This window comes from Anser cygnoides, chromosome 5 (assembly GCF_040182565.1).
Source record: "Anser cygnoides isolate HZ-2024a breed goose chromosome 5, Taihu_goose_T2T_genome, whole genome shotgun sequence".
Lineage (NCBI taxonomy): Eukaryota > Metazoa > Chordata > Aves > Anseriformes > Anatidae > Anser > Anser cygnoides.
This window is the reverse complement of record NC_089877.1, coordinates 16,666,703-16,733,557: the sequence shown is the minus strand read 5'-3', so window position 1 is coordinate 16,733,557 and position 66,855 is coordinate 16,666,703. Positions and strand designations below refer to the sequence as shown.

General features: G+C 39.0%; 1 protein-coding gene across 1 annotated transcript; it reads left to right on the top strand.

Annotated features, from left to right (window-relative positions):
* Positions 1–7,614: 7,614 nt before the first annotated feature.
* On the top strand, positions 7,615–35,551 carry IFTAP (intraflagellar transport associated protein). Its single transcript, XM_013194288.3, is given in 7 exon segments — positions 7,615–7,752; positions 18,521–18,675; positions 20,231–20,302; positions 21,242–21,287; positions 27,793–27,923; positions 33,918–34,061; positions 34,063–35,551. Coding segments are annotated over 7 exon segments (687 nt in total). The 5' UTR covers positions 7,615–7,649; the 3' UTR covers positions 34,099–35,551.
* The last annotated feature ends 31,304 nt before the right edge of the window (positions 35,552–66,855 follow it).

The window sequence follows — 66,855 nt, the reverse complement described above, 5'->3', positions numbered from 1 at the left end:
GTCCTCCGAAAGCTTTCTATGTTATTGGGATTCAAATGTGAGCACTTTGAGGAGTCTTCTCTGACAACACGGGGGGCTTGTGGCATGGAGGGGAATCTATCTGCTTAATTTGCAGATGTGCTCCTGAGAACTCAGTCTGCTGTGGCTAACTGGCTGTGACCGTTTTTTTTTTTTGCTTTCCTCTCTTGTCTTCAGATGGCACAACAAGAAACCTGTCAGCCTTCAGAAGTGTTAACTCTTTGCAGCTGAACCAGACCAGAGTGGCAGGAGATGTCTGTTGTTTAGATTGTAAAAGCTTGCAGGAAGACATAGTTTAATTCTTTACACTGCTAAACCTGTGAAGCTTGTGCTCTCTTTTTTAATTTTCCAGTGCCAATGTAATGGAAAATATAAACACAAGTAATTTTTGAGTTTAAAGGCAAACTCATTTCAATATCTAGTAAAAGAAAATAACCGTGGGCAGACTGGTGCACTAACTGCTTTCCCCAGGAATGCTCAGCTGCAAGTAGGTAGTGACATTGAAACAGAGCAAAGGAAATGGCAAATGCATGCAACCAAGTGAGCGAGGACTGACTAAAATTCCAATCCAAAGTCCACTGAAGTAATTAAAAATGCTTTTTTCCCCCTGCTTTAGTGGTCTTCTGATCAGATTTTAGAGACTAATAAAAGTTTGCACCCTTCTGTGGCAGTTTTCATCAGATTCACAGAGCTTTTCTCCTACAAAATGTAATTAGACTCTGCCAAGTCCTATGGGAGCGTATTCTTTCAGCAGCTAGCAGCACTGGGGCACAGAGGGTAAGCCACTTGCATAACATTGCACGGCAAATAAACAGATGAACCTGGAAAACAATTCACTCTTCATAGCTCCCTGCTTCTGCTTTCCTGGACCTACTTCACCCACTCCTGAGTTACAACATCTGCTCCACAGTATTTTAGAAATATCTCATCTCCCATTCGAAACTGCAGTGAGAATAGAAATAGGAAGAGCTTGAAATGGAATTTGGTTATTACAGGAAAGCAAACATACCCAATGTTTGTGAAAATCATCCTGAGACGTTGAATAACTGTAATGCATATAGGATGTGGTGGTGTTTCTCAGCTGAAATACAGCAGCTCTGAGGCACTGTGCCCTGTAACGTCCACACGGGCCTATTACTTCTCTAGTGAAACAAAGAGCAGAAGTAAACTGCACTGCAGTGTTCAAGGCTAAAGAACTTAGCTTCCCCAAAATATAAGGGTATTCAGAGCAGATCTATTTGTATTTTTGGCAGTGCTTAGATGATATTTGACAGCTGCTTATCTGAGTGCTTGACATAGTCTAACCCTTGTCTGGGTCTGCAAACAAAAGATCTACTGACAAAAGAGATAGAAATGAGAGAAAATCCAGCCCCCAGTTGTCTCATTTAATATTGTACGTTCATTTTATTCTCCTCCTGCCAGTTGACGTCTTATCTATAGAAATTCTTTTTCCAATTACTGTGGATGAGAAGACAGAGAAATTAAAGTTTGTTGGCAACAGCACGTCAGTTTTGGATGAGGATGTGGTCTGTCCAAGCTGGTCTTCTCTAACTGTCACTGGCAAACTGCTTTGGAGGAGCTGCAAGCAGCAAGTAGCTTTGGGATAATGTATGTACAAGGCAGAAAAATCATGTTTAGAGCTGTCCAGCTCATAGCAGGAACACCTAGGGTTTGCATCCTGAATTTCTTTGGCAGAGAACCAACATGAAAATGAAAAAAATAGACTTCTTCTTCACAATTTCTATTTTAATAACATTGACCAAGGTAGTATGTTTTCAGCAGCTTGCTCACTGTCACGGAAATGCTTAGTTTCACTTGATTTTCTTCTACAGTTAATTAGTTAAAATAATATGTAGTTTACGTCTTCATTCCAAATTGCATCGAGGCGTTTCCAGGCTTTTCAGCATATTTTCTGCGGGTGAAGTGCAGTCAGCTCAGAGGTTGGTCTCTGGGGGTGGCAGCAATACGCTCCAGCGAGGCCGAGGAAGGCAAGTCCGTCTGACTTGTGTAAGCCTCGCCAGCCAGCCTGCAAGTGCCCGCCTGGATGTTTAGCCGGGACCCAGGGGCTGAAACCTGTGGAGAAAAAAAATGGCACGGGGCATCCCGTGTCCTAGAGTCTCATCTAAAACCACCAGTAACCGGTATTTAACGTGTGAGAGACAGGGCTGTGTTTGGAGGCCTCATTTAGGGCAGCTGATCACACCCAGCTGTGCTTTGACTGCAACATCCCAGCGGCCACCGTGCTTCACAGGCGTTTGGCGCGCAGGAAGGGTTACCCTTGTCAGAGGCCTCCGGGTGGTCTTTAAAGTGCACGGCATTCTTGAAGCCATTGGAAACTCGTCAAAAAAACAAGAACAGCAACAAAAAACCCACCCTTCTGATCATGCCCGGGGCTGACACAGTAGCACCAAAATCCCCCAGGATCAGTGTGCCTGCTGGCAATTAGAGCCCTCAGATGCAGGCCTTAAAAGCCCGTACGAGCTGCGCGTGACAGGCGCGGGGCTCTGACCATCACGAAGGTCGGCTCTGGGGCTCGGTAATGAGCTTACATAAGCAGATGCAGCTCCTGTTCGAGCAAATTGCTGATGCATTAAGTGCGTGCCCTTAAGACCTTCTCCTGCTGAAGGCAGTGGCAAACGTCCAGTTGATTTAAGCGGGATTAGCTGTTGCAGATCGTGCTGAATTGAGAGGCGCTGCAAGAAACGTCCTTCGAAAGGTTTTGTGCTTCGTAATTGAAACTTTTTATTTAGCTTGTCCCCGCGGTTGGGTTGACCCGCAGCTGGCTGTGGCCAGGGCATCCTGTGGTCAGGCTGGTGCGGCCCTGCCGCCCTGCAGCTGGAGGGCTGCAGGGGGAGGAAGAGGAGGAGGATAAGAAGGAGAAGGATAAGAAGGAGAAGAAAGAGAAGTAGGGCAGGACTGCGGGCAGGGCGGGCTTGCTTCTGTGGCTGTAGCTCTGCAGGTGTCCAGGCAACAAGGGAACAGCTCACCGGAGTGTGGGTAACCTTTCTGTGCTGCCCCACTGAAAACGTGTGATGCCTTTCTCAGTAGTCAGGAACTCGCGGGATCGATCCCTTCCCTTAGCCCACTTTCCAGGTGCCATCCTGGGATGCTTCTTAGGGTGACTGCAGTCCGTATGCAACAAAAAAGCATTTATCTAAGGACATGCAGGAGTTCTACCTTCGCGTGCTTCCTTCCTGAACTAGCCAGGCCAAAAGAGTCCTGGAAATCCAGGTCGTCCTAGTGCAGACCAACATGTGAATGCTCTGTGGGTGAGAGCTGCTACAGAAATATTTGTTGCTTTGTTCTGTGTTGTGGGCTGTAAGACAGTGTGGTTGCTTTTATGAGAGGTTAGTTAAATCTAAAGTATTAAAGACTCCTTTGAAAAAGGTTGTGAGAGGTTTAGTTGCTGTGTTAGCTGTACAGGGAAAAAGATCAGGCAGTGTCCGGCGTAGAGGAAGTAATGATAATGTATTTGTGTTCAATCTGATTTGTACAGACATAGTCTTGAGAACAGGTGTATTTAGTGATGCTTCCCATGAGCCTGCAAGTGATCTATAAACAAATATTTCTTATTTTAATCAAGAATGATTTTTGGTAGGTCAAGTTCATATTGTAGCAACCTGACTTTAACCTATGCCAAAAGGACTAGAGAAGTGTTTTTTTATTTTTTCTTTTTCAGTATAATAAAATTATGTGAGGTTTTATTGACTTTGTAGAGAGGAGTAGCTCATTGCTCTTCCCATTTAAAAATTCAGAATCCTGATTTTTCATTCATTACCTATGCTCTGTATAAAAGAAACATAATAAAACATTCAAAATGCAGCATACACAAGGAAAACCATATTCCACCACACTCCTTTGTTGTTTAATAGAACTAACAACTGCATAATTGAAATCACGCTAATACTCACTTGACCTTCCTTTGTGATTCAATGCAGAGATTTCTGATTTGGCTTAAACTGCTGGAAAGAAGACTGCATTTTGAGAAATAAAATTGATTTTACACAATCTGCTGACGATCAGCAAGACTGAATGAATGATTGCCTCAAGAAACCTCATTATAGTAATTTGGATGAGTGAACAGCAGTGAAATGCAAAAAGAAAAAAGGATAGCTGCTGCTTGAATGCATCTCTTGCTGATATTTGACTCTAAATCTATCCAGAGCCAGCACAGGGAAAGGATCAGATATCTGTGCCTTACTTTCTTTGAAACCTTTGATGAAGGTTGATGCCCTTCGGGAGAAAGGTAAGTTTTTGGTTCCGGGGGTAGTTACTGTCTAGCAGAACAGCGCAGTCGTTTCATTCCTAGAGGTGTGATTGTATCCAGTTCATAAATTGCAGGTGATTCCAATCCATCATTATAAATTAAAATAACCTAGATTTATTATTTTATTTTTTTCTGGAGAGTCTTCTCGTCAGTTTGTTTGCAGTTCTTTACATCACAAAACTCTGCACCTCACACATTTTGGGGTTCATTTAAGAGAGACTTAGAAATAAAGGAGATGGGGAAACAGCAGAAAACCAAAGTGAAATGAAAATGAAAAATATAAAGACCATAACAGTTTGAGAGCTAAGTTTTTGAACACCTCATCATGGTATCATCCATCCTAACCATATGTTCAGTTTCAGGAATAGTACTCGTTCTCCAAATACTGACATCTGTGCTTTCATGTAGGGTGATGAAATAGCGCCCTGCCGTTCTTCAAAGTAATTGAAAATATGTTGGACAGGTAGGTCTAGCTGCCAGTCTTTCCTCTCTGTTGGTTGAGAGAAGGGATGTTCTTCTGATAGAACCTAAGCTTTTATTAGGACCTAGCTGGTTCTTCTGTCTGATATCCTGATTCTGTAGAATTAAATAACTGCTTTGTGGCTGTGCAAGGAAAGGTTAAGACTGTGTTGGACTGTTACTTCTGTATTCCATTTTGCATTTTATTTCTTGCTTTATATTTTTTAAACAAAACTGTGAATTTCTCATAAAAAACAATGGAGATAAAATAAGCAGACGAATGCCAAAACTACAAATAGGGTTTTCTCCCCTCTTTTCCAATTTAGGATTTATTAAAATATGAATAATTCATTGCACTCATGTTGCAGAATATATTCTTTGTGTTTTTTAATAAGGAAAAAATAAAGAAATGCCACCTATGAGTTGTAAGTTATTTCCTTAACCATGATGAATGGCTTTGACACAGCTGGTAGCAAACCTCATATACTAGTGTCAGCCAGCAACAACTATATTGGCTGTACGAGAAATACTCTGGATTTACTGCTTTGCCTTGGGTAAAAAATTGGTCCATATTTTGGTAGAAAAACCCTGTCACTCTTGAGAAAGAAATCTTTTCCCATGCTTGGACTATCCAGGGAATTTTCTCTGCTTTTTAATTTTTTTTATTTTTTTAAAGTAATACTATTTTGGTGAAGCTTCTCCCGGTGCATGCATATTGAAGTACATGCCAGATGAAAATGCATAGGCTCAGTGAAATGTATGTTTAAAACCCTTAGGGATAACTTCCTTTATAGGGTATATCAGGAGATTTCAGGTATTGAATATTAGATTATATTCTAGCAGCATCCATTGCTGGCTTTTTCATGAGGCTGATATTCAGGTTTTTACAATTGTAATATGGCTAAAACTTTGTCAAGCTGAGTTCAGCACTGCGTTCCCTAGCTAACCATACGGAGTCAAAACCTGGTGTTTATCCAGGGTGGTGTTGTACTATTGCTCATCCACAGCTTGTCCAGTACAGGATGTTAAAACCTGAAGGAAGTGTCCCAAGTTGTGCAGAAAGTAAAGGCTGCACAGGAGGGTGAGAATTGAGCTAGAGCATTTTGCTAGCACCTGGTCTGGATGCTTAATTCTAAGCTGATGGCTGGGTGGCTGTAGCCACTGAGAAAGCAGCCATTCACTTTGGTTAATTATACAACTGTTTCCCCAAATTACCAACTTTCTATCTTATTAGAGCATTTTAGAGTAAAGGAATCTAATCTGTATTGCCAGACATCCTCTGTTTTGTTAATAAGTCATTTAAACTCTCTGTGACTCAGTTTTTCTCATCTGTTATTGGGAATAATATTTTTTCTTCCTCATGGGACTATTGTGAAGTTTATTTCATTAGTGTTTATAAAGGACTTGGAGATCCTAGATGCCAGACGCCAAAGAAAAACTAAAAATTATTACCATTTTCTTGATTAAATATATGTATGTATATTTTTCCCTTTGACACTGGCCTTACAAATCACTGCAGTCCTTCACATAATGAAATTTACCTCAAATGATGACTCTAATAACTGAACAGTAATGAGGAATAGAAAGGCATGCTTCCCTCTGAAACTACTCTAATTTGCATAAACCACTCTGGACTCTGGTAAATGATATTCTGCGTGGTCTGTCCACAGAGAGATTAATGCTTGTTTGTTTTTTGCAAAACACGAGAAGACTTAAACTTCAGGTTATGTGGTTGTGCAGGTGCTTTTACATCTTCAGAACATCAACCGCATTTACGCGCTGGCAGTCCAACAAAATTAGAGCTTGACGTTAGAAATCACGCTTTATTTTCCTGCTGGGCTTGGAACAATTCTTGTTCGATCTTATTTAACTTTAAAATCAGGTTCTCAGCCCTTCCTTAGTGTAGTTGATTTGAGATTTTGCTGAAGAATTAAGGTTTCATTCCCCAAAGACACTTCCTAATGCTGTGGTATATCAGGGGAAGAAACATGGGAACATGTAAAAATCATTCCCTAGGTGAATATTGTATTCTTGTATCTTTAGCATATTAATGTATGCAAACTGGTCATTTAATTTTTTTAGTTAGGTTGCCATGTATGAGAGAGTTAGGTCTGCCCATGCCTTCACCTGTGTCTTTCTACTTCCAGTACTCTGGCTCCATATGCATAAAAAATTAGTAATATTAACTAACTAATATCACAGAGCTGTTAAAATGTGTTTATACAGGTTAAGAAAAGCATCCACAATGTTTCTTCAGCTCTCCGCATTTGTTTCCTTCTCAGGATGGGGTTTTGGCCCTCCTGCGTGGCCCCGCTCCATCATGCTCTTCTCGGCCGGTGTGCAGCCTCAGCATACACGCGCACATCACCATAATTTAACGTACCCTACAACATCTGGGTTTAGTGGCTTTGATGTCACAGTGAATAGTGCACCTGCAAAATGATGGATTCAGTCCAAGTTTTGAATGTACAGGTGTCCTGCTTGTAAAATCCAACGTGCTAGCGAGTGGTGTCACTATTTCTGCAAAGAAGACAGGGGTTTGGCAGGTTTAACACCAAGCAACTTACAAGGAGGGGAAGGAGCCCCACTGAGAGAGGCTGGCACTTCTGTGGCCCATGGAACCCGAGGACTTAAATTTCAGGCATACATCTTCAGAGTCTTCCTTTGCACTTAAAATTACTGTGTCTCCTCGAGTTCTGGGAAAATGTGGTGTAAAGTCCCACTGCAGAGATCAGTATTTCACAAGGAGTGAAATAAAAATTGACATTCTGGTGCTTATAAATATGGGTTAGGGACTCATCAGTTAACGTATTTTCTGCCTACAGATACACATGGCTCTTTTCTTTTTGTTGCAGCAGAAGACTACTAAAGCAGATATACGTGTCTGACTGTGAAGGTGTGGATCATGGAAGAACAATCGTTAAACAACGGCATCCTTGATCAATTTATTAATAGCCATGAGCAGTCATATGACGAGTTTCTAAACTCGTTCACTTATCTTTTGAAAGGTATGTACCACCCAAATTTCCCATTAGAAATTGCAGCCAGAAGGGAAGGTGAAAAGAGAAGGAGTAGTATTTAGTGTTGTTCTGTTACTCACTTGCTACATGACCTTAGGCAAATCCTTTTGATGCTTTTGTTTTTCCTATCAGCAGTGAAATCCCTCATGACAATTTTCCTTACCTTGATTCACAGACTGCTAAGGTAGGGCCCTACAGATGGTTAACCATGTTTTGCTCAGTTTAGGGAGGTTGTGGGGGGCAGTATGTGGAAGGATAGACTCTCCAAGTAAGTCCCATGTCATTTTGCTAGGGAAATACTGAGACAAGAAGAGCCTAAGGAAAGTACTTCATAGTACATGATGACCTAGGACCAGGGATGTGCAGTTTAACTCTGGCTTGCTGTGTAACGCTGTGGTATGCACCAAGCTGGCTGTACAAATAACGTGGATGAAGGGACATCCTATAGGGTAATTAGGCTGAAAAGACCTTATGCTTTGCAGATAAAATAAAAGGTGGGGCTTAACTTTGATCTGAGCACTTCTGATTACAGGAAGTTTCGATCTGTACCCAAATTATGTAGCTGAGGTTCATTTATTCTGTCTGTTTTAAGTCAGGTGCAATAAAGATAAAGGGGAGTTACATATTACTCAGTTATAATTGTCTTTACCACAGCTTTGCACTTGGAATGATATCCTCATCTTATTGCAGAAGCACTGTATTTTCCAATTACACTATGCAGCATGCTCCATTGATTGGCAGTCAGAAGTCTGTCCTGTCCTTGTCCTTCAGGCAGAACTAAGTGTCAGTCACAGGCACTGAGCAGAAAACCAGTGGGGGAGTTGAAGCTGCCATAGAAATAATTTTGTGGCAGCCTTCTGTCTCTCCTCCCAGTAAAAAATAGAAGAGAAAGGAGGCGCTGGGAGATGAGATAAGAGGATTGAAAATTAGGTTCTGGTCTTTTTTATGATCTTTGTATCTTTGTATGATTGATACACTGGGGATAGGCCCTATCTTAGAAGCTTGCTGCATATCATGATATTACTTGCAAAAAGCCTCAGCATGTATTTCAGTTGCTCTCATTGTCACTACAGCATCTGCCACTAAAACTTTGTTTATCAAAGGTAGGGTTTTAACTGAATCAAATGCTTAGAAATGTAGTTTCCTATGTTTGTATAAGCAAAATAGCTCAGGTTGTTTTTCTCCTGTCTTCATCTTCCTCTAAAAATACCCAAAGGTGCTGGTTTGCATTATAAACTAATGACCTGCAAAAATTCCACTTAAGTAAGGCACAAGGCATTTCAGTATCAGAACAGTGCAAAATACTCTGCAAAATATCACATTCTTAGTTTCTTAATTTTGCACTTGAAAAATAAGTCATTTGGCTTCTAAAAATATAATTTTAAAAAGCAACTATGATAGCTTAGTAAGACTGTCTGTTAATAGGCTCCAGAAATGCTGTCTTTCGTGTCATGAGTTCTGATATCCACTGTGGACATACATTTGTGGTTAGTGTCAAGTAAAATCTGGCTGTTTACAGATTACCTTTCTGAATTTGGCCTGATAATAGTGTAGATCCATACTCTGCCTCTTAGTATAATTATCATTTGAATTAGAGTTTGCCATCCTGCATAATTAGGTATGCAGATACCTGTTTGTACACACAAATGACCCAGCCTATTCAATTGTGTATGTAAATATAGAGAAGGTCTTAAAAAAAAATTGAAAATCATCACCGTGTAATAGATTTTTGACTGTTGTACCGTTGAAAACAGAGGAAACATAGAGAAATAATTGGATTCCACTGATTTCACAGAGTACTGTATTTATATAAGATGATTTCCGCTTGTACATGAATTTGTACTAGCTCCCAGATTGGATTGCAAGAATATTTTCACTAGGAGTTTCTTCATTATTCTTACAAGCATCTCATAAGAATCTGATTTGCTAACTAATATTTTATTTTTCTTGATCAATTAAATTTACACACAAGTTGAAGTTGAAAAGAATATACCTTGAGTACAAAACCCAAGCACCATTGACTGTTCTGGGCTATCTATAATAATTTATTTTAAAGCATTAATTTGTGTTGCGTTCAGAATCACTGAATATCCGTATGCTTTTGCCAAGTTAACGTATTCAGTTTTTGTTAGTTTGCTCTTTTAGCTTTGATTATAAAAAAGTCCAGTAATAGAACATCTAGCTGGCATTTGCTTTGAGGTTGTACAACTCTTCTGTGTTGTATAAGTCCAATGAAAAATTGTGAATGTCTTGACTATGCAGTTGAAGCCTCAAAAGAGTTGAATTTACAAAAGAATTCATGATACAGATTTCTGTAGATGTGGTCAGTGAGTGAACTCTTCAAAACTAAACACTAGAACATATTTGGACAAAATCTCATTGAAATAGACCCAATCTCCTCTTTTTAAAAAAATGCTGCACAGGGCTCTTTCAGATCTTAGAAAGAATGCTTGAAATCTGGTGGAAAGAATTAGGTGTCCAAAATTAGAAAACAGCATCTGCTTCTAAACTCAGAGGAAGATTGGCAAATTCACTGGAGCATAAAATATTTCCTTTGACCTTCTATAAACAAAACAAAACAAATAAAAAAAGCACAGAAAAATGAAGTCCAAACTTTATGTTTTTCATCTAGATTTTAAATTACTCCTCTCACTTCTTTTTTTTTTTTTTTTTAAAAAAAAAAAAAAAAGAAAAGAAAAAATTCCAGGGTCCTGAATCAGTCAGCTGCTAGAATAAAAAAGTTGCTGCTAGAATAAAATTCTTATCTAAACCCAAGTTTTGACTCACAGTTTTTCCATGCTCCTGGCCATTTGGCCACTGGGATTAAATTCAGTCTCTTCCTGCTATTAAGTTTGCTCCATTTGATCTACTTTATCCTGCCTGGCGCTGAGTTGAGGTCTGAGGGCTTTGATCAGACCCATCTCTAAGCAAACTGAACCTTGGCTATGTGCTTTATAGCCTCAGTGCTGCTCTTTTGATGCTTCTGTGCCCAGCAGGCTGTCAGGCAAAGGAAGTTGGAAGTGGCTGACCATTCCTCCGCTTCCAGGTGCCATACAAGAGCCATATTTTGTGTTGTGATCAAATTAGTTTAATTCCCCAGTGAAAGCTTAGTGATGTTTAGTTCACAGTCCATTTAAAGGTAGCTGTCTCCTTCCCTTTTTTTGTTAACCATGTTTAGAAAAAACAACTTTAAACTTCCTACATAAGTGTCAGCAAAGGCACTTTACAAATTTGAGTCTAACCACAAAAAGCATACCAGAAAACTATATAAGAAATGACAGTAAATTTACTTTAATTTTAAAAAATGGACCAGTAGGACAATGCTAACCCCAAGAGAAATTTGCAGCCTTCTTTGTATGAGTGGATTTGCCAATAAAAACAACTAGGCAGTTCAATAAAACTAATTAAATTAATCTGTCATCCCCAGGGAACTTAAACAGGGCATGAAATAGGGAAACAGCGTCAATTCAGAGCTTTTTATTGATGTGTTTTGCTGGATCATTGGAAAGATTTGGCTAGGAGAAAAAATCTGCAGTTTTCTATTGATCATAAATGTAGTAGCTATCTCTCTGTAACCTTCATTCAATGTGGTATGAAGTCAAATATCGTACAGAGCCCCTAAAGGTAGAAGAAAAGACATAGGAGTGCAAGCATAATAGATGACTTTTGAAATAGCGGGGATCTGTTTTATGATAATTTGTTGTCCTTAGATCTCAGTGGTATTTGCTATGTAAAGAACTTCATTTCCCTTGTACAGACAGAAAAAAGTAAGGCATGAAGAGGGGGAATTGCTGAACACAGCAACTCACTGGCAGCCCCGGGTAAGGACAAGGCACCCTGGCTCCCTGAAAGTTGGACAGCGTGTGAGCAGTGGTGCTTCCCTGATAGCATTTTTTTTTTTCTGTGATGCATATTTCACTTGAACAATTTCTAAAGTATGTTTCAGATGGAAAAAAAAGTATTTCTGTTCTGTTGCATAACTTAGATTCTGCCTAGAATAAAGGGAAGGGAAATAGTAGCTTTGCTGTTGTTATTTTAGTACAGATTTCATCCGATATTGGTATATTGACTATGGTTAAATTCTGTTATGCTATATAAAACAGTAACATGGAATGAACTCTTGCTCTACCTCATCACCTTGCCTTGAAAGGCATTGAACTGCTAAATGCATCTGTTGGCTAAGTTTCATGACACTCCAGTGAGGTGAGAAACTGTTAGCCCTCTTTTCTAGGTGTGGAAATTACACAAAGCAAATAATGTCAGAGGTCAGAGCTTGGCAGCTCTGAGTGGCTCGGCAGGACAATCAGAAACAGAAATCAAGTGACCTCACTTTTGTTCTTCTCTGTGTCCAGTATAAAATCACATTGAAATGCCTGATTTCAAGAAAGTGAGTATTTGTCATTTTTTAAAATCAGGCCTTTCTGAAGATACCTTAATTTCTCAATTATGATGTCGAAAATCAAGCATTTTTTGAAATCTTGGGATGTCAGACGTTAGTTAATTAGTTCCCACCTGCTGTAATCTTTTTACTGGTACTATTTGTTAAGAAAGGAATACTTTGTGTTGAGTTGTCAGATGCTTTTAGTTATATATCATTCCCCTGTTTCTTACAGTGCTTATCTACGTATCAGCTAGTCTTGAATTCTTCTAGTATGCAATTACACAGAAGGATTTCAAAACCAGTTCTGTCCTGATTTGTTAGTAAGCCACCTGTTCTTTTAAAGTGTTCCCATGATGTGTATTTAAAGTAGTTTCGTTGTGCTGAGGATGAATTTAAGCACATTTGTGGTTGCTTTGACTGTAATAAATAAATAAATAAATAAATAAATAAAAATTGTTGGAACTAGAGATCTCATCTAGTGCACCGGTACTAGTTGGCTGTGGTAGATGCCACGTGATCCCTGGTAGATATTAAGAGGCGTAGCTCCCTTACTAGGATTGAACTGGTTAATGTCAGTTGAGAATCTCCTTTAAGACTTCTGTTACGGTTTTCTGAACTTTTAAAAGATTATTTTTGGTCATCATCTGTTGGAAGAAGCAAGATTTTGCTCTTGAAAGCTGCTGAGATGGTCAAATGCACATTTGCTGCGTTACTTAACTGACTGCATTATAGTATTCAAATGGAGAAGGTATCTGGCGACAGCACTGTTGAACCGTGGCAGAATAATGTATGTTTTTAAATGATCAGCTGGGCTGAATGTGGCATAAACAGGAAATATTGCCACTTTTCTAACACTGACAATATTTAAAGCCCAACAGAGATACAGATATTGATACAGATAAAACAGTACATAAAAACACAGCATATAGATTCCATTAAGGAAAACGGGAGAGAAACTGATACAGTAAAAGAACAGTTCAGCTTTTGAAAATGAAGAGCTGAGTTAGTTATGAAGAAATATTGCTGTACATTAAGCTAAAGCAGGTGTATGAGTGGCTGAAATATACTTGATATAAGTCATTCTTCTTTCCTCTGAAGAAGCACATACAAAAAGTCCTTTCCTGTCTGTTTTTTAAAATACATTACAGTAAAATGTCAAAAAATGGCAGTTAAAAGTAATAATTAGGACTTAAGAGTTTACCCATTTAAGTCAGAAATAGTCTGACTGAAGTTGTTGGCCCAGTCCATGGATTATTTATTTATTCTAGCTGAGGACCTGACATAGTGAAATTTCATTAGTAAGTTGGTGTTAGTGAAAAAAGAATCAAGCCCTTATTAGTGAATTTAGTAAAAGCTGACCTTTTAATTGAAAAAAAAAATTGCAAGTAAACAATCCTTCTTGCTGATTACTTGTGATTTAGTCAGGGTAAGATCAAAGACATGAGGGGAAAGGCTATACCAAGTGAATCTCAGCGCTTGTATAAACTGCAGAGCATTCCATAGGCATCCATGAGTTACGCTGATGCAAAACTGCAGTGAAGGAAGGGGATCAAGCAGTGTAAATGCCCTTGTTAACTGAATAGGAGGTGAAGTGTAGAAATGGAAGACCATGATGTTTTACGTATTGCACTTGAAAGATGTGTTATGAATATTAATTTGTACACTGAGGCAAGTAAGTTTTTATTTTCTTGGCTTTATAGGTTGAGTTACTTTGACAGAGGAGTTCTGCTTCTCGTGCTGCAGTGACATCAGTGTCTTTGAAATCAGCGAGGGTTTTGGTTGAGCAAGGTTTGAATAGGACTTTAGGAATTTGGATGTCTAGGGGATAGGTATTTCAGATGCTCAGGGTTGGCAGGTAAGATACAGTATCTGTGGAAAATCCACTGCCTTTCTGAGTAGCAGCAGGAGGATAGGCAGGATACCATAATGCTCTTAAAAGAGCACTAGATTACTGTTCAAGTACTTGAGTTGTACTGGGGCAGACATACAGGTGCCTAATTCCGAAATCCTCCTGCTGTGTACTGTGTGGGGTAATTGGGCTTTTTGTTTGTCATGAAAAGTTGGGCAAACTCTGCATTGATTTACAGCGATTTATGCCTTTAAATACATGGGAACAGGAAGATAGCTCAAGAATGTAAATCAGAGCAGATTTTCTTGGTTAAGTAACTGAAAACACCAAGTTCTGTTCTCAGTGTGCACTACATAAGCAGGGGGAGGCTGCAAATTTAGATTGAGGTACTGCAGAATTATATCTGGGGGCTGGTTTGGATGAATTATTAAAGAAAAAGAAAAGAAAGAAAATAGAAAGCTTTAAAACTTATCCTCCCAACAAATTGGATTTTCAGGTTTTAAATCTGTTTTTTTTTCTTATGGCTTGGCATTTAGGGTAAATTATCTCAGCCATATAACAGTGTACATAGCTGCAAATAGGTAAATCCAGGTTCTCCTACTCTGTCTCCATCTGTTGAACATCCCAAAGTGGTATTTTATGGAAGCATTTCAGTGACAGGGTTTGTTCATGCTTTTAAATGAAGCAGTTTGCTGATGTGTTTGAGATAATAAATGAAATTGAAACTCGTGCTCTTGACCTCTCTACCATGCCTCTGTACCTCTCTGTACCATGTACCTCTTGTACTCAGTTACCATGCTTCTGTGAGTAAAATTACTTTTTGTTCAGGAGCCCTGCACAAAGCCTCTGTGTTATTTGAATCCCAGGTGTTCCATCAAAGCATAATTTGGAAAGGCTTTAAGGGATTCACAGGCCTTTTGCTGGCCCTCTGTCCAGTGTTTTGAGGACAAGAAGTAAATTGGAACTTACAATAGTAGCTTTGTTGTATTCATTTTTTTTTATAGTTAAAAAGGGCCTTATTCTCAGCCAATTTTTATAAACATTTTTGGAATTCATTCATTGAATTGAAGGAGGAGGGAAATACCTGGTAGCTGCTATTGTTTTGTCCATTATGTTATCCCAGGCCAGGTATTCTACAGCATATTATTGATTGCCATGTCTGGTCTTGCTATGAAATGTTTTAAACCATGGGGTTTCTGTCATTCTTCTGGGGCTCCTATTTCATCTAATAGATTTTACTGACAGGAAGTTTTTCCTGATACTCCTGATAGCTCTCTTCTCTGGCTTCGTGATAAGTGACCCCACTGTTTGAAATATATGGGTGATCACTGGATGTTTTCAAAAGGTTCCTTTCCAAATTGGAAGACAAAGAGAATTTTAGGCAATAGAAAGGATAGATAGCTGGCCAGAAAGGATGTATCAAGCTGGATATACTCTCTGATAGAAATGTTTCTGAAGTCTGCAACATACCTTTCAGTGACACTCAGTAATGATGGATATTACTCTTGAGAGACTGAGATTTACTTTTCTAGAGACCTAAGCTTGCTTGTTATTTCATTGTGAAGGTAGTGTCAGTGGAATTTCTAAGAAGTAAAACTGAAAAACTGTGGAGTGAATATATGAATCTTTCCGTCATTTCCACCTTCTTCTGCTACTTTTTATTGTGCTTGTACCCTTTTTTATTTATTTATGTTGTCACATATGGTAAAGGCCATTTTTGTACCTGCAAGTTTTGACAGGTTGCGAACTGTGACTGTGCCTAATGAGTCAATTATCACTTGGCCGGGGGTAGGCTGAGCGCGCCTTTTGCTGGTTTACATCTGACCCCTTCTCCTTCCCATTCTCTTGCAAAAGTAGGGACAGAAAGGGTTGGAATTGAGAACATCGTCAAAGGAATAAAGCTGTGAGATTTCTCTGCAAGTTGCAGTTTCTTTCGATTTAGTATAATTTGTGTTCTTTTTAATACTTTTTTGAGATCAGCACTGTTAAGACCTCAAGAGAGATGGTTACATGATGCAGGATGAGAAACTGCAGGTATCAGTGCTTACTTCAGACACCTGAAGGGTGGGCCTCACTGGCCCCGGGGGCTGCGTTTGCAGCATAAGTTTTGGTTCACCTACCTCCCACCCGTTTATGTGGCACAGGCTCATCATGCATAGGGTTGCATGGCTGGCAGTCTGTCTGCAGCATGCGTTTCACAACTGCTTTGTGCTGCTCAGATGCTTTCCTTGTAAATTTTCTAGTATCAAATTGCAGTTGTGAACGTTTCATCAAATATAATGTTTTATGTTATCTAACCCAACAGTGCTGCAAAGGTCTTAGCCAAAAGTTTCTGACAGCCGCTTATGACTAATCTCTTTAGAAAAGGGATATAGTGCTTCTGGCTGTAGTCTCGGGTGAGTGAGTGGCACAGAAATACTGTGAATGCTCTTGATTTCTTGTTAGCTCACTTAATCTATCAGCCTTTTATCTGTGACAGTAGCTCAGCTATCCAGAAAATATATAATGTAATAAAATAAATTAGTGGGCTCATGTGTACTGTCTAATCATAACTGCTCAACTATGTGTCATATGCCTTCTGACGTTAAGTGATATTCTTCTGTTTGGAGTATTCAGTCTACACTTTGGAGAAGGTGGGTCTGATTGTAGCCCAGAAGAATGACCACAGTGGCACCCATGATAGGCACTGGTTTGTGCAGGAATCTTACGCTTATTCAGAGCTTATCGGTGTATGAGTTATGATGCTGATCATTCACATTGATGATTCCTTTTGTCTCTGTCTTGATCATGATGAGAAATGTATATGGCTTCCAGGCGCTTTCTTCCAGATTTCGTAGTGAAGGCCCCCTAAATGTGCACAGTGAGGATACTGGCCCCTCAACCCCTATTGCTAGTTGCACTGTAGGGCTGCACACATTTGGCTGCATGAAGACATGAATATCCTTCTGTGTCTTGTCAGTCTTTAATATAAAACTTCTCAGTTCTTAGTATGAAACAGGAGGTTGATCCTGTTTACCTCTGTAATAAAAGAAGTTTGAAACTTTTTGAGCAACTCTTCTAGTTCTTCCTATAAAGTAGGGTGACAATAAGAACATCTTCAATTAGTGGATGATCGCTTTACCTGTCAACAGTTTAAAAGAGGGTTTTGGATGTAATACAGCTTCATTTCCATGGCTTGAAAAAGAGAGCATATAGGAAGAAGACATTGCGCATATGTAGTGCTGTTCCCAAATATTTTTTTTAGGAAAGTGCTTGCTAAAAAAGCAAGGATAAGCCAGATGTCTTATCAAGGGACCTGGGATTTAGGAATTATTCAGAGGATCCATCTGTGGTCTGAGAGAAGAAAACTGTTTGCTAGGCTGTTCCGATCTAGTGCAATTTACTTTTTATAAACCTTGACTTTTGTGAGTGTGGACTTCAGGTTATGTCCAGAATGCCAGCCCTTTCTGTGAGTCATAGTAACCGTGGCACAGAGCTGTCCATGGGGATTAATAAGTCTTTGGGAAAGTGGACTGCTGAATGTACTAACCCCAAGGGCATCATTAAGACTCTCCGCAAGAATTCCTTTAATGCCTATAATGTATAATTATGCTTTAGAAATGCACTGCAGTGTTTCTTATTGTTATAAAGTAGATTTTTCAAGCTAAACCCAAGAAACGCTGTTAAAATCGGCATTTATTTTTCATTAAGAACACGTAGTGTGAAGTTCACTTGCATTTATTGTACTATAGCTGCTCCATACTTGATAATGGATTTTTTTTTTTTTAATAAAAAGGCAGTTCTATCTTGGCCATGATTAGTTGTTTTTTTTTTTCTCCATTTTTTTTCTATTTTGTCAGAAAACAACTGTTCAGCATGAGTTTGGAAATCCAAACTTCTGTGCACATACTTGTCTCGATCTCTGATCAGCTCTTAGCTAAATCTGTACTGTTGAGTTTTTGTTTGATGATGGCCTAGCCATGTCGTAATTCTGAGGGACTGTTTTTCCAGTCCCTCTTTGAAGGCCAGAGGAATCCTCTAAGGGAACTGATCCTACTTGAACACCAGTATTTAATCTTTAATCGCAAGACCTAAACTTCTGACAATTAAATATCACTGGCATATGGCTGTTTGTAAGTCTTGGTGATACCAAGATATTGAGGTAGAAAATACACATTTTTTTGGGGGGCCAGATCATCATTGCACTATGATAAAAAAATAAAGTATTTTCTCGTGCTTGATAAGAAAGTAATCCATCAGTTAGGTATGTGAAGGTATATCAAGTTTTCTATATATTGCATAAACTTTTGAGATAAAGAATTTTTCAGTATCAAGGAATAGGTCATACTCTGTGCGCTGGAAGTTCAAACTTCGTATTCAGCTTTATGATAAAGATTGCAAAATAGATGTATATCATGCTCATGGAGGCTCTGAGCACGAGAAGAGAAATGGATATGTAAAAGAAGTCAGTATTAGGTCTAATGAAATTCATGTTTTTCTTTGTCTTGGATGGTGTGTTATCTGAAGTGGTGTGATTCTCCTTGCAGAGGAAGAGGGGAAGACGATTCAAGGATGTAAAAATTCTTTAAGAAAAACATTTTCTACTTCTGAGTTCTTGAACAGAGATAAACAGGGTGGCTCACCTGGACGAAGCAAAGAAATATCAGTGCGCCTCCCATCACAGATGCCAAATGAGAATGAGGTAATGAATTCACATTTGTCCATGTGGGCAAGCATCGCATTCAAGAAGATTAAAGAAAAAAAATGTGTGGGGGGAGATATACTGTCTAAATGTTAGAGGCTAATGGTATTATCCCATCTGAGGTAAATATTTAAAATACTACCCAAGTGTATAATGCTTACAGAGGCACCTGCAGGGATCACATTTGGCAGTGGCATTTGCAGAGCCCCCATAATCTGACTAATAAATAAGGAGCCCTGCAAAGACCATTGTTAGGTTTTCACTGAAGACTGCGGTTAATGGTAGGGGTTGGCAGAAAGGAAAAAGGCTTGAGAGTATGAATGCCAGCATGCACAGATTTGCTTTGTTGGAGGATTTTAGCAAGTATTGAATCCTGTGTTACTGAAGCTAGATTGTTTCAGCTACCTGAAGAAAACAGTTGGCAAACCAGAGTTCTTTTTAATCTTCTGAAACCTATGAGATTAGGGATTGAATGTGTAGGGAGAGGAAAACCACAGGCATGATCTGGAGAGAGCAAGATGGAAATCTGAGTCCACTTGTTAAGAACTACCCTCTTGCCTGAATAACAAATAATAAAGCTGTGATCTTGCCTGTAATAAAACAAGCAAACAAAGAAGAAAAAAAAAACAAAAACAACAACAAACAACAACAACCCCCCAAAAAAAACCACACACACAAAAAAAACCCACCAACAAACAGAAAAAAAACTATCTTCGTTAAGGTTCTTATTAAAAAAGAAGTAGCAGGTCATTTTGTGCAATACACAGAGCAGCACACTCAAATGACTTCAGATGATGGGGCTGCCAGGCCTCAGTCAAAGAGAAAAAGCTGTTGTTTTCCTCCCTACTAACACATGCCTTTGAGGTAGAATCAAGTAAGGCTTTAAAAACAATCACATTCTGTCAGTTGATTATATAACAATAATGACAAAAATCTTTTTTTGTCATTTTTCTTATGAAGAATATGGTTGCCTCGTTGGGATAGACAGCCTTTGGGTCTCTTTCCTTAGCCACTTCGAATTGCTTATGCTTTATGCTGCCCCATAAAGCAATGTGCAGCTTCTGTTATCCTTTATGTAATAGAACATCTTAATATTTGTCTTTTGTTGCTACAAAAAGAAAGTTTCAGCCATGACTTCATGTTTTTGTCACATTAGTGGTTTCAGAAATAAATATGGTAATAATAGAATGCATTAGAAAAGCAGCTATAATAGTAATGGGAGGAGACTTCAATGCAGTAAGTTGGCCACGGTAACCTTTAAACCTGCCCTGAGGAAAGAAGGGAAAAAAATACATTGAAAACAATGCTTCTGTTCTAAATGCTGCTTTTTAGGCCTGTTATGATTACTTATACTCTTGCTACAATTGAATCAGTGATCCTGTGTAGGATTTCAGAGGATTACCTACATATGTTCTATTTTCAGCAGCATTGCATTCAATCTTTATAAAAATTGAAATGCACCATAAAGGATCTGTTTGTGTAAATCAGTAGGAGCTTTGACTGTGATTTTGGTTCTGTTTCATGCATGTGAATATTTCTACATGTCTATCTACAGACAGTCGTGAATGACAACTGGAAAGCTGGTGGCTCTGATGGCAATGATCTCGGTCTATCTGAAAGAGCGAAGGTGAGGTTTTCTTTGATTTTCTTCAAGGTGGGGATTATGAGCAGAAGGTGACTGAAAATTTTGCTTTATGCATTTACAAAGCATTTGCAATTTGTCAGCGTATTTCTTTCATGCCTATGAGAAAAAGGAATGAGAGCATCATCATCCAAATCTTTTTCCAAGTTTTAGCGAGTATGCACTATTAAAATGTAAAGGTTGAACAAGATGATAGTGTAAAATCAGTTTGGAAAAAATGAACTAAGAACATCTCTTATTTCTGCATAGAAACGCAGAAAACTACTCAATGCATATAGTAAATCTTCCATTTACACATAGGCTGGGAAAGTCTTTTGACACTCACCCCATGCATTTATTCAGAGTGTTACCTGAAATAAGAAGCAACTCTTCTTGTGGTATGTTACATAGTTTAGACCATTTTTCAAGGGACATCAGCCTGGTAAAAGCAGTAGTGAAACGTCCCAGATGAAATATCAAAAATGTCATAATTCTTAGCTTTTTAAATTTTCCATTCAGATCACCATTAGTATCAAAATAGGAAGATCCATCTCTCCTTTGCTTGCAGCATGTGCTGTGTCTGTGTAATATGTAGTGTCTTTGCAAAGCTGCAGAGTAATTTATGTAGATTTTTGTATGACAACTTTACTTCTTCAGCTTCCCACCAAATTCCTGAAGAAGTTGCTGTTCAGCTTGAGCTTTCTCTTCACCGTAGTTGGTATGCAACAACTACAGTAGAAATTCTTTCTCTACACTTGAAAATATTTCCTTTGGGTTTTGCATTTCAAAAAAATAATCACATGCTTTCCTAGAAAAATGCAGGGGAGAAGGGAGGTGATGAAGGAGGAAATTTAATGCTTTTCTTTGCTTTTCTCTAAATTGTATTGAAAAGAATGGAATTAATACATTTTAATCTATTTTTCCAATTTTGTGTTTTTACTGCAGGTGAACAAGTACTTAGACATAGACACAGATGAAGAGACATGCAGTGGTAGGTTTTTTCCCCCTTCATATTCACAAAGATTGTCTGTTTTTGGATTGAAGTATATGGATATTCCTTTCTTTTTAGTGACTCTGAAACACTGTTTAACAGAACCATTTCTCCTCTAAGAATGATTTTCTTCCTCAGTTCTTCCATTGCTAGAAAATTCCCCCAATTGCCCGTACTCCCAGAATGGAACTACTTATTTCCTCAATTTAACAGTTAATGAAATAATAAGTTACAAAGTTTATTTATTATACCATGTTCTGGTGAGCAGTGATTTTTTTCAACGTTTCTCAACTTTTTGCTAGCAACTTTTCTACATTTTTCCACACTTCTGTTTGTACTGAAATTATTTTAATTACAAAGTGTAACCCAAAAAGTAAATTGGGTGCTGAGAGAGTTCTATAAAATGAAAATGTTGTACCTACTCACTATAGTGATTTCGTCCTCGGCTTATAATAAATGAGACTTACCTGGAAAGCACATTGAACTTCCTTTAGCATTCCAATTATGAGCATTTCACATAGTGTTGAACTGCTCCATTATGCCTATAATGATTTTAACTCTCCTGCTTCTAAAAAGTAAATAAAAAATCTAGTGTTTGTAGGTATTTGTCTATTATAGGTGTTTGTGTGGTTTTTATTACCACCAGAAGACCTTTTGGTGATTAAATTTATTTTCCTCATCTGGATCTGTGACCGCACAAAGAAACCAAGCCACACAGATTAAGGGATTTGCCTAAGGTCACTGCAAGAAGCTGTGACAGAGCACTGTTTTGGTCCTTAGTTACTGCCATTTAATTAGTCTGTCTAATCCATTAACTCTTTGATTAGTCTTTTCTCTCTGTATGTGCAGAATCCTTATGAAGTCCAGAGGGCTTACAGACTTCCAGCTGATGAATACTGAGCTTGGTTGTAACTCACAAGAAAACAATAGACCCCCCTAAGTCAAGTTTATTTACAGCAAATGTTCTTCCACCTAGACTGGGCATTCAGAAAGGAGCGAGTAAGATAGCTGTCCTGCATCAGATCTGGGAATTGAAGATTTCTTTTTGGTGCAGTGTTTGTGTGCCTGTTTTTCGCTTTGTTAGGACACTGTTCTGTGTTTGTCTTATATTGTGATACTATCTTAAAAACTGGGGCTCACTAGTGGAAGCCTAAACTCACATTTCGTTGATGCAAAGAGGCTTTTCAGTATCTGGTTTGGTGGAAGTATTGTTAAATATCTCTAGCTCAAAACAGACCCCAAATCGGATGATGAGAAATAAGCCCAACACTAAAATACCAGGCAGGGCAGTGAGGAAAGAAGAGTTGTGGCAGAGCTTGGGGATAGCTGCCACTTTCTGGACCATGTCAGACCTTGCCTCTCTACAGGCTTTTAAGTCATTTCTGTGTGTGTGCGAGGGTAAATGCCAATCGCATACATCCAGAAACACCTAGTTATACAGACTGCATTTGAACAAGATGAGAATTACAAAAACGATCATCTGCTTGTACTGTTTGAACATCACTTTGTGCAAACCACAGCAGGAAAGTTTTTGTTACTGCTTTTATTGGTAATTATCAAAAATAATAAACATCACGTTATACCATCTCTACTGTAGATTATCAGTGTGCTAATTAGTAGTTTTTTATGTGACATTTGATTTGGCTTTCAATATCTGCTGTCCTCAGCTTCTCCCATGAGACAGCACTCCCTGCACACACCCCTTCAGTGCAGAAAGAGGCCACATCAACCCCTAAGCAATCAACAGCTCTCAGTAACAACATGAAGCATTTAGATTGTATTTTATAATATTGAAACACTGCGTGGCCAGCAGCTAATTATTCCTTCTTTGCTGTGTAAAGAAAGTAAACAGCAACCTGACTTCTACCTGGGAAACCCGCAGCCTGGATCTTGCACAGGGCTTCAATGGAGACAGCTGTTCAGTCAAGAAAAAAACAACCCCGTTGACTCCTAAGTCAGTGTGCAGAAAACAGGCCTCATCGTTGGATAGTTCCCTTTTATGTTAAAATCCACTTGATAGGCTTCATTGTAAGAGACGTATATTCTTATTCTTATAGAAAGCATAGCAACAACATGCAAATTAAAATACAAACTGATACTGCTACTTCATACTGATACTGATACTGATACTTCACTTGTTTGCCATAGTGAAGTAACATAATATTGCTAATGGCCACCTTAATAAAGGATTACTGGTGAAGGGTTCCAATTAGTTTTAAGTGAGGCAAAGTATGGCACAAATTTGAAAGGCATGCTGTTGCTGGCCTCTTTAAATGCTGCCACTTGCATGCCAAATGATAGAGCTCATATTGGCACAACAACCTAGGATACCCAGTGAAAAATACACCTTGCCAGTACAATTACAACAAGCTTTTATCTCTACTTGTTATTGGCAGCTGTTCAGTATCTCTGTACTTCATGTAGCTTTAAGGGCAGACCACTTAGCTATCCACTGTACCTCCATACAATAGATAGTCACACTTAAGGGGAAATGACTCAAAGCTGAAGGTGTGAAAATCATGGTAGAAAATAGGTGTTAAAACATCCCATCTAAACCAGTGCCTTTTGGAGGATGATCTGGGAGAATCATTCTAGCAGTGGTCTTCTTTTTAATTTTCCTAAGTCCAGTATCTTTTGAGGTGAGAACACAGCTGCTTCTTATGGAAAAAGCAGCCCATAGATTTGGCCACTATGAAAATTTGTTGTAGTTGTTTTCATTAAACAGCACTGGGCTGCAAGCCTGAAACCAAGGCAGTGCTTTTTCATTATGTGTCTTTGGCTCAGTAAACCTTGATTGGCAAAGTAAAATTGCTGCCCTAAACCATAGCTTTAACCCATAGTGTAGACAGTATGCGTATGGTGGACTGTTTAATTGCTTTTTCTCATTGAATTTAATCTATAATTGTAAGTGGCTTAAGGCAACAATAGAAATGATCAGGCTTTCTCCAGGGACAGTTGGAGAATGCCTAGTACCTGTGCTTTGGCAACAGAATTCCTTTCCAGGACTGGAGACAAATCACTTGCTGTAGGGCTGAAAGGATACTTAGGTAATAGTAGGTAATACTTGTATAAAATACAAAATATGTAGAAGCATGGCTAGGGACCTTGAGTGTGGTCTTTTTTAAATACAGGAGAATATTAAAATAGGACTAATTAAATGCATGAGTGAGGATGCATAAGCAAGGATATTGGAGTCTCATCAGGCTTAGAACACTGATAGATGAAAACTTGTCTTTTCAAGGTACCAATTTTCCGTAGCCCCACAGAAGTTAAGGAGAAACTGAGTGACTCAGTCAATTTGAATTTGAGGGCAAGCATAACAATTTGATTATTTAAATAAGCAGTCCTTTAAGCAAATCATATCAATATATTGTTTTCCATAATCTGTGCCTTCCCAGATATATTTAGAGCCTATTTTTACGTCCAGAAAAATCCAGCTTGGGGAACAGGATTCAGAGTTCTGTAGATTTTTATCAAGTATGGGGCTCCACCAAACCTAAGAATCTGTTGCTTTTTTTCTCCTCCAGTCTCTGCAACCCATTTAACATTGCCTTAAGATGATTTCACACGAGACAGCTCTTTGGGGCTAGCAGTCTGAAGCCCAAGAAACAGAGAGAGCAAAATTTAGCTTTTAATATTTTTCGTTACTGCTACCTTCCTCATCTCCCCATCAACAGAATTTTTGTCAAATGTAGTGTCTGAAAGTATGGTAAAGCCTGTCTTAGCCTATCTAGAGCTGTGCATCAGTTGGCTCGGTAATTGTAAAGATAAGACTTCAAACTTCTTCACTCCAGAGGGTTCACATCCAATTTATGACATCAAATTCTTTGTTTCTCTATTTATGATTAATGTCAATGGTACAAAACGGACAGCAACAAAACAATTTAGTGGTGTTCACAAATTTAGTAGTCACATTCTGTGGGTCTATCACGTGAAAAAAAAGAACTAAAGAATTACTCGGTTTCCTAATCTGTTCCACTGCACTATGCAGGACGCGAGTAAAACTGTAGAAGTTCATTGCCACATCATCCAGGAAGTTGGTTCTTCCTGGTATGAGGGAAGGTGCATTTCAAGATCTCTTCTCAGATTCTTGATATCATGCCTGCTCAATTATCTCTATATATGGTGTCATTGGCAGTATTCAAGGCATTCCTGTTGCTAATTAATCACCTCCACAGAGAACATAATTAGCAGCTTAATTAGGATCATCATCCACTACTGCTGTAGCATCAGCTTAACCCAGCTGTGAGGTACTGGCTAGAACTTACAATAGCCTACAGTTCCTTTGGGAGCTCCCACTGAGAAGGACTGTCAAAACTCCCTGTTTTTTCTCTCTGAAGGAGTTTCTTGATTAAACATTATCAGGGAAAGCAGCATTTACCGATTAGACTTTCATATGCTGTCATGCAGCCAGGATAGAGAGACAAAGCTCATTTCTGGCATGTCTACTGGCAAACCAAGTTTGATTACCACATTCTTATGGGGTGATTGAAGGAAATTTCAAACGTTGTTTGCATTACTAACGAGCCTTAAAAAATTGGAATTGACATTCTGAGTATGACAAGCACTTCTTGCTAAAAGCAAAAATAAATTTCCTTCTGTTGTCCCAATTTTTAAGAGTTGTCTTTTTGAGCCATTGCCAGGTGATTACATAACAGTGCTTCCTCCTCATCTTTTCTCCACAGATTGGTCCGTTGTGGGGGAAAAACTGCTCTTAGTACAGAAATAAGTGCAGTGTTTATATCAGGAGATGATACAAACCTCTTGATGTCCAGGCTTTCCTCTCTTCAGTGAGGGTATATATTTAGGCTGCAAGTTTGAAACAATAGCAGAAGATGCCATTGCCTTTTAATGAGCATTCACATCTTCCTTCTGTCCTGTTTTGACACCAGTTATAAGGGAATGAAAAAAGCAGTTGCAGAACATGTGAAACCGTAGCATATAGTCCTGTGGACTGCACAGTTTTTTTCAGAAAGCTGTCCCATATGACTGATGCAGAATAAGATCAAACGCTGTGCTGAGAATAAGGACTGAAAGCACGTAGATGACTAGAGGTAGATACAAGCAACCAAGAGTGTAGGCATGAAAATTGTAACCACTTACATGTGAATCACAAACCAAAACACAAAAATCCAGGAATGAGATACCCAAAGGAGTAAATTCAGATCTTTAATAAGTACATTCTACTTTACAAACCCAAAGTAGATAGGCCTTGAAATAAAGTTGTCAAGAGAAAAGCTAAATGAAATATTTGATCATGGATTTTTTTAAGGCATAGCTAGGAAATCATTATTTTGAAATGCAGATTTACAGGAGGATAACAGGTCCTTGACCACACTGCTGTGGTGAAAATGTGTGCAGGTAGAGATAAATGGTCATTTCTTTGTTTTCACTGTGGACCTATATACCCTCTTGTTGGTTGCATTAAGTACCATTCAAGCAACATTTTCAAAGTTTATTCTGAGATTTCAAGAGGAAATCAAGCTACTAAAATCTAGTATAAAGTTGTAAGGAATTTGTGTACCAGGCAGAAAAAATAGTAGGTTGATTTATGTAATCCTTCAACTAAATTGCAAGACATATGGTTCCCTTAAGATTCTTCGTGGAAGCATTACTGAGACAAGATGGACACATCTGTGCTGTAGCTGAGCTGAGATTGATGCATGTTAAAAGATATTTCGAAAATCTAAGGCACATCCTTCTAAGCTGTCACAGAAAGTAAATCTACTTTTCCCAGTATGAACGCTTTGCTTAAGTGTGTAAAGGAAAAGTGATTCAGAAATCTGTGTATTTGTGAACTATGGGCCAAATCCTGCCAATGTGAAAAGGTTGTGTGTTCCTGTATCCTGGATATGTAGAATTCCTCTTTGGTGCCTCTGGAAAGTTCAGGGAGGGACAAACATCCCTGAAATATCCTTGGACAACAGTTATCTGGCACTCTAGTGGGAAATATTATTACTTCTGTCAGGTATTTTTACTTTATGCTTCAGGAGATTCACGTTAAGGCAGATGCATTGCAAAGATTCCTTATGCCCAATGTATAGGAGGGTGAAACTCCAGGAAAAGAGAATTGAAATGGGCTGCCCAGGTAATCAATGAAAGTACCAGACTTAATCCTGGTCGTGCATAACTCCTATTGCCAAAGTTTCTGCTCAGGTCCTTCCTTCCTTCTCATGAAAGAGAGAAATCTAGTCCCAAGTTTTCTCTGAGTTTAGGAATATCTAGATCCAGAATTTTAATTCAGCATCCTCAGGAAAGAAGAGCTAGCCATCTGTTTAATCAAGTTTGATTTTTCCTTAGTATAGTATATTTTATTATCTAGATTCTAGCTCAGGACTGCATGCATCTGTTTGCAAGATAATTGCCTGTATTATATATTATGCAACAATAAGTACAACACACTGACTAACAAGCTTCTGTCTGTATCTAAGCACTACAGGATTTTACACATGATTGTGTTAACATACATTGATAGAAGGATAAAGTTGAGTATTTTTTTATTCAGCAGGGTCATTAGTTCTTCCAGGACAGGTGGAACAGACACTGACTTGCTGTACACCAGCTTTTGATAAGCCTGTTCAGCGGAAGTTCAGAACCTTATCGGTGCCACAGCCATTGGACAGCAAAACACAAGAGGTATGAGGTCAGATTTATTTAAACACTTCTTTTTTTTTTTTTAAACCTGTTGGCTTCTAATGTTATTCACACAGGGACAGAGGGATTGTGTGGAACTGCTGTGAGTTTACAAATCACATTTTTAATGTTTGAATTAATGAATTCTGAAATACATTAAGAATTGAGGTAAATACTCTAATACAAAGGCTCTGCTTTATCTTGCATACTGTTGCTATATAATCCTATGTTTTCAAATTGCAGACAAATTACAACACTCCCAAGTTGTATGTGGGCTTTTTAATATTTAATTGGTGTAATTTGCAAAATATTCAAGCAAACTCTTGCACTTCCTGACCTTTTAAGAAATCATAACTTACGTGGGCCATTTAATTTTCCAGTGATTGCATGGTCTTACAACATCGTGCAGTTCTCATTGAGCTGGATATAGGAACTATCTTCTGCAGCAGTGAGGTAGTGAATGATCACTAATATGATATTTGAAAAAGGTTTTAGAATATATTGTGATCAGAATTGGAATTTGTTCTTTTGGAAATGAGTAGTAGCAAGATGCTGCTGAGGATCTGTATCATTTAGGTCTGGCATGGAGAGCTTTGTGGCATGGAGTCTCAGCCTTTTAATCAGACACAAGCAATACATGTTTTAATTTAGAATTGCCATTTTCCCTCAGAATTTCAGACCTTTTCAAAAATAGAACAGAAGGTGTGGATTGCTCACAGGCTTACTTTAAGTCATTAAACTTCCTATCCAAATAGTCATTGTGAGCATTAACTTTCCGGGATGTTTATATTGAAAAGAATTTTTCACAACATTTTTTCCGTTGCCTGATCATTGTAATAAAAGCCGAAGTTAGCTTCTGGCTAAAAGTGGGCAGTTTTGATAGCTTCATATGTTTATTGATGTCCCATGAGGCTTAAACCAAGTTTATAAATGATGTGTGACCAAGGAAGGATTGATGGTGTGGCAGGGCGTATGGTGTCTCATTTCCAGAGCTGAATTGTAGTTGGTTCTTTGCAATAAACTCTTTACTATAAGGAACAAGTCTGCTTTGGGAAAAAGTAAATGTTCTAAAATGACCTTTCAAGCTCTAATACCTTCCATTCTGTGAATAAAAATATTTGCTCTTTTCCCTAAGGATTGACGTAATTCAAAGTTTTTTGCCTTGAGAAATATCCATTGGCATACAAAAAAACGTAGAATGTGGTTTTATAGTTTGCTCATTTGATAACTTCTGTATAAAATCAAAGAAGGAGAGTTGTAGCAGCCTGCAGTGTTCATAAATGATTGCATATGACTCTTTAAGTTATAATTCATGAAAAATAGATGAAGATCCCACTGCATGCAAAATTCATTTCTGTTTGAGGAAAAGTTGGGTTTTGAAAGGGAAACTGACTACTATTACATTGGTTAAGGGTTGCTGCATTTTTCAAGAACAAATACTTAGGATTTTCACAACTGTTTGGCTGGTGCCAGACTCTGCAATACTCAAAATGAAGGCAGTCTTTCCCCTAAATTATACATGTTTTAGTGCCTTCACTTAGATAATAGAAATGTGGCCTGATTTTTAGAACTGTCAAGGCTGAACAGGTCTATTTTAAAATCCCTCAGTGCTTCAAATTGTCATTGCTGTGAAAATTAAGTCTTGCATTGCTTATGGCAGGACTACTTGAGAAAGAGAAAAAGATTTACCCTGAAGACATCCCTGCTTTGAAATGACTGTTCCCTGTCCATCAAAACAAATCTGTTAGGGAAGGGCAACAGAATGTGGCTGCCTATTTGTTTTTTGCAGGGCATAAGGGAAAACCCTTCTCTTTGAAAAATAAACGAGTGCGATGGAGGAGCAGAATATCTGTGCTATGGACATATTTGTGAGGGACTTCAGTGGAAGTTTTACATCTCTGAATGTATTGCTAGGGAAGGTTTAATGTAAAAAAGAAGCTCTGTTAAAGCCCAGTGCACAACTTGGCTATTTATTCAAGGACAGCTCTCCCTGAACATGTTTCTTCTATCAAAAGTTGTTGATACAGCAATGACACAAGAAATTATTTGGCCAGCAATTTTGCTTCCTCTTTCTACCCTGGTTTTAGACATTTTTATATATATATATATATATTTTGAAATTTTAATATAGACAGTGCACCATACATGACCTCCCACAAATTGAAACAGTGGAAGCAGCATTCCCTCCATGACTGAAATACATTATCACGTAACATTTACCTCCCCTACCTGGATATTTATTCTCTTCTTTATTTATACTTAATACTTTCTTTCATAAAAGACAGGTTTTATATTTATTTATTTATTAACTGTATGTGTTAATGTCTAGGTTCTTTATTTGTTCTTATTTCCCCCCTGCATGCATATAACTTCAGTTGAATGCATATTTTTCACGTACTTACTATTCACATTCATTCAAAGTGGGGCTCATCTCACCTAATTTCAGCTCTGAATTTAGTCTAATTTAGTCCTGTCATCAGGAGGAAGAGAGAAGCACCTCCAGTAAGTGATTCATCTCACTTGCTGTCAGCATTTGTCCTAAGATATATTATATCTCTGTCTGATATCAGAGGCTTACTCTCAGGCTGGTTCTTTTTTGGCTGGCTGCTTTAATCTAGAAGCCTACTTTTTGTATAGCTGGGATTAGGAAAGATGAATTCTACCCTTCTATTCCCCATTGTTAGTCTTTAGTTTGAGCGTTCAAAAAAGTATTTACCGTGCCCCTTTTTATCATTTTAACTGTGGAATGTCAGCATCTAAAACCTAAAATGCAGCTTCCATTGACCTCTTTTGGTCTAAGATTCTACTGCTAGGCCTCAACTGATGTTTGTTTCTACTAAGTGCTATGCATAAATGAAACAAGAACAAGGAAGAACTTGTAACCTAAAGACAGGCTTGACAAAGTGAAGGAAGATGGAAGAGTTGTATCTTTTCAGAGGCTGGTAAAGACACAGAGATTGAGTGACTTGTCCAGGATGATGAAGCGGTAGTGGAAAATGGGCCATGATTTATTGACTTTCAGTCCAGTGCCCCTAGTTTAAGACAAACCTTTTTTTTCCCCAAGTAACCCATACTAAGTTTATATGATATAAAGGCATACATGCCTTTCCCCCTTTTTTTACTCATAGTTATTGAGTTGGTGAGTTTTCTTTTGAGTATACAATGAAATCATCAGTGAGTGTATGCACATCCTTTACATAACTTGAACAAGTGAATTGTAGTGTGCCGTAATTACACAGAAGTACAGGATTTAGAAGAAGAGAGTCAAGCTGTTCAGTTAACTGTAACTCCACACAGATTAATAAAAAGAACTCAGTTGCCAATTATTAATAGACTTTTGAAAGTCTCAACTTTAAGGTATTTTATTTACAAAATTATTATGAACAGCCTCTAGCAAAATACTTCAGTTATTAATATGAATATTGCATTCTTTTTCCCTTAATTTGGACATGCAGGAACTGTAAATGAAAATGATTCTTTCTTCAGAGAGTAAATCACAGGAGCAATCTTAAGCAAACTGGCAGTTTTCTAATAGAGCAAAATTCTATTCCCAGAGAGCTCTCAAAAAGATTTCAATTAGATGTTAAATTAGACACCTGAAATTCACATATTTCTCTCAGCTCCTTAGGCAAAAATAACAAGATAATAACTTGATCAGCTCAGAGGATTCAGTGTTCTATTGCAAAGTGTCTTCCTTTTGAAATAGATCAAAATTGCAGTTTGCAATATAAAAAATTTATACTGCTTGTCTGCATGGAAGGTTGAAGTGAATAGCTTCCTGAGAGAAGAAGAAAAGAATCCCTACTGCTTTGAATGCTCATTAGAGAGATGAAGCACACAGATAAATATGCAATGTGAATAAACTTTTCAAATGTGCAATGAATGTGTAATAGAAAAATAGGTATCAGTGAAAGCAGGTATGTTATACTTTGGCATCTATTTCCAGTTAGCATTTTGGGTTTCGTTTTTTTTTTTTTCCTAACCAAAATTTTTTCCATTTTTTTTCTGCATCTGCATAAAAAGTTATTGGAAAGACACAAAGTTCAACACAAGGGCACAGCGAATGACTGTCTCCGTAAACAGTGTTACAAGAGATTTGTTCTTATAGAATCCCTATGAAGGTTTACTGTAACTTAAACTGTTCTTAGCTTAATTACCTTTAGATGTGAATATTTTTACAACCAAACTAACTGAAAAATATTTGTACGTTGCATTAGATTTTACAAGTGTTTTGTATTTCCTCAAAGGAAAGAAAGGTAGTAATGAAACCCAATTGCTAGTACCCTTACTATACGGAATTCTAGGAGTCTTTGCCTGTAGGAAAGATGAAACTGGCCATAAATATAGTGAGGAGGTCAAGGAGTTGATCATAGCCCTAATGGGAAAGAGAGCTTGTGGTGTGCAGGCTTTGTGTTATGTAAAGATTTCCTGAATGTGCTGTTTATAAAAGTTAATGATGGCTTACCTGGGATAGTCTATGGACATAAGCAAGGTAATGTTTGCATATAGAATTAATACCTTTTCCTAGACCAACTTTATCTACAAAGTTCATTTATCTTATTTATAAATGCCTGTGGTCTAGGGGTCTGTATCTAGGGTGATTTATATGCTCCAGCATCTGTTGAAGCCAATGTAAGCCAGGTCCCTGGAACATTAAGCAATGTAGGTGATTAATAAAATTATACAAAACTGGAAAAATATTTCCTGTTCAATCAGACAGAATATGCTTATTTGTTTTGTTGGATGCAAGGAAGGACACTCGGCATTTTAAAGCCACTGCTCAATTTAGAAGACACGGTACCCCACAAAATTTATGTTAACATTTTATAAGAAGCTGCAGTGACACAGTTAATGACAGAGAATAATATGTTATTCTTATTATATAATAATAAGTCAGAGAAGTTTCCTTTCCAGTAGCAGGGCACCCACCAGACATAGCAGTGAATATCTCGTAAATATCCATGTAAAGGATGCATTATTAAGTAAACTGTAATGCTTCAATGAGGATTCGTCAGATGTTTGAAAATAAGTGTTTAAATGTTTGGCTGATTTGGTTCTGGAGTACTTAATTCTTGGAAACACAAAGCCCTTGAGGAGGTGTGCTATCTGTCATGGTTGAAATTTCTAGATATGTTATATTAATTTCTCAAAAGATAGAGAACATTTCTGTACAGTTTGGGCAGTGAAGATGTGTCTCCTGTGTAGCTGTGGAATTCATTTTATGTAAATGATTACCATAAACCTTTTGTGCTGTGGCCTCCTGCAGTTCCTTTTCAGCACACAGCCTGCCATAGTTATTTGTTTTCATTATTTTATTTTATAGGCAGAGAGTTAACTCTAAGATATTTCTATGAGAAGCAATATAGAAACACTGTACAATATGTCAGGAGAGCAAATATCAGCAAGCGGAGTAAGACCCTGTGTTCATTATGTAAGAAATCCAAACCATCAAATTGCGTATCTCTGAAATGGTGAAAATGATTAGAGTCTGAACATTGATTATATGTCATTTTTTTTTGCTTATTCCACTCCTGTCCTTTGTTGAAACTGTGTTCTGGGCAGCACGTTACATTAGTATCAGCTGTACACTGACATTTTATGTGTCATTAGCCCAAATTTTAAGGATATGGAATCTGTCTTTGAAATTTAACATGGCTGTACATAACTTGCCCATATCCCCACAGCCCTGGCTCTACAAGTGGCAGAAATGTAATAGATGTGTGCAAGGAAGGTTTTTAGATTCCTCGCCTCGAGCAAAATTAGCTAATGATATTCATTCAGATATAGTGCAGTACAAATGGGGCACATTAAATGACTTAAATTAGGTCGAATTGAATAATTGAATTTATTCTTTTACTTAAAAACAGCTTAATCAGCTGAGAGTGCTGGAGTCAGAAGAAATAGTTTAATTAAATATTAATTAGAAGTTTGTATTTTGAGCTTCCTTATCATTACTTGCAGCAATATTATTTATGCATCTGTTTTTGTTCATTACAGCTGCTAGGGGATGATGTTCAACCATTCTTACTCGATGAAGAATTTGATTATGACAATGTGGCATTGACCCCAAAGTTCTCTGAAGCCGAGCTGAAGGCCATTATAGAATTGTCTGAAGAGAAGAAGAGAGGACAGATGTCAAGTCCAGCAGGAGCTGAAGACTGAATCAGATGCACCCTGAGTGACATTGTGTGCAGTGCTGGTGAAAAACATTTTAGGGGGTAAATCTAGCTTCTTGTTTTACCCTTAGTGTTTTTATCTGTGTGGGCAGTAAATGACATTGTTAGGATTTTTTTATGTGTTTCACCAAGGTGCCTTGGAGCCTGAGGCTGCCTTTATACCTTCTTCTAGTCCAAATGAAAGCACAGAACAGGGAGATAGTGCTTGCTCAGAGTTGCTTGTTTAGTAGCCCTTCAGCCAGTGAGGAACTTTTACTATCTTTTTGTATTCTGTACACTGATTTGCCTTGGCATTCAGGTTGGCTAAGGAGGTCTCTTTTGGTACCTAAACCCCATGGGATTTTTGAATATATCAGTGGCCTTTAATATTCTTATCCCCAGTGCTCAGCTTCTTTGCTGTTTTCCAGGTGGTACAAGGCAGTTGGAAAGATGTCTCAAACAACAGCTATGAATCCTCTTTTGTAAAAAAAGAAAAAAAATCCTTTACTGGAGTGAAGCCCATGTTGCCTCAGTCTAGGCATGCTAGAATAATTGCTCCATAGGACCAAAACAAGCTGGCATGATTCAGAATAGCTGTATGGCTACTCTGGCTTATATTTGGTACTGACTAGTCCAGAGGTAGTCCTAAAGCTGTCTTTGCCTATTCATTCAGTAATGCAAGTAACAGCTTTTTGCAGCTGATGCATCAGTCTATAGACTTTTTCCCTGTCATTGTAAGATTTAAAGATACAAAGTTATAACAGGGAATAAATCTGAGGATGTTTTTTTCCTCTGTTCTGAGTTACTTTAGTTCTGCAGAGAAATAAATATTCCTGTTTCCAATAAACTTTTTTGAACGAGTTGATCAAAATTGATGTTGTATAACTACTGACAATTAAACATGTACTGCTACAAAAACCCTTCCAGACAGAGAAAAATATAGTGATCTAATCCATTAAAGAAATTGGCATTGAAAGGCTGTCAGATTTAACTTTTTTTTGCAGTATATGATTCCAGATACTAGTTTATGGCTTATACTCAGCATCACTGAAATACAGTAAGCTTTGGAGCTTAGTAGAGTACACACAGTATGAGTGGGAGAGAAGAATGTGCATCTCTGGCACAAGATAGTGTGAACTTGTGCCACAAGATGTTTAGAATTTATTTTTTTAGCTTACTGTAGAAGCTTTGCTTATGCAGCTTGGTTTAACATCACAATTCTGGATTGTATGACTGGTCTTTCTGGTATTACTCCATTAGCTAAAGTTGATTGACCAACATCTTGCCCTTGGCTTATCTCCATTATTTCTGAAGTGGGTGATTAAAGTGATGAATATGGGAACAGTGCCTAAGTAGAGACTAGAGACCAAACCACAAGTTGTTTAAAGACTCTGAGTGAAATCCCTGCAGTTGATTGGCTGCTCCATTGTCAGAAATGTAAGAAAACAAATAAAGTGTTTTGATGTTCCAAAGGAATTTTTTTTTTGATCAGTAACTTTCTAGACTGTAACCTTGCACCACTGAAATCTGAGTAGCATTTGTTTTGAGGAATGGTATTTACCTCAATTAGGGGGATGTAACTTAAGGGGTAGATTAACAGCAGCAACAACAACAACAATGAAAGTAAGCTCAGGTAAGATGATAAGAAGAGTGCTGTAAAACTACGAGTATGTTGTACAGAAGAACTGATCTGTACAGCACCTTACTGTAGAAGGTAATGAGAAATATATTCTTAACATCTACACGCAAAATACCTGTGCTGTAGTTAAAATAGATTTTGATGCAATTGATTGTGTAGTAGATTTTGCTGCTGTTTGGGAACCTTTTTTTTTTTTTTTTTTTTTAATTGGACAGACTTAAATTCAATGAAGCATTTTGTTGAACCAAGATATTTTGAATGAAGTTCTTGAGATCTGACCAACTGGAATTTTCCAATGAAATGTTTGGATAAAAAATCCTGAGCAGGTCTGTTTTTTAAATTATCTTATTCTTGAAGTTGTAGATGATGTGTATAAATGGGAGGGATAAGAAAGAAGTTCTTGTAGAGCTCCATGAGGAAGAAATAGAAAACTGCTGTACAAAGATATCAAGGTCAGCCTTTAAAGGCATCAACAGAAAAACAAGGAATGCAACCTCTTAACATACGTATGTATAGCAAAGATACAGCAAAGGAACCTTTAGTCTAAGACCTCTGTGTATAATTTGCTATTCTGAAAACAAAGAATCAACCATAAATAAAGATGGGCTTTTGTGGGTTTGTGGAATGATTTAATGAAGATAATGAATTTGGCACTCTTTATATTCTTTTAGAAAGGTATGAGGCAGAAAAGCTGTAGATCAGTCCTGCTGGAGTCCTGTTGCCAGGATAGTCAATGAGAACTTATCCAGGGGTTCATAATGATCTTCAGGCCAAATCAGCTCTGGAAACTCTTAAGTGCATTTTCTATTCATTTCATTAACGATTTTTCTCTGTGCATTAGGGATACATCCAGCCATTCACTTCCTTCTCTCACAGGCAGATGATTCGCTTACCAAATGTTCAGAGTACCTATTATGCTCCATAAGTGTCATTCAGTATAGTCATTATATGGTTCCGTTTGATATAAAGAAACACTTTGCTGCAAAATACCCAACAAAATTGGAACTCTTTAGTGACATTTATCTTATGCAGAGAAATGGGAATAATTCACTTACATTTACACTACTCATGAGTTAGATTTTTGCTCTTTATTAAGAGAGATGAATATCACAGTGGAGATTAGCCAATGCCGGCTACATTTTCTGAGCATGATGTTCTGTTGGCCTGCCCTTGGGCTTGTTTTTGGCTTGTACCTTTTATTTGATTATACTTCTGAGAGAAGGCGTATTTTACTCTTTTCTGTTACCAAATGGTCATCTTAAAGAACATATATTATGTGCACGTTAAATTTTATACATGTACATGGAATTAGTTATCTGGATTTGTGTCTGTATTTCTGAGGTGGAGTCTGAATAATATTAAAGAGGAAAAAAATATATATTTTAGATTTTCATCAGGAGTTGTTGAGAGACATTCTCTTTTCCTATTTATGGTCTTTTCTAAACACTTTTCCTATTTTCCACAAGCATTAAAGACAAAACTCTGACATGGAACAGGAAACTGAGTGCTACTTGGAGTCAGCTGTTGCAGCAGGGAGTGGTACTAGCTTTCTAACCCACTGATGAGGATTTTGAAATGCAAAATCTCTGATGTTGGGCAAACTCACTGGCAATCAGGCCTATGTGATGCATCTCTAATCTCTTTGTATACATGATTTCATTGATGTCTAAGGTGCAATAGAGCCATGCACCCACATCAGTCAAAGAGCTTATCAGCATTAGACTTTTTGCTCACTGGGGTGTTACTACTTCCTTTCACAGTCTTGAAGGATCATGAGGTTGAATGGAGGATCATGAAGGATCAATGGGGTGGAACTCTTAAGTCTTATGGGAAGTTAGTACTACTTCCACTCTGGCAGGAATCTTAAGGGTTGTTTCCTTTGCTGGTTGTGGTGCAAGCTTAGCTATTAATTCTCAGAGTTACTCCTTGTGGGCGTAAAAAGAAGAGTAACTATTTGATGAGATAGTGGTTGTGAAAGAATAAGATAAAAATTGAGGAAGTGAAAAGAGATGCAGACAAACCTGTCTGGCAGACATTATGGTTCTAAATATAATTCTATTAATGCACAAAGGTATCATTATGTATACTTGTATATACACAGTGCCACTGAAAGAAAATAATTTTAGTTTTGAGAGTACTCACCAGATAATTCAGAACCTTTTGAAGAAGGTGGCATGGTAACAAATCCTTGCTCTTATGGAAAAGACCCTTTGATCCTCTGGCCTTCATTTTCTGCTGCTATAAACTGGCAGGGCTCCACTGAGGCCATTTGTATTCATACAGAGCAGATAGGGCCCTGGTGTTTACAGTCTTAGCTGAAAGACTACAAAGCCAAATCAATTGCTGAGTTAACTTTACTCAATAGAAAACAATGTATATGACCCGTTATCTTTATGTGAAAATATTTAAATGCAGAGCCAGTGCAAATTAAATGTGAAAAACATATCTTTAATTGTTCAATTGCTATTTTTACACAGACCATTTTGGAGGTTCTCTGGTGGTATGTGCTTAGAACATTGTTTTTTGCTTTAATAAAAATATCAGATATGCTTTCAAGTCATGTTCAAATCATGAAACTTGATTATATACATTACTAATAATTCTCAACTCCTTTGAAGTTTTTTTCCCCCTCTGTGACTTGGCAAGGGTTAGAAATGGACTTTGCTTTATCTCGAAATTGTTTTAAAATGATCTGACATCCTTTGTGAAAACATAGACTTTGCACTGCTATACAGGAGCGTTCTCTCAGTTTGTGGTGGAATGGGAACTTTGCAAATCAAAACAGGACCAAATTCTTAGTTATTCAGCATTGTTATGTATGCTTTGGTTTGGCTGAGCAGCCATTCTATATCAAGGGGGCTGCTTGGCTAGCAGGCTGATTTGTACCCTGTTGTCCTCTACCCTTAGTTTCACTCAGGGGTCTGAGTGGCACCTAGGTCCTCCTGGGTACAAATTCTTACAGCCCTGCAAAGACTGTTGGACGTTTTGGCTACACTGACCAAAGACACCGAAGCAGGAGCCTTCTGCTGGGGCTCCAAGCATGCTGAAAGGGCTGGGGCAGAGGTTCTTCAGACTCCTTGGCTCACTGGGCTGTGCCGAGCACAAGGCTCACCGCCCTCCTCCGCGGGCTGCAGCAGCCGGCAGTCACTCAGGCTGCCCAGTAAAGCGAGGAAACCCTTGACAAGGGCTCTCACCAGCCTCATGAAACGAGTTCCCTGCACCGCAGAGCCGAGCGCCTGCGATAGCGGAGGGCATTCCCACCGCGGTGCGCTTTCTTGTGGCGGTGCGGCAGTTGGCACAGGTGGCCCTGAGGTACCGCATGTGTCCGGGCCGCGCGGGGCAGGACAGGCCCTTGCCCTGACAGCAGGCCGCCTTCGCCAGTCCCAGGCACACACGGTTCTCCCAGGTGCTAAGTGTTTGCCTCTCCCCTGGGAAAACAAGGCAGGCATTTTTCTCTGAAATGGTACCGAGTAAGTTCTGCAACACCTGAAAAGATGACGAGTTTGCTAAGTTTGTGCTTGCCGGCTGCTGGACGCCTTGGTTTGGCTGGCAGGGTACTGTACGCCAGTGCTGCAGGTGTATGAGCTGTGAAATGCCACGGAGTTAGGATGGAGATTTCTTTAGTGCTTGTTTATGAGAAGTTTGCAAGAAAAGCAAGTGTTAGAAGGTACTGTCGTTTTTATAGACAGGCTAATTTATTTGCAATTGCAGTGCACCACAGTTAAAATGGAAATCAATTTTAATGCCTTACGAAAATGCAGAAATATTTGTCTCATTTACAGCACTTCCAAAAAGGACATATAATAAAATTCCCCTGATTAACAATCTATAATTTTATGTGCTCTGTGGTGTCTTTTTCAGAACATCTATCCACATAAATGTGTTTCAAAATAATAAGCAAAGATAGATCTGAACAAAATCCCTAAATCTAACTTCACACTGAATTTCAGACCTTAGCAACTCTCTGAATATTCAAAGCCCCCTTTCATCTGAATATCCCCAAACTTTGGGGAAGTAGATACTTTAAAATTCTCTAATCAAACATTTCTCAAGCAAAAACTCCAAACCAAAGCAAATGGAGACTTGTTTATATGAAAATAACCTATAGAATATAACAATTAAGGTTATTGCATTCCTTAAGGAGGTAATGGTATTCTAAAGAATGAAATGGAAAGTGATATTTTTCTAGAGAGTGAACTATACTAAAATATTCTGTTGACTTGATACAATTCCTGAGAACCTTTCAGTGCCCAATTGAAAAATGAGTGTAATCATTTAGTAATTCATGTGGATTTACAACGCAGTTATCTCTTGAGCCATTAAAATGAGATTAAAAATGTGTGGGATTTTTCAGTGTATTTTGTGGCAGTGCTAACACCATAAATTAGGGCTTTAGCCTCATTATATCATATGTTTCAGCAGAGTTTGTTCTTTTGTGGCTGTTGTGGTTGAGTACTTGGGCAGCACTGTTTGTGGAGTGCAGGTGTGTAGTTGCAGCAAGTAAACCTCATGTTTAATAGGCTTTCTTGAATCCATCTGCTTTTCTGTGCATATGTATAAAGCCTTGTAATAGGCAGTATGATATGCATAATTCTTAGAAAGAAGTAAGTGTCATTTATTATGTTGCTTATGCTCCTCAGAATAACTTAGCTAGAGGACAAATTCTGCCGATTACTTGGAAGTGTTGACTCTGCCAGTTAGATTTGCTGAATATTGTACACGTGTTCTTTGAGGGTGAAATGTTGAAATGCATTTTTTTTCTCCTCTTTTCCTTATTTTTGTATTTGGTTTTCCTACATGAGATTTACAGCTGGCTTCCCTACACTTGACAAGACACTGCATTAATCCAATGAGCTACTTTCCTGCTGGATAAAATTTTACAGTAAAAAAGATGGAAGGCTGGTGCCTGGGCCAGGAAACATCAAAGCACCGTTAACATTTCATGCACAAGCTTAGCATTTGCAAAGCTTTCAAAAACAAACAATTGGGAAAATACAAATAATGGTCAGCTGGCTGACTGAATGAAAATTTAATTCCCAATTGCCTTTGTTTAAGTCAGCTGCTTACATGCCGGTTCCTCTGCCCACCAAGGATTCTGCTAAGTAACATATTTCAAAATCCAGACTGTCAAAAATACTGACAGCTAGCACTAGCTGAATAGCATTTCCTACAACAAAACTGTGATCTGTTTAAGGCTCTTTGTTTTGGGTTGTGAAACTCTTCTTGAGTTCCACGGATTTATTTTCCACTTATGAACATTAATAATGTAAACTGTACAAAAAATAACAGCCTGGTGGATATCTTTCTGCTGAGATCGGGAAGAAAGGAGGTAATGGGAACAGAGATTGGCTGAACAGCCAAATATCACCTGGGCTGTGAATGTGACATTTAATGTCTTGCTTTTCATTCTTTTGCAATATTGGCATTAAAATCCCAACTGTCAAAAGAATACACCTTCTTACCTGCCAAAACACAGATTTATGAATGCGCTGGCAAACCAGCAATCCAAATTCAAATGGTTACTGTTCCACGGGTAATAGTATTCATTGTGGGCTATATTTTGTGAGGTGCTTGCAGCTGAGGGTATTTTCCAAATGACAGGATTAGGCCATGATCACAAATGTTCAAATAAATGTTTATCTGTTACTGATTGTAATGCTATAATTCTCAAAATTTCATTTTTGAAATATGTATTCTTTTTGATACTTTTCACTTGCTGCCCCAGAACCAACAGATCAAAGTCATCCTTCAAAGATGATACCGGAAAAAAATAACTTGGAGTGCTCTGAACAGAACTGATGAAATTAAGAATGAAGTAAAATTAAGCAATATTAAGTGTAGGGAAAACAGTTTCCTGAAATAGTTATCTGCCAAACTCTGCAAGTAGCTCTGAAGTTAGTGGAGCTGATTTGCTAAGGGCAATTAAAAATAGTCTGAAAAAAATATTGGAGCATATTATAGTAGCAAAATACTGCATCAGCTGGAGTTGGATTTTATTAATATTTTCCCCATCAGAATAATATACACGAGAATGAATGGTTAAAGTCTGAAAATTTTTACTTGTTAAGACTGTTATCATCTTGGGATTTCAATTCTTATAATGGAAAAAAGTCTGGTTCAGTGCAATGGTGCAGGTTTGGTCTGACTGTTTCAGTTCCAGAGCATCTCTACAAGCTCCTGATTTGTACACAGGCTGGACGATCCATTTATGAAGCATCACTGCCAGCATTTGCACAAATGAGAAATGATGTATTATTTAAATATTCTTTTTTTCTGAACAGCGTAGTTGCATTAAAATTGCACAGTAAGATAGAGAGGGCTTTTTTTCTGCTCTTAAAAAAAAAGCAGCTTATTTTAGAGGTGAGCTTGAAATGAAATTTTGGATCAGAACCACATTAGGGTTTTGAGAAAACCTGTATCTGCATGTAGCTCTTTGTCTCATGACTTTGTGGTTCAGCATTGCTCTCTTTGCCTAAGTAAATGACATCACTTTTGATCTTACTTTGGAATATGTGAAGTTAAACTTTTTTTCCATAATCCAAATACGCCATCAAGTTAATATTTGCAGGGCATGCTTTTATTTTACTGTTTATTCTCCATGCCTCTATTGGTCTTGACTGCCATACTACACAGCAATCAATATCATATCACACACAGAAGCCAGGTTATGACTTTGCCATATTTTCAACAGGAGGGGGGAACCTTCTTCTTGCCAAGAGCTGAAGAGGCTATTGAAACACCTTTGGTTGGCCACTTGTCAATTTGAATGTCTGTGTGGGCTTAAGGCCATATTTTGGTGATGTATTTTATTACACATATCAGGGAGATGCTGCTAGTTGAAATAATTGGGAACAAAATTCGGTTCAATGAACTCCAAAACGTTGTGTCTTTTGGTCGCTGTAAGTTCCTCCTGATGCTGCCACCCCATCGCAGCTCTGTCAGCATCAACATACACGACACGGGGACTCTCCCTGCAGTCTCTGGTAATTGGGCTCCTGTAAAGTGCTGTCAATTCGCTGGGACACTTCCGATGAACTGCAGCTTCCCAAGAGGCTCCCCAGAGCCAACTGTATTTTTTATTTATTTTTCCATGCCAAAACACACTTCCACATAACCCTGCCTCACCCTGCCCTCCCCAAAGGAAAGGCTAGAGCAGGCTGTCAGTGCCTTAGCCATTTACCACTTGTTGGTTTAACTGAGTGTTCAATTTCGCTTTTCAGTTCACCTTCTCTAACCTTTCTTTTCCAGATGGGATTTTATGTCTAGTGCCAAGCACTGAGAAAACAAAAATCTGTGTTCCTTTAAACCATCACAGTGTTAACATTCAGAAAGGGGTTTGCTGATGTATTCAGTAAGAGAGGAAACAGATTGCTACCTCACAGAAAAGTTTCTTTGTTTTAAATGTTAATTGTTTTAAAGCACCGTGGAGTTTTTTGGGGCCTCTAGGTCTTTTTTTCTTTCTCTTTTTCTTTTTTTTCCTTTATTTGATGGTTGATACAATCTCTTACAAGAAGGGGAGAAAAAAAGTACTTTGTTGGCCTAGTTTCAGGTAACCTCTAAAAGTTCAAGTGGACCAATTACACATAAGAGAACAACAACTTTTGCAAAGCTTCATTTCAATCCCAGAGGGGAAAAATGATAGAAAATCAATTAACTTTCCACATGAAAAAATAGCTCATATTGCTAAGCTTTTCTTGCATAGTTCCTTGATTATGTTTGGAAGCAAATTGCCTTGATTATACCTTTGACGGGAAGGAAAGCCTTTTAATTAATTTAATACATGCTATAGCAGTGCTAAATTGTATCATGGAACGATTAAGTGGGCCTCCACCGATATTTTTGCCCTGTTGAAAATGGATATTGCTCACTTAGTGAGTCACGCTCTTGCTGGGTTGACGCAATTATCTGCTCATTGCAGAGCATGTGACATAAAAGCTATTAGGGCTATTTGTATATAAGAGAGGCTAAATGGAGTAAACAAAAAGCCAGTTTCAGTGGAAAGTCTGAAATGTCTCCTCTGGCCAAAATTTTGGAGCAACTTCAGCTAAACTTCACAGCCTGAACCCACACTGGAGACTGAACTAGACCCTTGAGCCCTAACATAGCCCCTACTTTGGGGATATTCAGGCTTCAGGTCTGATCTCTGTTGGTCCTGGACTGAAATGAGAAATGGATGTGATTCTGTTTGTCATGTACTGACAGATGATCCTCAAACTGTTGTTCAGTTATGAACTAGTGATAGGAAATTTGTAGTAGAATCTGCGGTGCACGAGCTGCTTAAAACCAATGTTTGCCTCAAGCTCTTAGCCAAAACCAATTACATTTGTTGTGTTGACCGAGAATAAGATTCTTAAATGAGACTATTCATGCAAATGTTAAAATTACAACATATTCTTCTTTACAAATAATGTGTTCTTGTATCATTAGTAATGTTACACTGTATTGTTGAAATAATAATAAGAAACATCTTGATTAGACTCTTGGTAATGTAGATTTGCTTTCATTGCTAACCAAGTACAAGTGGGTCACTTTGCTTTCTGTGGTGGATCTCGCCTGTTGGCCTGCTTTTTGTATGGAGGGCTGCTTCTTGCCTGGTGAGCTGTGGAAGCAAATATCCAAGAGCTGAATAATAAAGGAAAAAGTCCACCACCACCAGAGAATCTCTTTTATGAGTTCTCTCACTGCTGTCTGAACTCAGATAATATATGATCACACATTTTTCTAATATCCCAAGATCATAAGTAATGAAAAATAAAAAACTGCAAGTGAGGAGCAATACTCTCATTGTATGTGCTCTGTTCTTTCTGATTCCTCAGAGAAGAGCCAACTGGTGAGGGATCTGTTTATAAAAGGAAACTTGTAACTATGGTTTGGGAGGGAGACTCAGGATGGGAGAGGAAGTTTTCTTGCAGCAGTGTGAGGGCAAATATGTGCTAGAAATGAATTTTAGAGGTGACAAATCGCGGCTGCAAATGCTGTACCACAGGACTGGTACGTTCTGAGCTAGTGGGTTCTGCATTATTTAGAGATTTAATTTAATTAGAGATCTTAGATTTAATAGCTAACATTTTGAATTGTGACAGAATTGGGCTGGCAAACATCAGTATGCAAGGAGCGTGGTCAGATGCACTCGTTAGACTTGTGTACCAGTAAAGATACTTCGTATTGACTAGCATGGCAAGGCCAGCAACCTGAATGGCTGCGTGACATTCCCTGGCACCGGGTAGAGAGATGCAATTAGCACCATTTACTTCAGTAAAGATTCACTTCCTTGAAGGCAGGTTTCACTTCCACAGGTGGCTGATGGGGAGCCGATGTGGTGCAAGGGCTGTAACTGTGCTCCTGCCCCTGCCCGGGTCCCACTGGCTGCTGGCCACCTCTGGGACCGGCTGTAGCTTCAGTGACCTGGACTGTGTTGCACAGGCCTGACTGACTGAGTGCAGTCAGTGGATGTATTTGAGAAAGCAAATGTATTTGTTTTTCGCACTGTTGGTACAAACATGTATTTGCTCTTTGTGTTTGTGGCATGAGTGGTCCGATGTAGCTCTCTAACTTCCCATCAATAGCAATTATGCCAAAAAAATATTTTTCCTTTTGCATTATTTAAATTTCTTTCATCACAGTGCCATGCATTTATGTACTTCCTTAGTTCCCCTGAGTTAAAAATAGCAAAAATATAATACACGTTCACAGTACTGTATTTTGATTGCATTTAGGTTCTATTTTTAATGCTTAGCCTCTTCATCAAGAGAAAGAATATACACTGTCTGCTTGCTGCAAGGCAAAGACAGATAGCTTGGGAACGCTGTTAGTGCTGGGATCAACATCACAGTTAACCAAGACCTAACCCCTCTGAAAGATGGAAGGGCAGGTCAAAGACTGAGAACTTCATAGAAGTGTAAAGGCAGTCAGGCATGTCTAACCATTCCCACCATAACTGCTATGTCATCTCCGTTGGGTTACTCTAGCAAATATGCTGCTTCATGGCTTCAGCAAAATATTAAATACACCATTCTTAGGAAAAAAAAAAAAAGGATTTGATCTATTTCAGTACTTGAAATTTCCTCTCAGACCTGGGCTTGTTAATTCATAATTGAAGTTGTGCTCCCGGAGTCCAACAGACCAGTAAGAGAATCCCAAGTGCTGCCAGCTGACTGACTCTCCCACGAGACCAACGGGTGGTGGACAGCGCTTAAGGGAAAGCTGACACAGGGAGAGAAAAAAGAAATAAAGGGTCACTAACTAAAAAGTGTTTTTCTCTGGACAAGGAAGATTGAAGGGGTGAAAGTGAATACATGAATCGGTTTGGGAAAATGGGTTGAAAATTGGTATGAGGCTTGCTGAGCATCATGTAAGAGTTCCAAATGCTCTAGCCACTGTTTTCCAGTAACCTAAGTCCGAAATAAGTATTTTTTTTTAGGGAAAAATTTCTTAGTTACTATTTTTTTTTTTCTTATTTCTCTAAAATAATGTGAACAGAGTAACTACTGACATTGCAAAAGCCATTCTCAGTACAGAGCACGTGGTGGCAATGTTGCACTGCTTCTGAAGGACTGTCGTGCAGCCCTCACCCAGCCAGCATTCATTTACAAAGCAATAAATAGCTGGATCAGTAGAGTGGTGCTTTACCCAGGGAATATTGTACTTGTACATGGTAGTACTGATTGTGTTTTCTATTAAAATAGTGAGTAAGGTATAGGAAAAAAATATTTTTTCTTTTTACTGCATGTGTTATTTTCATGCATCCTAAGCACTGATGCAATTAAATTTTGCAGCAATAATGTAGCTGGTATAGGAAAAAGATACGACTAATTAGTTTCATTCCATAAAATCACCCATATCTGCCCAAGAGGAACACTTCGGGTAATAAAACCTCCACCCATCACACACACAGAATCGGGAACTGTGTTACTCTGACACGGCGAGGTTTCTCTCTCCCGAAAGAAAGCTTTGCTATTCAAACATGCTAACCACAAACTCTCGCTTCCAAAAAGATCTCTAGCCTAAATATCAGCTTCCCTAAATGGCTACAGGGAAATGGCAGAAGTGTTGCAGAAGGGCTGAGTTTGGGGCCTACCTCAGGGGGAGTTTCTGGGGTCAGCAGCTGTGGAGGGCTCTTGGCACTGCCAAGCCCCTCACTGTTGCTGGGGTTTGGTCATAAAGCAACCATGGGTTTGTTCACCTGTGGCCTTGCTTCGCCTTCCAGTCTGACAGGAGGGCCCTCAGAGGCAGGTTTGAGTAGGAGAGGACTTGTACTATAAACGCAATAGATGTTGGGTCTCTGGGGCTCTCATCTTTTGCAATTGTCCTGCTTTTGGTGTTGCTGTTGCCACCCCATGAGTTCCCTTCCCAAGCCATGGTCTTCCCTGTTTTTTTTTTTTTCTTCTACCTCTGTCAAGCTCCGTGCCTTGGTAGACAAACTCTTCCTGTGCTTCTGTCATGGCTCAGCTGATTTCCAGTTCACAAACACAAAATTAATGAGTTTTTTTCCTTCCATTTTTCAGTCTCCTAGGCCCAGACATGTTATCAATCACTGCTGTCCTTATCTCCAGGAACCTGGACTCGAGTCTAGGTCCCAGTGGCAGGAGCAGCAATTCAGCAGCAGTGCCCCAAGGTCCCTGCTGCAGTGCTCCCTTACTCGCCAAGGGGAGAGGCCCAGGGGAGCAGGAAAGCTGCAAGGTCTTAAAATACCTTCTTACTCTGCAGGAAGGAAAACACTTGGTTTCTTCGGCTAGCAAATAATAAAGCTCTGTGCTGTAATTGCTCCCTTCTCCCCATTCCACCAGCTACAAATATAAATCGAATTAAACAACCCCCAAAGCATGAGAGCAAGCACTCCAAGTAAGCCACACGAAACCAGCTGCTTAGATTCATGTTTCAGATTGGTTGGTATAGGCTGAGTCCTGTGAGCAACACATACCCACACAGGCCAGCAAATACAAACACTGGGAATTAAACAAGTATTTGGGTCATGTCACTGCTAGGGCTGCTATAAATAAAAGCTGGCTAGAAACACTGAAAATGTATTGAAGTAATTGATACATTAATAGCAGTGACTTTGATTAAGCTGTTTTTATTTATATTTATTTATTTTTTCCCAATGCCTAAAGTCCTTTCTCAGTATGCATTTCTAGGATGAAGATCAAGAGCCCTGTAATTTCACATCTTATCTATTAATTCACAGGAGGTATAGATTAAGTTGTAGTAGAAAATAATATGAATGGAAGTTTGCCTACAGCTGCTAAGCAGGAGTTTGGTATGTAGGTAGGTTCTTCCTTTCACTGAGTATAACAACCAAGACCAAAGCCTTAAAATGCATTCAGGGAGGAAACATAAAAGCCATATAATTCCCTTTTACGTGCGTAACATAACCTACATGTTATGATCATTATTTCTACTGTCAGTAATTTTTAACTAGAAAAGGAAGAAGTGGCCAGGCAATGAATGTTCTTGAGATGTGTTGCTCTTGAGGGATGCAGCTGACAGCGGAGATCTCCAGACCGACACGCTTGCCAATCTCTGAACCTATCAGCCACCTTGCCAGCAGCCTCTCTGCGTGGCTGGGGAAATGCTTTCCAACTTGCCATCTTCCCTGCCTCTGAAAAAACAGCGAGAGCTCCCACAGCCCTTCAGCCAGTGCTGTTTTGCTCTTATTTCTCCCTGTTGAGGCTCTGCCAAGTCCCCACTTGCACAGCACCACCATAAATACTGCTTTGTGGCTGTACTGCTTCGTGTGGTCCTCTGCAACGCTTTGAGTACAGGCTGCGCTGCTGAGGAGTAACAGCCGGGATGAGTTTCCTCTCCAGTGCTTGGCCCCACTGCGTACAGTCAGAAGGCAAAGAAGTGCACAAGCCTACATGCCTAAGCAATTTGGTGTCCTGCTGCTTTCTGTTTTTATTTTAAGTCTGAGCCTGAATTGATGAGAAATGAACTTAAACACTATTAGTAAGAAAATGATGAATCCCTTTTGTAAAAATGATCATCTGTGTAGTGCAGAGAAATGGCTAAGATAAACATTTGTAATTTAAAAAGAAGGGCGTTAAGAAGATTCATTCCGAAACGCTTACACTTCTTTTAAAAAGTTTGTTGGCTTTTGCTTGTTATGTCCCCTTGCACAAGTGAAATATTAGCTCTCTATTCCCAAGTGCTAAAAAAGAAACATTTATTGGTCACTCGATTATCGATCAAGATAAAAAATTATGCTTTTTGTGTCTTGTATTAACGGCATGGTGATCTTCACCACCTTTTGCTAATCTTTTTTAAAGAACAGTACAAATGTCATTTTCGTAGCTGAGGCACTGAGTCCCCAGGATGCCCAGAAAGGCCTCCTCGGTGTGCAGATTTATTTCCCCTGAGCAGCCAGAAGTATTTCAGCAAGGGAAAGATACTGGAGAGAAATGCAGTAGCTATAGATAGTAAAGGCAGATGCTGTAGAGGACTGACTGAGGGCTAGGAAGTTACAGAGATTGTGATGTTTAACGCTCGCTGCTAGTTCACAGCTCATGTACCTTTACTTTCCTGTCCTGATAATATTTTATGTGGTCAAGGTTTGATGAAAACAAACAACAAAATCCATAGTACATCATATATTTTCTCTTCCTTGGGAACAACACACAGAAAATGTATGAAGTTCACATACAGGTACTGAATTAACAACCCTGTTTTCATGAAGTACGTAGAAAGGATTTACTGGGTGGGTTTCAGATGTAATATAAGCTCTTGCAGAGGCAGAGGGCCAGATTCCCCATTCACCTGTGCAAGTGTAGACAAAATACAACAATCGTAGTTCAGATAGGAAGGAGGAAACGCAATTTCCCAGCCTGCCTCACTGCTAAAACCAGCTTCTCATCTGAAGTGACACAGGCGTAGAAAATAGCCAGCGGAGAGAATGGCTCTGCTGTCCTGATTACCTTTCTGTTTATTCTTCTCTACTGCCCTGCAATCAGCAGGCAATCTGTTTTGGAGCAAACACCATTTGAGGCTGCATTGTCTTTGGGTCACTTCCATTTCATGCTTTAGTACATAGCAGTGGAAGCTGCTTGCTTTGGGTGTTCTGAGCATCTGCAGCAATAGGAGAGAGCTCCGGCAAGATGCTTAAAAATATATTCCAACATTTTCCATGCTGTTCTGCGACAGATGTTTTGTCCAGTCATATTAATCTATCATCTTGAAAATCAGTTCATATTAAAGAAAATGCCTGACCTCAGTTTCCTCCACACTTTTCCTTACTTCAAATAACTGTTCTAATGCTTTATTGAGGTCAAAGAAGTGGACCAGCAGTAGGCTGCATTAATTTTTCCCCTTTCCATAACTGTATTATCTTTCTGTTCCCCGACATACAATATTTTCCAAATTGAAAATTTATTAGAAATCCTTACTACTCAGCTTGCGATTCGATATATTGGGTTTCTTGCAGCTCTGGGATGAACTGCATCTGGTTCCCTTTATTGAGATCACTCGGGGATTTCTTCTTCCCCAGAAGCCATTATTTCAAAGATCCTCAGTTCCATTAGCCAACATGATTTGCCCACATGCACAACATTGACGTCGCTACTGAAAACCAAGACTGGGAGTTAGTTTGTGGGCTGTAGTGTGGTTTTGATCTCCCTGCCATACTCCATGCCCACTGCATGATGATTCCATTTCTTCTTTCATTAATATCTGGGGCACAAAAAAGGATGCATCTGCTAATAAACTTTACTGGTGGCAGTGCTTGGGAAGTGCTTTCAGTATGGAAAAGGGTCAGAACACCACTCAGGGGGCATTGGTTTCCCTTGAGAATAGGAGCAATACGAATTAGATAGCAGTCAGTAATACAGAGTGAAAGGAAGTTCCTGTGGGGATTTGCCACTAACCAGCCTCCTGGGAAACCATCAGACTTCAAGTAAGAAGAGTGGGAAGGGAACACTGACCATGCCAGTGTAACATAAATACACCTCGGCTTCAAGTCCGATCTTCTGTCCTGGGCCTTTAAAATGCAGGTTTCTTTAGCAAGTAACATCTCGGACAATAACAGGGAAATAATGTATTCTTTTCCCATGATACGATAAAATTGTGTATCTGTTCGTTTAGTTTCTTAATGGCTTGGCAGTGTCTTTGCAATAGAGGATTTTTGCTGTTCCAAACATTTGAAAGACAGAGGGAGAGAAAAGGCTATTGTCTAAGTTTTTGTTTTCTTTAAATGTTGTCCCTGAAGGTGCATGTATTTGTTTGAAAATAATTGCAAATGTCACAACTCTGATTTCAGCTTATGTGTTGCCTGACTTTCAGGGATAAGGGCACTTAAGTTGCTAGTAAACTCCAGCCTAGAAATACTCTGGCCTTTTCAGATCCTAAAACATAATTCATAAGCAACATTTCCTTCCTAGCCTGCAGCAACAAGGTTTGACATTTATATATTGCTCCACACATACATCACATAATGCTGCCAGAATCTTTATGATTAACTGATGTAATTGACTTCTGAGATAAAACAAAATGTATGTGGGAGAATCCACAGAATAAAACAAAGTTTCAATTTTATTCCACAGCCGAACTAAGGAAAGGAGGAAATAGATCTTTTTTCCTGAGGACAGCCATTCCTTCAGGAAAACAAGCATATGAAAAGCCACTGCATTAATACTGGTGAGAAGCAAGGGCAAGCCAAATTTATCCCCCACCTAGGCAGTGTATCAGATCAATGTATCAGAGAGAATGCAGGAAAATACAGAACAGACAATTCATCAAGGAAGCCGGAGCAGATAAGTAGTGTTCCCCAAGTTTGCAGTAAGTCTTCTGTCCTCAGAAAGGACTGAATCATACTTGTTTTTTTGTACTGTCCCTTCATTGCTCAAGTATTAAGCTTCATTCCATGCCACAGCTGTTTAAATACACAGCCTCACGGCTGGATGTATCCTTGTGTCGTTAAAAAAAGAAAGACTTGAAAATATACTTTGGATCACAAAACTTGCACCTGGAATTGCAGAGGAGGATGCTTCATATTCTATTCTTTTACTACCCAATGGTTTGAGTGCGTTTTTGTCAGTATTACTGGGAAAAAATACCAATTAAAGCACTGAGCAGTTAATTCAGTGGTTAGTTTAGTCACCCACTCCTAAGAAGAAATTATAATTTGCTTTGAAACCACCTGAGCATCTCTGAATCTGCAGATTTCTGCAGTTCAGTTCATTCAAAAACATTTTGTGTGGGAATTCCAGAAAATGGGGAACATCAAAGCAACCTTCAAACAGTGCAATGCACGAGAAACCACACAGGTGGGTGGTCACTTGAACATCATGTCCTTGACATTAGGAATATTTCAAATCTCATTGCAACTATTACAAGAAGAAAAGGCTTTTGTTGGTGTCCTGAAAGCTTTCTATCTTAGCTTGCATCTCTAGCTTTTTACCACCGTGTGTCTGGATAAAAGACCATCAGGATGAATATAATTTTCCATTTGCTTGATGATGAAAGGGTGTCAAATTAATCAGACTGATAGGAAAAAGGCTTTTGTTGATTTATTTATTTTTTACTGGAACGCAGCGTGGGTCTGGGAAATTTATCTTCCCAAGGAGGACAAGCTGTGAGAGCCCAGAGGGACGATCGGTGACGCCAGGGTAATTTGTAACTAGGGAGTGGTGTGTTGGGCCTCCCGTGTGGGAAGCTGAGGACGGCTATCTAATCTTCCTTACTGCATATATTGAGAGCTCCTCTTTTTGTTTCATATCGCAGCAACCAGCTGCAAGGAATGACAGGCACTGCGTGAACCCCCAGCTAGTTGGTTTTTCATTGCAGAAGTAAACTTCAGCAATGGGAAATAAATAAGAATACTTCAAGACCTAGAGAAACCTGTTGTTCTTGTGTTAATAAAAGAGAATTGAACGGAGGATGGAATAAGACAGAGAAGATTAAATGACTCCTTATCTCATAGCGCAGTGACATTTTCTTATCCTTCTTAGAATTCGTGGCCAGGTCTAGGAGTTGTGTTAGTAAACTTGTATATTAAAATTCAAACTACTTGCTGAACTTTAAAATATTTTCCCTAATGCCCATTAGATTGAAAAGAAATCTTCATTATTTCTCTATTTGTGAATGGCTTCCTTCTGTCAACGTTATTTTGTGAGTCACCAGTAGCTGATGCATTTCTTTACCTTTTAGAGCGGTTAGAAATATAGAGTGATACATATTATGAAGTAAGTAATAATTTATAACAAGGTGTGCAGTATGCAAAATGTCATATAGTTTGCAGAGATTAATGCATGAGCCAAGTGCAAATACATTAACTTAACCAACTATCTGGAAAGCAAGCTTAATGAAAGAGGGAAATGAATGCAACGCAGGAAGAAAAAAGCATTGTGGTGACAGCATATTTTATATAGCATATGCATTTAATATAGGGACCTCTATGAATTAATAGCTCTTCTCTGAGTTCAAGTACACAGATACTCATCTCTGGTAGGGACGGTCATGTAATTAGAGTGGGCCAGTTATGCCTGATCATCAAAACTCAGGCGCTGAAGGTTGAGTTTAGCAAAACTTACTCTGTTCCTGGATGCAACACATCAAGGTATAACCTTTCATAGCATGCTTGTGCAACATTTTAAAGCAAATATCCATGTCTCATTTTGCCAACTCCCATTTCTGCAACACAGATTAGTAGAAAAGGTAAGCGAATTCAGTGTCTTCAAATCCATGCATTTCTAATGAATTGCTGCATTTTGAGATCATTGGGAAAGATCTACTTACACCTTTAGGCACATATGTAAAACCACAACTGCAAAATTTTGAATATGTATCTGTGGTCCATACTGAAGTCTGCTTCAAAAGACTCTAGGTTTCTTGCTTTCTCTTTATACCGAGAATATTTCATGTGATAGCATCAGAATTTACACAGTAAATCTCCTGACCTTCAAGTCAGGTGTTTTCTCTGAAGTCTTCTATGTTGACACTACTTACCTTACTAGTTCCTACGACTGGTACACTCTAATTTCAACCTTTACAGACACCAGTAAGCTTAGGCTTAATGAAGACCATCAAAATCTCAAAAAAACATCATCAAATGCAGGCCTGCCTTCTTACTCTTCCTGTAGAGTGTCACGCCATTTTCCTCCCTTCCTCAAATGCTACAGCTTGTTAGGCTACAGAAGAAGGCAGTCTATATTTCAGTATCTTTTCAGATAATGTGGACACAGCACACCCAGGTCTTTATGGGAATGCAGGAGAGATATGAAAGAAAGTGAGCTTGAAGAAACAGGTTTAGGGAGAAGCATCCATTCTGGTTGATGTCCTTCTTCTGACCTAGAGGCTGTGGCAGTCCCTCCTGTGCACCCTGCAGGCTCTGCTGGTATGGTTTCTGAACCTCATTACAAATTGCCATGGGTGATAAAGATGACTAGCTATGTATTTACTCCTGCATTGTGGGCTACAGTGTGAAATTTAAGAGTCCCTCAATATATAGAAAGTCCAACTAGATGATTGAATGGGCCTTTCTAGTACCATGAATCTCTGTCTATAGATATATAACCATTAGGAACCTGTTTTCTGTAGACTGCACCATTAAATTTATGGGACTTGGCGGTCCGCAGAGGTAGCTGCCATTCTGTGAGATAGAACAGATGCTGCCTGCTACACTGAAATGCACAATACCTTGTTCTGAAAGTCTTTGTAGTACATATTAATCTAAAATAAATCAAATATATTGAAAACATACCCTAACTTTAGAGGCAAGGACAAATATAACATAATCTTGTTTGAATGACTTCTCTCCATTTGGAATTTGGACCAGAAATCATAAAACTCTAACCATAGGATGTCCATTAGAAATCAAGATTTCCTCCCATGGTATTTTATCATTGCTTATAATTTTATTTCCATCATTGCTGTTTAAAGTGAAATCTTAAACTTATCCATTCAGATACAGTCCCTCTTGACAGATAATGTTCTCAAAGACCCCTTATGGAAAATAGTTTTACAATGGCTGTGATAATATTGACACTGATAACTTGAATACGTGCGAGTAAATATTAAATCCTACTATTCACTAATATAGAGATTATCCAGGTTTCAGAAAATCTGAGTTTTAACCTTTCATATATGTGATTTAACAAACAAAATAACACTAAGGAATAGAAATGTTTCCTATTTTAATTCCTACCTTTAACTGATGATTAACAGAATTGTGAACAACAGGAACTATTTTCCATATTAGGAGCAGAAGAGTAGCTGTTTATATATAGAGTAGAAGCAGCATATTACGGAATGGAAGTTGCCTGTTTTTAGCAAAATATTATTTATTTATTTTGTACTGACTTTAAATATATGTGGTCTGCACTTTAACCAGCTTATGCATAATTCCCCTAAAGAGTTTCTTGGTTAATATGGTAAGAGAAGGAAGACGTTTTAATTCCTTTTATTATTTAATTCCTGTGTCCATATAGCATGCATTTGATTTTGAAACCAAATACGAAAAATCCTTTATCTATCTATCTATCTATCTACTATCCATCTATCTATCTATTTATTTATTTTGCATGTAGACATGACTGTAGGATGGTGAGCATTACCATAAGAAAAATCCATGTGGAAAAAGCCATGTCTTCTGCTTTGTCTTTGCTTCAGGGACTTAGATGACATTGATAAAGAACAGTAGTAGCTACTGAACTGGCTTTCAGGGGGATGAACAAGACCAAAAGTCAGCTTGGCTAGTGTCAAGCAGTAGGTTTAAAGTTTCTAAGCAGCTCATTTCTGGGCCCAAGATTTGGCAAAGTCTCTTCAGTGAAAGTCGTGTACCAATTTTTTTACTCATGCATGAATTAAGGAGTCTATGTATCGTACAATCACAGCTGCCACTAAGCTAATGTACTTCAAAAGTTTGTGCACATATTAGAGAAAAAGAGAGGTCATATCCCTCTTAAATATGCTCTGAAGGCTACCTTTTGTCTTAGTTTAAAAAAAGTCATTAATTGGCTTTTTCTTAACAATGTGTTCTCTCCTGCCTTTTGTACACTAGCTATTGTGATCATATGATCATTATGATTTTATCTAATCATAATTTTCAAGTGTTTTTCAATCCACAAGGGAGAAACTATACTGACAACAGTATTGTTTGCATCTGGCAATCTGGAGAGATCTGCTGGTTCATTTCTTTTCCACACAGTAACCTCACGATATCCATGCTGGCTGATATAATAGTTCTCAAAAGAAAATTGTTAAAAAACAAACAGTTTTTAACTTTAACTAGAGCCTTTTTACCTCATTGTTTCTTTTTGCGTCCTCCTTGGAATAACTCTTTAACTGGTTTTAAACTCTTTTCACTGATTATTTAGGCATATATAAGACCTGTATATTTAGGATATATAAGACCATTCAGGAACTGACTTCTGACTCACACTGGGATTAATACTAGAAAAATATATAAAGAGAATTAAGCCATATATTTTTAATGAATGAAAATCCTTAAGATATATTTTATTAATGTATGTCTATTGATAGTCTGTTCCTCATTCCATTTTGTCAGACAAACTTGGTACTCTGAATCCTTTCACATTTAATCATGCTGCATTATTGTGCTCGCTGCGCTTTTTGTTGAGGTTTGCCTTGAGGACTCCCCCAGAACAAGGTTCTTTCCCCCTAGGGACAGCCTGTCTTGCTCCCAGCCACTGCAGTGGAACCACTTGGTCCTCTTGAGGAGGGTCAAGAGCACTCAGACAAGGTTGCTAAAAGGTCCCCACACTATTTTGCTTGCATGGTTTCCAGTTTTTCTAGTGGCTTACAAATATGTAAAGGTTTCATAGTCAGTCCCAGTGGATGGGCTGTTCCCTTGCTCTCCCCTTGACACCCAGTGCCAGATGAGCTCCCCAGTGTGCTACGGGGACAGCGGCCCACCCTGGTCAGGGGCTGCTGTCATAGCGTGGCTACGGAGAAGTACAAATGAGCCAAGTGAGTATGAGCATCTGCATTCATGAAATAAGACAGAGCTTACGAGGTGCAATTTGAAGACCAATTAGGCATTTCTAATCAGTAAGTTTAAAAAAGATCAGCCTCTGGTTTTGGTTATACAGTTACATGCTTTTTGTATCCATTTCCTTCTTGTGCATTGTGAAAACGGATGTCAGTCATAGAGGTGAGGTTAACAATGACCAAGAGTGCTTGTTTCCTTTATCTTCTATTCACTAAATGTACTGTGATTTTTCCTAGATTAAATGACCAATAAATGATACAGCTGTATGAATTGTGTTAATTTTCTGATGTGCAACATTTTGATCTCATTATGCCTATCCACATCCATTATAAACTTGGATCAGCATCCACAATGACATCTTTGCCCAGTAGGCCTGCACAGTATCCCACAATTTGTAGAAGCATAGAATGGTTCGGGTTGGAAGGGACCTTAAAGACCATCTAACTCCAAGCCCCCTGCCATAGGCAGGGATGCCACCCACTAGATCAGGTTGGCCAAGGCCTCATCCAGCCTGGCCTCGTAGCTCGTTTGAATTCTGATGTGTAATTATCTTTCATTTCTTTCTGTTTCTTGAGGAACGATAATGAAAAATGCTGGAAGAAAACTTTGTTTCATGAACTTTTATTTCAATTATCTCTATTTTGTCTGCTAAGAAAAGGGCAAACCACTTTGGGTAAATATTTTATTACTTGATGAATTCCCTTCATTTTCCTTAGAATTAATATTTGAGAGAGAACTGTATAACTCAGTCCCCTTTGTTTCTGTTCAAACATATCCAGAGTGCCAATACTGTGTGTATTCCTTCTGCTTAGCTCGTAGGTTTTGTTTCATGTCATTTATCTTATAGCCAGAAATTGAACCATAATGCATTATTATTTTGAACAGTTCTGGGATTGATTTTGAAGGGATTGAAATATCCTGTAAAGTAGGATCTGCATAAAAAGGAAATTTTATGAATGACATTCACCCTTTTTATTGCTCTTTTTTTTTTTTTTTTTTTTTCTTTTTTCCCCCATTTCTCTCATACTGTCAGCTGATAGTTCTGCTGACATGGCAAGAGGAAGCAAATCTGCTGATCGAGCAAGCCAAGGCTTGGTTTCCCAAAATGAAGTAAGGGGCTCTCAGGACTGCTTGACTGGGACATTGTGTTCCTGGCTGGTATAGTTCTTGACAGGAGAAGCTGAAGATGGAGACAACCTTGAAGCCTAGGGAATGGCCTCCAAAAATGTGCAATTAGTTGTGACTGTGATTAATAACCAATGTACATAAATACCTGAAGGGAGGGTGCAAAGAGGATGGAGACAGGCTCTTTTCATTGATGTCCAGTGCCAGCACAAGAGGCAATGGGCACATAGCGAAAGATGGGAGGATCCATCTGAACATCAGGAAGGATTTTACTGTGAGGGCAACCAAGCACTGACCCAGGTTCCCTGAGAGGTTGTGGAGTCCTCATTCTTGGAGAGGAGCAACATCAGGAAAACAAAAGAAAAGCAGTTGATAATTATTAATTGGCAGAGCAAAGCTCAAATATGCTGTCAAGGTGAAAGGCTCCCCTTGAACAAACTAATGAAGTATGTCACATCTCTCTGGAAGTTCATTGTTGCTGCAAATGCACCGTTCCTGGTACTCCTTGCTCGTATAAGTGAACTCTGGTGGGCCTCCACCCTGTGCTTGTGTTTGTAGTGTGAATGCAAAGCCTGCCTTGGGAGTTTCACCACAGAGGAAACCTGTCACTTGCAGATGCTGTTAGAAACTTTATGACAGGTATAACACCATTTTGTCCTATACCTGCCGCAGTACTAGCAAAAATGAGAGAAGATGGGGCTTGGTAACTTGGCACCAAAACGGCAGTCTTGTGGAGCTGTAGGTAGGGGCCAATCTCCTGAAGTGAATGCATGGGAAAGGGGAAATTCTGGGTACAGCCTGCCCTCATCTGTTACTTCAGGACAAGAGGACTGCAGTAAGACCAGGCTAGACTTGGCTACCAAGAGTGATTCTCACACAGCCATGCTTCTTAGCCTTTAAAACCAGTTTGAGCATTACAGCTCAGACAAATATGAGACGCTTGGTCTTTTATTGAGTATCCATTTATCCTGACATCTGGAGAGTGAAGTGAGTTGTTTAGGTCAGGTAGAACTTTGTATGGAGATGTACATACAAGGCTGTTAATACCCTTTCAGAAGCTGCACATCAGTATACCCTGGTGCGTTAATGTTTTTGATTCATTCAAAGGCTCTCAAGGGCACATGTTGAAACATATGAACTCAACAGGCAGTGAAGCAGTGTGTCTGAACAGATGAGATGCAGTGAACGTTAGACAATAAATGTGTCTGGTTTCTAGTTTCCTGGATAATCAGAGCCTGGAACAGTGCTGCTGAAATATCTTAAACCATTCTGCAGGCTGAAAGCAGAGCTCGTGAAGCACAGACAGTCATATTTAAAGGGGTTTCTGATATCTGTCATTTTTTTATAGCAAAGACGTGAAGGCATTTTAACACAGTGAACCCCACATGCCACCTTAAAAGGAAGAAAGTGATAATAAAAAATAATTAAATAAAAAAAATCCAACAATAGTTTCCCACACAGGGAGGTGCCTGTAAAATGATAAATTCACCATTGGTTTATTACTCTTTGTGAGTCTTGCAAAATGAGCTGCTGAACATGGGACTATTTCTATTATTCACCCTTGCAAAAAACAAGGGCATGTGAGCAATGCATTGAGTCTGTGCACAGAACCAGCAGAATTCATTCATCCAATACTTTCATTTCAGAAGGCCATGCGTTTTTATTGCCAAGTTAATGCATTAGCTTTCCATAATGCATATGGAAGAGAATGTGTCGAGGAACACAATAGTATTTTAAAATACAGTTAGCAAATCTGTATTAATAATAGGCTCATATCCCAAGGCAGATTTACTCTGTTTAATTTTGTCTGTTGCAAAGGAGAGGTTAAATCTAGATACATTATTAAGCAGATAAAGCAACTTTTTATACAGTGCTTAGAAGAGCAACATCAGTTCCTGGGAGATTTGTCATACTGCATAGGAAAACTGCATGTTTATCAAGCAGCTCCTGGAGCAGCATTATTAGCTTGAGCTGGGCTTTTTTACTTTTCTTCTTCTTCTTTTTTTTTTTTTTAAATAATAGATCTGCATAGGAAGACAGCATTCAATCATTCCAAAATGAATCAATCAATTTATTTTTTTGCCAAATATTTGCATTTTGCTTTTTTTTTTTTTTTTTTTTTCAAGGGGGTAAAGAAAAGAGGGAGAAGGGAGAAAGCCAGCCAGAGCCTGCTCATGCTGGAGGACAGCCCTGTGGCGCCGTGGTGGCTCTTGGGCTGAGCTCCCACCTGGAGTGAGGGGACTGAGCACTGCCTCCTCTGCCCCACGCTGCACCTATGTCAGGGTCAAGCCAAAGCCTTGGCAGGAGGAGAAGGAAGCAGCTGAATGCCCAGCCTCAAGGCAGCATCACTAACAAAGATGCTACTCCTGATTTGAAACAGTGAAGTTGAATCGAGATAAGGTCTTTCCTGTGCCATCACATTAAATTAATACATACAGATAGCTAAAACAAACCTGGTGGCAGAAAGCAGGAAGCTGTCGCCAGGCCAAAGTCCTGGGAGATGGAAGCAGAAGCAGTAATGTGGATGGCTTCTAAAAGGTCAGGATCTTCCTCCCCGTATGTGTTGTGACTGCCTGGGTAATAGGCTCTGTAATACCCAGCTTTGCTGTGCAGTCTTCTCAAGTGCAGTAGATAGTTGGAGCAATTTTGGGAAAGAGAGGTGTAATGCTGTTTCAACTTATTTGTTCCCCAGATAACAGCAGTGGTTTGTTGAGCTTGATCTTTCCCATAGCAAAGTTCACTTTCATCCTTTTTGTTTCTGAGCTGAGCTGCTTTATAAGCTCTTAAGAGACCAAATTTGCTGCCTACAAGCAGGACTATTTAGTCTGTGCACACAAAGTATTTCCCACCTTCACACTGGCACTCAGACACAGAGATCTCAAAGAGACAGCTTTAGTCTAGCCTGTCCTCCTCCTCTTATCTCTTTCAAGCTTTTTAATTATTCCTCACCAGACAGACAGAAGCTATTCTATATTTCTGTGTTTCTGTGAAGCTGAAAGATGAATGTTAGCAGTGGCTTCATAAAATTCACATCAGATTGTTGTTATGTTTTATTTGTCAGAGTTGCTTAGCTTGTGACATCCACAGGGCTCAGAATATATTACAGTCTTCCCTGGGAGTGCAAGAGAGGCTTTTGCCGAAATTCAGAGCCTACTGTCTCCCCAGCCTGCACAGCCAACTCGTCTTTCGTGCTGAAAGAGATGAAGACATATCAAAGGGGTGAACTGATGCCCTACAAATTTACAAGGTCTGGGGTCAAAGATAAAACAGTATCAGGAGGCATGCAGTTGTACATAAACAAACTAGCGGCCTTGACTTTCAGTGTACACTGAGCTGTGCACTTTTAGCCTGTGAGAAAGAGTAAAAAAATCCAACAGATTTGCAATGAAGCTACCACACTGTTTCATAAAACATATACTGGTGACAACTTCTACAGTATGCGCTGATATACATAGCAAAAACACCTACCACCAGAAAGAGCAATTTTGAAATATACTCTGCCCTTCATGAATAGACTTCATTTTTTTTTTTTTTTTAACGAAGAATATGTGTGTTTTATGGTAACATTTCAATCTTTATGATACTGAGAGTAAGACCCTGAACTTGAGAGCTGCAGTAAGAGGTATCAGGGATGAATTCCCTATGAAGAATGTGACTTTGTATACATCTATATTTACATGGTTTGCTAGACCTTTGAAAGGCTTTTTACTGGGACAGCATTCTGCTCTTCTGCATATACATATCGAGTACTGAGTAAGGAAGATTTCCAAAGTGCCTTGTCATTTTAGAAAGGCATGTCATTTGGCCTTCCTGCAAGAGGCATAGTCTCTTCTTGTCATACAGTGTTGCAAAGTTATGGCTTTATTATATTTTATTCCACTCTTCCTATAAGCCAGTTTAATCAGACACAAAACACAGAAGGATTTACTTCACTTCTGCCTCATTTTATTACCGTTCTGTTAGCAGGTAGTTTACAATAGTGTCACTGGCCCTTATTTCTGCTCCATGTAGCCTATGTTATTCATGTACTATGTCTTATTCATTAATGTAAAGCCCTTTGAAGTTTAGGGTGGCTAAACTTCTCCGTGAGAATTCTAGTAATCCAAAGAAGAAAAAATTATATGGAGCCTTTAAGTACCCCTCTTCCTCTGAAAAAAATGAGGGAAACGTAGGATGCATGGAAGTCCTACCAAACTCAGGTTGCTATAAAACTGAAAATTTCATTTCTACAGTCCTCAGGGACAAACTGCAAGGAGTAAATCCCATGACAGTATCTATTTAATGGTGTGTATTTCAAAAGCTGTAGGACCGAAGTGAGAGAGAGAGAGAGGCACTCAGTGTGTGTGAGAGGTGAGCGTGGAGAAATAGGAAGGACTTGGTAGCATTAAATTAAATGACAGAAACATCCAATATTAACTGCTCTGCAGTAGAGCTATTCGGAAGTTGTATTTCAAAGTCCTAAACTTGGAAATGAATGGCTTACAGGGAAAAACAAGACTGGATAGCAGCTTATTGCATGTATGCCAACGCTGCGTAGACAAACTTCATGCAAGATTTGTTTGGTGTGTGTGTGTAGGTTGATGTTTTCTAGGGACACGGAGAAGTTTTCATAGAGCCAGGGGCATAAAGTGGATTCTGCAAACTGTTTAGGTGAGCAGCTCTCCATCATGCAGGGAGTCTCCTCAGGGGACCCTTCAGGCTTAGCACACACCGTAAGCACAGTGAGATTTGCTGCCCTCAGACTGAGGAGCCTGGATGGGTAAGGGCTGGGCATGGAGAGCAGGGGCAGGCGCTGAGGCAGCAAGTGCAGCCTGGCGAGGGCAGCGCTGGCAGCCCTGCCTGTGACCCACGGCAGTGGCCCAGCCCTCGGAGAAGCAGCAGCCAGCTTGGCTTTCCAGGACGATGGTAAGCTGGAGAAAAATGCCAGCCCCCCACCCCTGCTTTGCTGGCCATGCAGGGGAGCACTGCAGAGAGTTGTCGCCTTTGCTGCATCCCGTGATTTAGTTACACGGTTATTAAGATAGAAGGAAATAATTTACAGGTAGGCAAAAAGAAGCAGCAAAAAATATGGGAGTACAACTTCTTTTCGTCTCTAAATTTTACGAACTAGCTTGGCCAGAAGGACCAGTCGTTTTTAACACTGAAGGAATGACACTGAAAGGCTAAAAGGATTTAGAAATGGAGATGCGGGGAAGGAGAGAAATACATTACACCAGAGATGTTAAACCATTAGCAAGAAGGATTTTTCTGGTTATTCTAGTCAGAGAGTGTCTCTGCCAAATCCAGCACAAGAAATTCTGGTAATTAATCCACAGAGACACTTATGCCTCTAATCAGATTTGAGATACCTGTGTTCTTGGCACAGGTAATGTTTCCTCATTACTTAAGACTGGTATAAATTGGCATTTAGCTGAAGCTAGCACCTGCACTGAACACGTGAACCTTTCCTTCTCAGTAAACTACCTCAGACTTGTTTGATAAGAGAAGTGGAGGGGAAGATATAGGAAAGCCGCAGATCCCACTCGTAAGAGCAGATGGCATTGCAGACAGTATTTTACCCTCTTTCCCCAGAAGCTGCATCTCCAAACAATCACCAAGCCCAGTTCTAATCATGCAGTTCTCGGGCCACCTCACTGCCTAATGGGAAGAAATGCTGATCTGAGCTCTGATTATGATGTGAATCTTCACCTCGCCATCAGAGGTGTGCTTGCAGCACCATGGCTGTATTAATGAGAGTGGGAAACTGTTCTCCGGTCATGCAGTGTGCTGCAGGGAAGACACTTCCCTAGGCAAAGGAAAGTCTGCAGCAGACCCAGGAATTTAACCTGTTCCCTTGAGCCAGTCTTGTTAGGAGTAGTTCATCCTTTTTCATCCTGTTGAGGGACAATGCAAAGACAGCAGCTGGGATTCATCACACCTCACTTAGACAACTTAAGCGCCTGAAGTTGGGGATATAGTAGTTATAGGCATCTTTACAGTCAATGGCAAACTCTGTCTGTCTGACACCACCAGAGATGCCTCACTTCTTTTTGTTGACTAAAAGGAAGCTTATCTTTTTTCAGGTGACTGAAGCTGGAGTGGGTGAAAATGCATCTACTATGGCTGTAAAAGGTGGTACTATTAGTATATCCTTTCTAAATTTCAAGGAATGTTTCAAGTTAGTGGCTCTGCTCTGTACTGCCTATATCCGTAAGTACTGGAAGACCAATACGCTTTTAAACAAAAGTTTCAGAGTTCAGCAGCTGATAGGGATTATCAGAAGGCAAGCAAAATGATGTCCTTAAACACTGGCAACTGGCAGGACCTTGAATGTGGACCACTACTATCTCCAGTGACCTCTTTGTTTTATTTGTGCCAAATAATACCTATACAATGATCCTGATAGCCACTGGAGATTCCTTTAGGGAGCTGTAGTAAGTGAGAGCAGCTATAGTAAAGCATAGCTGCCTTCTGAGCAGTGATTTTGTCCAGTGATCTCAAATAAATACCGAGACTAATCCTTTCTAAGGAAATATTTCAGTCTGATGCTTTAAATAATATCTTCATATGATTTTCTATCAATAATGCATTCTGGCAAAGTGGAATTGTGAAATTAAAAGAACACTGGACTCAGCCAATCATTTCAGTTTATATCAGCCTTTATAATTTGCAAGGCACTAAAAATAGACTGAAAAAAAAACAAAAGAAAACATATCTCCCCATATACTTAACACTTATAGCTGAAAATAGACTATTGTTGCAAGGCATATTTAATACTGTCATTTGTTCACTCTCAGAAGCAGAGGAAGAAGCAGAAGTTTTATTACTCTCAAGAGCTAGGGTGATTAGTGAAATAAAATAAGAAAAAAAAAGGATTATGATATCTCTATGATTAAATTCCTCTTAGGTCATATTCATTTGGATGGAATTTTGGATCCTTATCCAGGCCTATCTAATAAACAAGTTTTTTAAAGCAAAAATATCCCCAATATTATCATCACAAATATCGGTACAGTATTCATACCTAAAATGTCTGACATTTTGAGTAGAATGATTTCTTCTTTACACACGTAAAAGAGCGATCCCTAATGATTACTGGAAGTGGTAGAATCTTTTTTAGATTTCTCATTAAATTTATGTTAACCAATCTGGGAACCAAAACTCACCATGTGACCTTGTCGACTGACTGCACGGTGTGAATTATGTGCTAAAAATCATCAGTGTGCTGAAACAACAACTTGGTCTCAACAAGTCATAAAGGAATGTGTATTGCTGATTGATTGTCAACTCTTGTCTTCACAGGAACACATTCATCAAGCAAGGGGGCCAGATGAGGGGTCCAGATTAGAAAGTGTGTGAAAATGACTGCTCTCATGAATTACAGAAAGTGAACCTCTGGACTTCTGTGATAGGTTTTTAAAACAAGGGTGACACAGTCTCATAAAGTTTCCTGTAGTCACAAAAAAGTGCTTTCCTTTCTTGAATGCAGACAGATTTTGAAGCAGAAGCTGCAGTATTACCAAGTGATTTACATATAAATTAATGCATATTAGACAATATGAATCATTCACTCCTTCAGGGGAGTGATCACCATCCAGTTGGTCTGATCACCTAAGCCAAGTGAATATATAATGTTAATTGTGGTACGCGCTCCCTACATATCCATCATAATCAGCAGTTTCAAGCCATTACGTAGACGCTCCTGTTAATGGGGCTTGTGTTTTAATTCTACTGGAAATCGGCCTCAGTAAGAAAGCCCAGTGCTGCACCTCGTTTCCAGTTATTTTGTGAGACCGAGTGATGCTGGAGCCGGTGGTGATGCCTCAGACAGGGCAGACACGGTCTGACACGCAGGAGCGCCAGGGAACTCTGGACTTGCGGACCTTCCTTATAGACACTGGGTCAAGGTAGTGACACTGGGTACACTTCTCACACCATGCAAGGAATTGTCACCACTTCCAGCCTCTTCTTTAGCAACGACTACCTCTAATTTCTACTAAAGAAACTGCTTAATTAGTGCCTCGGCACCAGGAGTTTAATTCCGCTGCTGCGTCTCTTTCTCTGAAGTGGACGTGCTTAGGTTAAAGAGTGAAGGTGTTTAGAGAAAACAGAAATTGCCTGGTACTGGGGCTGTGAGCCTGACAATTCCCATATTCCCCCAGCTCCCTCTGGGAGCTCCAAGTTGGTTTCTATCATAGAAGACAGTATTTCAGAATTAAAAAACAAACCAACCAACCAAGCCAGCCCCGATCAATCTTGACTAATTTGCTGCAGCAGACGCAAAGTGAAAAATGCATAGAATTAAGGAAGGAGCTTTTCTTTCTTTTTTTCTCTATCTCTGGAGTCAAGTTAAAATGGAATACAGTCATTAAAAGGTTATCTAGTGTAACAACCTAGCCAGTAAAAGGCAGCAGCAGAAGGCTATATTCCTCTGTGAATTGTTTTATGAAGTATCTCATGGCTGACAATCAGTGAACTAAATCCTTCGACAAGGAGAGATTTACAAGGACTTGTCTGCAGAGACAAAGTGTTTCTACAGACTTCAGGCAGCCCTGGGACCACGGATTAGCAGAACTGCACATAAATACAGCTTACAGCTACAGAATGCCACAACTGGGAGCCTTCAATAGGAAACTATGTGTAAACATGCCTATGGAAACAGGCTTCACATACTGATCATGAAATGTACAGGTTTTGTCTTGGACTTTGAAAAGTGCTTTCCTTCATTAACTCAAACTATGTGATTTATGCCCCTAGAATTCTGCAATCAGACATCTTTTTGTTCATGGCTATTTCAAAGTCTCCCACTCTTGTCTGGATTAAGGCTGTCATTCTCCACCTAGCGCTATCTTCTTATGGGGCTGCTTGTTTTTTTTTTTTTTTTTTTCTTTGATGAGTGATGAGCATTAGAAGATGGATCAGATAGAGTTTAAATATCTCAAGCTGTTGAATATTGAACACTTGAGGAATCCTTAATTAAGCAGCAGCACGCAGCAGGCAGTCAGGTTCCGAGCGGCTATCGCCTGCCTGGGGTGGTACCACACTGGAAAAGCCTGCCTGATTACCTTTATTAGCCACCTCAGAGGGGTAGTAATCAAC